Source organism: Solanum lycopersicum, chromosome 3 (genome assembly GCF_036512215.1).
Source record: "Solanum lycopersicum chromosome 3, SLM_r2.1".
NCBI lineage: Eukaryota > Viridiplantae > Streptophyta > Magnoliopsida > Solanales > Solanaceae > Solanum > Solanum lycopersicum.
Genome location: NC_090802.1, coordinates 48,362,014 through 48,434,102, shown reverse-complemented (window position 1 = coordinate 48,434,102; position 72,089 = coordinate 48,362,014). Strand labels below are relative to the sequence as shown.

The window sequence follows — 72,089 nt, the reverse complement described above, 5'->3', positions numbered from 1 at the left end:
AATCTGGAAGTCATCATCACAAGAAATCTTCAAATTACTAAAGCTAAGAGTATCTAAGAAACTAAACATAAATCATAGCTAGTCTATGCCAGAACTTCAAGGCATCAAGACTTGAAAAAGAAGATCCAGTCCAAGCTAGAAGCTTTAGCTCACCCTGAAATCTGGTATGACGAAGACTGGCTAGAGTTGCGGTTGAGTTGAAGATGATGGTACGTTTGCTGCACTCCACAAATAACAAAGAAACATACAAGTAGGGGTCAGTACAAAACACAGGTACTGAGTAGATATCATCGGCCAACTCAAAATAGAAAATAGTATATATCATATAATATCATAAAATGAACTACAATACTCAACATGCGGCATTTACAATTACCATCATCCTTGGTCACAACACCAAGCTCATCAATGAGGACTCACGCCTCCCCATCATACTCATTTGAGAATTAGGTTCATTAAATTGAGTATATTGATATATTTTAAGATTCATTCTCTTTGCTAATCCTGGTACTGAAACGTGACACTCTGATCCTCATATACTATCCTGGTACCGGAACGTGGCACCCAATCCATATACTATCCTGGTGTCGGAACGTGACACTCCGATCCTCATATACTATCCTGGTACCGGAACGTGGCACCCGATCCATATTATATCCTGGTGTCGGAACGTGACACTCCGATCCTCATATACTATCCTGGTACCGGAACGTGGCACCCGATCCATATTCTATCCTGGTGTCGGAACGTGACACTCCTATCCTCATATACTATCCTGGTACCGGAACGTGGCACCCGATCCATATTCTATCCTGTGTCGGAACGTGACACTCCGATCCTCATATACTATCCTGGTACCGGAACGTGGCACCCGATCCCCTAATATCACTACTTTCGTTCATCAAGCCTTCTTTGATACCAAGGCATCATCATTAACAAAGTAGATTAGGTTTTTTTATAAGATTTAGGATTCAATAGCTTCATCATGCTTATTTTACCACAATTATATAATCACAACATGCAAACACATAATTAAGCACATAGAAGGGTTTACAACACTATCCAATACATATCATTCGCTATTAAGAGTTTACTACGAATAGTATAAAAACCATAACCTACCTCCACCAATGATTAGTGATCAAGCAAGCAAGTTCCCAAAGCTTTGTTCTTCTTCTCGTTTCTCCTCTTTCTCGTTTGATCCTCTCTCTCTCTTTGTTCTTTCTATTTTTCTTATCCAAACCCTCTTTCTTTTACCCTAATTAACATATAATTAAGTATGAAAGATGACAAAATAACCCACTAATTAATTTAAGGTTATCTCATTTAACCCTCAAGAAATTGAATTATTAATATTCAACCACCAACTTTATAATTTTAAGCAGGAATAGTCCAAAACGTCCCTTAAAACATTTAAAGAAATCCGACCCAGCTTGGGATTACGCAGCCTGTGATGGGTCGTCGTGCCTGCGATGGTCCGTCCTACTGCTCCGTCACAGAGTTCAGAGACTCCATTCCATTAAAGGGTCTGTGACGGCCCGTCACACCTGTGACGGCCCGTCACACCTGTGACGGTCCGTCCTGCTATTCCGTCACGAAGTTCAGAGAGTCGATTTCAGTACCCAAATTTCAGAATTCTAAGTGTTTTGGAAAGAGACCCCCTCGACGGTCCGTCATGTCCATTACGGTTCGTCGTGGGGTCCGTCGTCTCAGTCATATTTTCCAGAAATAAAATCTGTTGCTCAAAACGACTAAACAGGTCGTTACACTAAATCTTTTAAATCATTTTCAAAAAATATAAACTATTGTTTTTTTTAAGACCGACCTCAAATCAAAATTGTTTCTATGGTGGAGCAGCGCGATCAACAATATCGTGGCATCATCCCTATAAAGGAATAAACATTTTTCAAAAAAAATAAAAATTTCTACTCAAAACTTGCTCAATTTTAAAAACTTTACTTTCGCACATGTTAATTGCTAAATATTTGCAAATTTTGTTTACAACATAATCTCATATGCTTAAATAAAAATAAAACTTGATTGTTTATTTATTGCTATCACTTAGCCTTGCATGCTCAAATTAATAAAAAATAATAAAATAGTATTAATTGTTTTATATCACTTAGCAAGATTAAATAAATTAATAAATAAAGTGACATAGATTGCTAATTGTAACCCCCATATAGATTGCATGAGATACGGCCGGGACCTGCACTTGTGGACCTTGAGGGATGCCTAACACCTTCCCCTCGAGGTAATTTGAACCCTTACCTTAATCTCTGGCTCATTGACCTTAATTAGACTTAGTTAGGTTAGATAGGTTCCCTAACGCGCCTTAATTCATTAGGTGGCGAATCCAAACTCGAAATCCCAAAAGAGTTATTAGATCGTGCACAAAACCCGTTTTCTGCGAAAATGGGGCGCGACAGGGCTAATGATCCTAAAATGTAAAAGATATGTAACTATGTAAATATTAGGCAAATCACATAGTCTAAAATAGAAATTACTTTCCATCCTTACTCTTTCACTAAATACCATAAATTCCCTTTTTATATTATTTTGAATACATAATATCGCATACCGATACTTTAATTTAAACAGACAGATACTTAAATTTTTAAATTGTTGTTAACAGTTACTACGTAAATAAGGGATTAAAATAAGGTAATAATAATTAACCCCACGAATCACGCGTACGTTTAACAATTCTAAAACAATCAGTCTTCATAAACCTCTAACTGAATTAAATTTTTTGAATTTCAAATTGTTCTTAGAAAAAACAGAATTGATCTTGTTAAGGCATTCTGTATCATGGGAAAATGATGTTAGATACGAGCGACACAAAAGTAATGAGATAGTTATGAAGGTTACGGAAGTGATCGAATCTCAAATCCGCCATTGATACAACAAACCAGATGGCTGGAGGCATCCGACGATCTATCAATCCCCGTTAATCGATGGCTGATTTTAGTTAAAATCATCCCTGAAGTATGACCTAAACCTAAAGTAAATCCTTGTGTTATATAAGTGAACAAAAAACATCCTTATACTATTCAATAAAAAATAACATGTATCATCCTTCAAAATGGTTCATTGTTGTTTCTGGTAATTGTTTTTAGTGTTTTTGTCAAATAAGAGCAAAAAAATATATTTTTTGAATGATGCGGTGGTTAATTTGGTACAGATGGAGTAGACGTCTTACTAATGGAGATGTCACCATGTTCTTTGTCATGTTCAATTTACCTCGATCAAAACTCAAGCATGTTCTTTCCTATCTTTTCATGTTTGTAAATACTTCAATCATTAGAAAACTTTGATCAGTCCTAATTCAAAAACACCAAAAAAAAGGCATTTCATTTAATGTATCATTGATTTATTTAATTTTTGCAGGTTATTTGCATTGTCTGAATTTTTTCTTTTAATTTATGAATCTGGAAGGAGATACATTGTTAGCCTTGAGATAAAGTATGTAGTCGAGGGAGATTTCAACTAGACGAAATATCTTGTGCACACACAATTGTTGTTTCAAAGAGCAAAATATTACAAATATGCATCTCCAATATTATGATTACTACATTACAGAAAATGTGTAGCGGATACCATTAATACATAAATCTCACTACTTTAGATCCTAATAATAAGTTTCACAATAGTTTGTAATATTACTTTATATATCATATTTGGCCGCAAGATATATGTATCTAACAGTTTTAAAAGTCAAGGTACACAAGTTGTTGTGGACGTTGTGGACAAAAATGTCACAATCATAAGACTTGTATTTTTTCCAAAAGGAGAATGAACCATTGAATTTATACATGACATTGATGTTTATGTTGAATAATTTTTCATTTTTTGCACTGTTATATTTCAATAAAGTAACTTGAATTGTTAATATTGTGAAGTATCAATACAATATATGTGAGTTTTGCTATTTTGTATAAAAATTAGTTCAATTTTGTGGGTAAATAATTTGTTCGATACATAATTAGCTTATGTGAATTTATAAGTATTGATAAAATTCATAACTAAGTTATCTAATAATAACTTATGTGAATCTGATACATAATTATGTATTTTTATATCCATTGATAAGACTCATATCTAATGTACCATATGCATTAAGTGAAAGATTGATTATGTGTTTCTGAACTTTCCTTTTGTATTATGTTTAACTGGTGGCAGACACCATATACACGTAATGTATCAAACAACACCATCTTCTTTTCTATATAACTGATTAAAATTAGTTATGAATTTGATACTTATGTTTTTGAACTTCAACTAAATAATATGAAAGATTTAAGTATCAAATGATATATTATGTATCGACAACACTATAATTAAATCACAAAATATAAAAATTCACATGATATAATCAATAACAAAAAAATATTCAAATTCAAAATATGACATGAAATAGTTTTTAGAGTAACACTCTAAAACCTAAGTAAAATTATTTTTAAAATAAAAACAAAACATCAAATGGTCTCTATTCATTGATACATAATCACTATTGGACAAGAACCAGATCATCTTGTTGTGGTGGAGTGAAGCAAGTCTTGAGTTTTATAGGATCATCTTTATCGCTAACATAGTCTGACTTTCATTTGAGTACATTATCTCCACAATAATGCTTCACATCGTGTGCAAAGATATTCAGCTCTAAAACCATTTGATGGCATGTATGTTGATTTCATCGCTTTGGAACTCAACAAAGACAACTATAAAAAGTAAATCATCACGAGAAAGTCAAGTTAATCATATGGTACATGATTGTAACTAAAAAGTATCTTAATATTCAGCTAATACAAAAAAAAGTAACTGATACTTAATATCAATTGATGATCTATATAATCTGACATATATTTGTATATGATACAAAAATTGTCCAACCTTTAAACATAATACAAACAAAGAAGTACAGTTAAACTAATAACTTGTCTTTTATCTTATGTTTGTATTTGATACGTTTCGTAAATTTTTGTATCTGATGCATAAAAAAAATACATGTTTGAATGATACACTATTGAACATTACTTTTGTATCAATAATTTTAAAAAATTACAACAACTCCTCAAAAAAAATATGTATCAAGTACTTTTGTATTGAACATATAACTTCTAACAACTACACTAATTTAAATCATGATACATTACATCATTAAGATAAGTAGTGTTTCAGAAACTTTAAAACACTAAAGAAATTTAGAATAAAAGACAAAAGAATAAATACATAGAAAATTCATACCTTGGGTTGCATAGATCAGGAAACTACATATCTAATTTTTCTCTCCATTTTTTCTTCGGGGGTGGGGGGTGGGAGTAGGGTTCTACATTAATTTTAGATACAAATTATGTCGTATATGATATAAATTTTACAAAATTATGCAACATGGTACATGATATAAAATTCTGCAAATGTATATCATGATACATTTCACAATTAAGATAATATGTATCAGAAACTTTAAAATACGAAATAAGTTTAGTTTAAGAGTGTGTTTGGTATTAAGGAAAATGTTTTTTTCAAATCATCTCATTTTCCTTAATCATTTTCCTCAAAATTAAGGAAAATGACTTCTCTTCAAAAATTAAGGAAAACATTTTCCAAAACTCTCCTCCAATTTCAAATTACATCATTTTTGAGGAGAAACAACAATTTTTTAAAAAAACTAATTTTTAAAATTTTATATTTTTACCCGATCCCTGACCCCCACCCATCCACCACCGGTCAGTCCCCCCCCCCCCAACCCCAACCCCAAACCCTCTTCAAAAAATTAAATTTATTTTTTAAAAATATTTTCAACTTCAAATTTTTATTTTTAAACTCCTATCCCCCCCCAGGCCATCCCCCTACCCACCCTTACCAGCCCCCCACCCACCCCCAACTCCCAAAAAAATTAATTTATTTTTTTTAAATACTATCAGCTTCAAATTTTTATTTTTTCACTCCTACCCCCCTCCCCCCTTCCCCAACCCACTACCCCCACCCCCACCATCCCAAAAAAATTATTTTTAAAAAATATTTTCAATTTCATAAGTTATTTTCTACTCTAGTAAAAATAAAAGATGTCTCTCAAAAACAATTTTTCATTCATAAATCAAACACTAAAAATCATTTCCAAAAAATATTTTCTACTCACCAACCAAACATGAGAAAATAAGTACAAAATCTACTTGTTTTGCAAGAAAACATTTTCCTTCATACCAAACACACGCTAAAAACAAAAAAAAAATTAAAGTTTCATACATTCGGTTACAGATCGAGAAACTACATATTTATTTTTTCTTTCCATTTTTGGGGTTTCTTTCTACATTTACTTTAGATACAAACTAGAAGTTTCATACATTGGATTGAAGTCCGAAGCCTAAAGGGCAAAAACAAAACATGTCAAAAATTTCAAAGGGGTATATCAATCTTTTTTTAATCAAAAGAGCAAAATCGCTACTGACGTAGCAATTTTATTTCACGTCGTTAAGTTTGTTAAAAGTTAAAATCGCTGACCAACCAGGGATATTGTCCAATTTTTTTTCCTTTTTAAAAAAGAAATGTTGCCAAGCAGCGTTTTGGCAATTTTTTTTTTTTTGTATAAAAGTAAAATCTCTAACTAGGCCACGATTTAAGTGGGAACCTTTTTTTTTTTGGGAAACCGTTGCTGTGGATTTTTTTTCTTTTTTACTTTTTAAATTTTGGCAGCTATTTTTGTCAACTAATTTTTATTAAATTATTGCGGCCAATTTTTGTTAAGCAATCATATCAAATGTTGATGAATTCTTTTTTTAAAATTTTTTTACGATATTTCTAAAAAAAAAATTGCACTGATTTATTTTTTAAAAAAAAATATTCCACCAAGCTGTGATCTTTTATTTAAAAAATCAAGAAAATCGCAGCCAAGAAAAAAAATTCACTAAAACGCTGCTTTTTTATATATTTTATTTAATATACATATGATGCAATTGCAGTGATTTTATTAAAAAAAAAACATTTAGCGAAATCTTTACTAAATATTGTAATGTGATTTTTATTTTGATCAAAATAAAAAAAAGTAAAATCACTAACATTTAATACAATTTTTTTAAAAAAATTATTGGCAACGATATTTTTATAAAGAAAAATTTACTAGAAGTGATTTTTTTATTTAAAAGAAAAATTTTTTATAAAACGTTGATTTTAATTATTTTAAAAAAAACATTAAATAATTTTTTTTTAAAAAAATAGCAATTATATTTTAATAAAAAAGTTTTAAAAAATAGTTTTCTTTAATAGCTGCCAAGGTAGCAATCTTTAAAAAAAGAAAAAACTTTTCCACAAAAATCGCTATTAAGACAGTGATTTTTTTTATATAAAAATATTGCAATCGCAGTGATTTTAATTTTGTAAAATGTAAAATTCGCCTAAAACGCTGCATGAGCAGCGATTCGCTTTAAAAAAAAAAAGGAAAAAAATATGAACAGTTGGTAGGTCAGCGAATTTGAGAATTTTGAGACTTAACGGCATGAAAATAAAATCGCTACTTCTGTAGCAATTTTGCCTTTTTGGTTAAAAAAAATTGATGTACCCCTTTGAAATTTTTGATATTTTCTTTTACCCTTTAAGCTTTGTACTCCCTTGGATTGCATACTAATTTATTTTATCCCTCCACTTCAAACGTCGTTTTCTTCACACAAATTCTCCGGCGATGTCTATGTCAATAGCCGTAATATCTAATGCGGACATTAGCCCAAGTACAATATCGATAATGTAAATCAAAAAGCTAAATAATTTTTAAAAAAAAAAAATTGAGGAACTAGAAAGAAAAAAATTGATTTAAAAATAGTCCGACCGGAATTTCAAATCGATGAACAAGAGAAATATTAGATTTGCAATTCAAAAATGCAGTGATGAATGTAACTATCGATATATAGGAGAGATTTTAGGCGTGAAAATAGGAACAAATTTTTTGATCTGAAAGGATTGTAAATAATGTATCTAGAAAAGTTTGAACCTAATCTTATGTTTTATCTTAAGAAATATATTAGTTAGTGCTTCAAATTAATTGGCTTCCAGTAAAGAGAAATATATTAGTAAGTTTTATTTACGATTAAATACTAAAACTTTGGTACTAAATTAGTTCTTGATATTTCTCTCATTTTATACATCTTTATTTAGATTAGAAGTATTACGTATCTTACAACTACTCCTCCCGTATTAGTACAGAGTCTTCTAAAAAAACCTTAAATTCATATGTTTATTAAGGATGGCATTTGACCTGCCAAATCTTTGATTATTGTGTGTTTCAATTAATATTATTGGAAGAACTTACATTTGAGAAAGTCGGATTGAAATAAATTAACAGAAAAGGGGTTAAAGGTACCTTGTAAAATGATTGGTAATAAAGTAGAGATAAACACAATAAATTAAATGGCAATGATAGAAAAAACATTTTATTTTATATCAACTGGCATTAACATAGAGTAACAATTGAATCTATAAAATTTTAAGTGCCACATATAACGGCCATGTATTTATTCTAAATATCGTTACTTAATTCCATATAGGACACCGGATATGTTGTTGTTATAATAGTATCAAGTGGACGAGGACAAGTAATTTATATAATTATATTATATCACATGAAAGTGAAATAGACGTTGAGCAAGTTCCATGCCATAACTTTGTATATTCACCTCCTTCACCATCACAGCATTTGCACTCCAAACCAATCGTTGAAAACATCTTCAAATAATCACCTATATATATTTAATAATATGAAATAAAAAATAATCATTATTACAGTGTAAATTAATTCCAAGACAAAAGAAAATCAATTAATGTTGCCAAAGAAAAATTAAAATAACGAGTGCTAACTTTTAAGATGTTGAAGAAATACATGGTTAGCTTCAAGACTTGAAGTGGTCATTATCATTACAAGTACAAGAAGAACAAAGAACATAAAATGTTTTGAAATGCCCATCATGAAGAGATGTGGTTAAGAGAGAATTACAAATTGATACTAAATTATGCTGTTATTTATATTCACTAGTACTAGTATACGTATCCATGCAATATATGAAGGGCTAATATTAAAATATTGGGTTAAGGGCTAATATTAAAATATTGGGTTACTAGAAGGAAACAAAATAGTAAGAGCGTGCATTGCGAGTTTAATCCTAGGCTTAAGTCATATGCGGCTCCCTAAAGTTGTCTGCATAATTCATTTAAACACCACAATTAAGGTTTGTACCTATTAAACACTTTAATTATTCAAAACTGTGTCTATTGAGCACAAAATACTGACGTGACTAAATAAGTGTGTCTCACAGCGTAGTAACGCGTGAATATATTCCTAATCTATTTAAAAATAAACTTTACTCTTTTTTTTATCCTAATCAGCATTAATTAATACAACTCAAAGTATTTTTTTATTTAAAATAATATTTTTGACCAAAAAGAAAGCAACCACACCCATCCCCACCCCTGTAGGCTGTACCAATTGTCTTCTTCTTCACCCCATTTCTGCACTCTGTTTTTTTTTTCTTTCATTTTTATTTTTCACTCTTCATAAATTGAATTTGTTAAAAGAACTTGCAACAAGAAACAAATGGGACATCAAAACTATTGTAGCAATATTTGTTCTCTTTATTGATTTTGAAATAATTTATCAAAATAATTTATCTACGTATTTTTTCCATAAAGAATCTTAACAATCACTCCATTAATATATTATACTTCATAATTTATTTCACTATTTGCATTAGACTTGATTTCAAAAAGATTAATCTTTTCAAAGGAATAGCTAATGAGAAGTAATTGATGATGATGAAGAAGAAGATAAGGCAAATGATTAGGTTGACGAACTTGGAGGAGGGGGTGGGGGAGATTTTCTTTTTTCTTCTTTTTGTTGTTGCCGGAGGAATGGAATTTGTTGTTGGAATCATAACAATGGCTGGTGAAGGGAAGAAGAAGAAAGGTGGGTGGGTGGGTTTGTGTGGGAATGGGTGTTTTCTTTTTTCTCCTTTTTGATAAATAATTTTTAGGATTATTAATGATTGGAGTTTTTATTTTCATTTTTAAAAAACATAATCAAATATTCATTAGATGGGGCCCATGTGCCACATACTGCAATTTTATTGGATACTTTTTAAAAATAGTGTGCGTGAGTTACACACACAACATTTTAAAAGTTTATTATTATTTTGTATTTAATAGGTACATATTCGTTAATATTAGAGTGTCTAATAGTTAGTAGCCTTAGTTGAGGTGTTTAAGTGAATTATGAGGACAACTTTAGGAAGCCGCAGATGACTTAAGCCTTAGTCCTATTAATATGCACAAGTGGGGCAACATCATTAGACTAATCAACTTCCAATCTTAGAATTTGCACATACATACATCTCTTTACGTGAAAGAAGGATTAAAAACAACATACATATACATACATACACATGAGTGGCGCATAAGCTAACATGCAAATTATGCGATGCATGATGGTTCATGTTGAATGCAAAATATATATATATATATATTGTGCAAATTGGATAGAAGTAAATTTACTTTCTTATACAAAAATATGGCTTAATACAAAGTTAGTCTCGTGGACTTGTTAGGATATTTTATCGGAATAATGAAATTAAGTCATGTTCTAATTAATTGAATACCTCAAGTTTTTATAGAATATTCTAATTAGACATTTTCCATTCAAGTATATTTAGAAGAAAAAAAGTGTGTTTGAATTCACTAAGTTAATCATATAAAATAAGTCATCTTCTTTAATTATTTATATATTTATATAAATTTTGAGTAAGTTTAATTTGCAGGTCAAAAAATTGACATGCGAGCAGGTCGACTCAATAAGATTGTGGGCCTAAAGAGAAATTTAGAGAGGGATCCTAATATATATATATATATATATATATATATATATATATATATATATATATATATATATATATATATACTTTTTAGTTTTTAAAAGGGAAAAGGCACAAGTACCCCCCGTCTTATTACCCTTCTGATTTTTTTTTTTTTGTAATTTTACACACCTTTTGTCTTACGTGGCATACTCTGTGACTCCACGCAATCGAGGTGCGTGAAAAATATTTGAATGTCACGTAAGCCAAAAAGGTGCATAAAATTACAAAAAGAAATAGTTAGGGGGGTAACAAGACCTTAGAATAGTTAAGGTTTCTCTTTGGGATTTCGGTCATAGTCTAGGGGGGTTCTTGTGCATTTTCCCTTTTTAAATGTGAAGTCATTAGTTATTGTTTTATAATCAACTCGTTTTAATAATTCCTTTTCAATTGATAATACAATTAATTCATTCAATCTCTCTTGGGACATTATCAATCTTAAATACAATTTTAGTTTCCAAAAACTTCTTTCAGCTGAGGTAACGGTTACATGAACGTTTAATATTATATTATAAGCAATATGTGTATTTGAAAAATAATCGGGTTTGATTGAGTATTTTATTAGGTCATTATCTTCTACTTGTATTACTTCTTAACACTTTTAATTCAAAAAATAAATCTAAATCATCAATATCAGAATAATATTATGTGTTAAAGAAAGTTCAAGACAATATTCTTTTTTGGGAAAATGCATAAGTACCCTCCCAACCTATGTCCGAAATCTCAGACTTATACTATACAAAGTACCTATTTTCCCTTGATCTTATTTTATAAATAATTTTCTAGCCCTTTCGGCCTACGTGACACTAACTTGAAAAAAAATGTCAACATGCGCTGAGCCCACATGATAGTGTCACTTAGGCCGAAAAGGGATAGAAAATTATTTATATAATAAGTTCAGGGGTAATAGATCCTTAGTATAATATAAGTAGTCTATGAGATTTCGAGCATAGGGTAGGGGGTACTTGTACATTTTCCCAAAAATTAAAAAAATCTCATTATCTAGTGATCTCAATTTACCACTAAATAAGAAACAAAAGATATTTTCATATACTTCAACTGGTTGAAATCTAATTCAAGGGACTTTGTGATTTCGTTGTCACTATTTTCATCAAATTGTTTCCATCTCGTGTGCAATTTTCTTAGTAGAAATCATAGCACTCATAGTAGATATAATTTTGTTTTAAAAAATAACAATTACAAGTACTTTTTTGTTTAAAAAGAATAGGGCTCCAAGCGATGACTTTAGTGGTGTCTGGACTAAAGACGCCCTGCGTGCGAGCCGATTCAAGATGAGATCTTTCGAACAATTAATCCACATAAACAAACAAGAAGAATGAGTCAAATCCGAAAGATTGAGTTGAGCAAATCACTGATGAAAATTAAAGGATAAGAAAATCATCTTCATCGAAGAAGAGAAAACACAAAATATTATTTATGCTAATCAGAAATGATACATGACATGATCGATCTGATTATAAATTAAGCCACAATAACAGAAGAACACAGTATTACATACTGCCACCAAACACATAGGTACATAACATAGTAACATATCGTGTAGTCTTCATGGCAGTGTGTAAGCTGCAATTAAAACACGAGAAGATGAAGATTAATTAGTATATATATATATATTGGAGATGTGAAAAAATAATATAATTTTATTAGAATTAAGAACATACGTCCACACTTATAGCCAACGGGACGATTGGCTAGGTTACAACGCTTGGGGATGGTTATCGCAACTTCAGGATTAGCTCCAGAGCTTTTAGCAGTATTTGAGAGCATAACAGCACAGAGACATTTCGGGTTGTGTCCCAATTTCTGTATTTGTAAACAACAACTCCTTGATACGGATGCATTCTCATCCGATGCTGCTTCTGCGCAAGGAATCAATTTCATGGCTTCCATATCTGGAGAATTTCTCCCGCATTCACCGGCTCCATCAGCTCCAGCAATGGCCAGTAGCACAACAAATCCTACAACACACAACAAGTAGTTCATTCCTGCAAATAATTTTTGTTTTGTTATTGCCCTTCCCATGGTCAAAATTTATATTGAACATGTTGTTAAGATAATGTTGACACGTGAAATTCCACAAAATACTATAGTGGATGAGCCATTAAAGCATACTCTATTTTTATATTTATAATGATGTTGGTGTCTTGTCAAAAGCAAATTAATTCATTTATCAACATTATTGCCATCATTTGAGATGCTTTAAGAGGTGTTCACATTGGGAAAACATGACACTTAGAAATAATTTCAATTAATATAATACAACTCAAATGCTTACTCCATTAACATATAAAAATATTGTAATTAAGTTATAATAGGAACAAGGTTCATCAAATTTTGCAATGGAATTTTAGTTCAATATACATCCTTGATCCTTGAACCAATCTGTTGTTTAAGATCTTTTGTATGCAGACACTTGATAGTGTATAAGAATAATATTAAATGGACTGTATCAGTTATGCTTGCATTTTTTATACATAAATTATTTTAAGGAAAATTTACGCAGATAAGCAAATCTATACTATTTAATTACTCATCATAGCTATAGTTTGCTATAATTACCAATCGCGACTAACATTATATTTTAATTACGTGGGCTGACTTCGAGTTTGTATAATTAATCATGTTTGTATATGTATAATTCGTCAGGATGTACAAATAAATATGTATAATATACAATTTTTAGCCTATATACATATATAATTCGCCTCTCTCCCACTTTTTGCCCTCTCTCGCTAGCCTCTCTCCTCCCGCTCTCAATCTCGCTCGCCTCTCTCTTCCCTCTCCCAATCTCGCTTGCCATTTATACAAATATATATGTATATTATACAATTATATACATATACAATTCACCTCTCTCGCTTGTCTCTCTCGATCTCACTCACCTCTCTCCTCTCCCTGCCAGTATCGCTCGCCTCTCTCCTCCCTCTCTCAATCTCTCTTGACATATACACAATTACATATGTATAATATACAATTATCTAACCAATATACATATACAATTCATCTTTCTCTCACTCTTTTCCCCCTCTCTCTCCCAGTCTAGCTCGCCTCTCTCCTCCAAACAACATGTAGTTACAAATTGTAATTATTAAACTATAGTTATAGAGAGCAATTAATTATTTTTAAGTGACTATATGTGAAAGTTTCCCTTGTTTTAATGAATTGTTTCATTTGATGCATAAGAAAAATAGCATGTATTGTATAAAAAAAGTAATTTGCAAAGATATCCTCTATTACTATGGCAGAAAAATGTATAAAAGGCTTTGAGGGACATTTGAGTTTTTAATCATTTTAATGTATGCATTAAAACCATTGCATTGATAATACCTAGAAATTCTTGATATTAACAATAAACACTTTAATACACGATAAAAAACATCAATTATACATAGATTGAAAAAGAGCACCAAATAAGGGAGAGTTAATACCTCAGATGGTCACTCAACTATGCACTCTTCTCTCAGAAAGTCACTCAAATTTCAATTTTCACTCAAAAGTCACTCAACTATGCACTTCTTTCTCAGAAAGTCACTCAACTTTGAATTTTAATTTAAAAGTCACTCAACTATTCACTCTTTCCTCAAAAGGTCACTCAATCTATTAATTGTTGTTTTAATTAAAATTTATTGATATTAATTATTTATATAACAAACCAAAATTTTAAAAAAAATAAAAATACCATTTAAACCATTTAGGGATTCACTCACCTAACCCGGCCCATTAAAAAATATGATATGACCCATTTTATTTTGTCTTTAATCATAATTCAAGGTTTAAAGAAAGAGATTAATTTAGGATTAAAGACAAAATAAAATGGGTCATATCATATTTTTTAATGGGTTGGGTTAGGTGGATGAATCACTAAATAGTTTAATTTATTTTTTTAAAATTTTTGATTTGTTATATAAATAATTAATATCAACAATTTTTAATTAAAAAATAATTTAATAGATTGAGTGACTTTTTGAGGAAAGAATGGATAGTTGAGTGACTTTTGAGTTAAAAATTCAAAGTTGAGTGACTTTTTGAGAAAGAAAGCAATAGTTGAGTGATTTTTGAGTGAAAATTGAAAGTTGACTGACTTCCCGAGAGAAGAGTGCATAGTTGAGTGACCATCTGAGGTATGAACTCAATAAGTATCCTCTCCAGTACATAATCTCTCCAGTTCCTCCATTACCCCTTTAATATTTTGCAATATGTTATACAAATAATTTAAAATATGTTATACAAATAATTTAATGACTCATATTTGTTTGGTTAACTAAAGAGTTTTATCATAGTTAATATTTCTCTCACTTACTTTATGTGCTTAGAATTCCTTCTTTTCTGCCATAGTTTATTTTTTTCACAACTTTTTTTTTTGCAGCAAATCAACAATAGATTTCTGGATTTTGTTTATAATTTGAGACTTTAAATTCATTTTATTTTTAATCATTGATAATTTCTCAATTGATAGCCTCTCTCATAAAACTTTTTTTTAAAGAAGTTCTCTTCTTACGGAACGACTTGAGTAATAAATTCTAAGTATTTCTCAAATCTAGCTTTTTTGAATCCTCTCTTTCGTCACTTATTTTTATTTATTTTGTTGAATCATTTAATATTATATATCAAAATTTTCAAACATGCATTAATTCTCCTACTTTATTGACTAGTATGAAGATGTAAGCTTATATCCACTTCTTGTATAGTTTGTTAAGGTATGATACATCCTTAAAAAGTACTAATATTTGAGGATATAACTTAAAGTCTACTTACTATTATTATTATTTTGATTTTTTAATAAAAATATAAAATAATTAAAGATCACGTTAAATATAATGATAAATATAAATAACACCTTGATTTTATTTTGCTGATGAGAGTTTCATTCCTCATTTATAATTTCCTTTCTTATTTTTCCTCTTGCTGTCCAAATTTTCCCACTATTTTTTATAAAATATTATGACATTAAATATAAAATATATACTTTTTACATCACTGTCCTTATCTTTTTGATAGACTAGAAAAATACGATTCGTATCACGAGCCCAACGTAAAAATTGTTTAAGCTAAATTGATGCGATTCACAATAATAACTGAATTACATGAATTAACAAAATCGGATGTATCTTCAAGTTTGAAATTTTTAATCATGAAATTGAGACCAATACATAAAAAAGGTGAAATTAAAGTAAATCACAATCATTTGAAATGATTAAAAATCAAAATGAACAGAGTTATAGTCACTTCTATTCTCAAATTTGCAACAAAAAAACATACGGTCACATCTTTTTGTGATTATTCTCCAAAATTATAAATAATCGACATACATATATGTAAGGAAGGGGGAAAAAGAGCGAACAAATATCCTTTTAGTTGTGATGGTATTGAAGTTAGGAAGATTTCTCAAATTGATTTGGTGGTGTCTACTCCAAAGTCAATGAATTTCGTTAAGTTATTGATTCTAGTTACAAAGAATTGAATTGAAGTCAGAAGGTGTTACCATGTTAAACAATATAAAGGATCTTTAACCATAAACTGATTCTCCCTTTGTCTTAGATTTACTTTCGTTATTAATTAATTTCCAAATATTTGACATATTTTTATATTTAGTAATAATTTAACTTCAAATGAAATAATTTTTAGTAATAAATATCTATGACTCACATTTGACTATAAATTTTAAAAAAAATTCTTTTCTAATCTCCGTGACTAACTCATATAAATTGAAACAACAAATATTAAATTTTATACGTGAGATGCAATGAATTACGTAACACCTCCGAAATATCTTTCATACTTTACTTCATTAAATAAGTCTTGTCTAATTTTACAAAAAAAATAAAAATCATTTGAATCCACCCGCTTAACAAAGAACCCACCTTGATGAGCATTTCTTTGCTTTAATTTTGTATCTCACGCAACAAAAAATCAAGGCAAAACTTCATATGCAAATCTCTGTAATAGCGCCTTTAATTAATATCTCTACGTCAATCTTCTTAGATGGTTCCATCAAGGAGGCCATGTATCATACATACTATTTTTCACTTGCGGAGATATTTGGTGTTTGGAACATTAGAAAGCTAAGTGTTAAATTTGAATTTGATAGTTGTTCTAGAGAATCAGCAAGTTTTAGAGTAATTTGATCATGAAACATCATAACTTACACACATAGCTAATGTCGGTCCTTGCCTCATTTGCAAATTCTGTTTGACCTTAAATAATGTTGGATTTCTGCTCAAAACCTATATTGCAGTATTTGATTCTAAACATAATTTTTGCTCTCTTACTTTCTTTTCAATAACTTTTTCTCAAAACACTGTTTAAAAACCCAAAATTAAGATTTTTCACTTAACATCTACCCTACATGGCTATAATGAATCTAACAGACAATTCATAAAATTTGAAAAAAAGATGATCAAAGAAGAAGAGTTACAACCTGTGATTGCTTTATTTTGTGGTAAACAGAGAGAAAGAGATCATGACAAAAGAAGAGCTACCACATGTTTATTCCTTAAATAAAAGGTAAGACACGTATCTAAATGCATATATATTTGCTAGAATCAAATGACCAAATTATCCTTGTTTTTAACTTTAATGACAAACAAGCAACCATGTTAAAATGTTTGAAACTGTCTCTTCTATATATATATATATTAGCCCGTGCAACATGAGCCCAACATAATGGAAATTTAGTTAGAATTGTTTTGTTGAGAACAAGTTATCTAAAATAATTAAATTTTGAAATTAATTATCCTAAAATAAATTATTATATATTTCATCACTATGACAAAAAAAATCTGCAATAAATAAGTCAGTGACTACCTAATATCCCCAACTAAACATAAAATAAAATAATTCAAACATTTTGTCCTGAAATTATTATACATTATACTCACACCAAATGATTCTATAGAGTCTGTTTTATTTAAGAAAAACATATATTAATTGAAAAGTGAAACAATGTATTTAAAGTTAGATCCACAGATTTAAAGATTTCTATAAATGTTCTATTTACATATTAACACAATGCAATAAATTAAATTGAAGGTCAGCCAGGATGCAGTCTTAATTGTGATCTCCAACTTGCCATGTTATATAAACAAGGTAGAATAGGAAGTTGGTATTTGTAAAAATATAAGATACAAAGAAATTCTAGTATATAGAGGAAAGCATATGTAAAGGAACAAGCAAGTTGATCGAAAGATAAAAGGGGCAAGTTAAAACTAAAGAATACATTCAACATGTAAATAAAGATGAAAATAAGAGAAATGAAGTCAAGTTTGAGAGAGGGAAAAAGCGAAAAAAAATGCGATCAGCTTAGCAGGTGACACCACAACCCTTCACAGAGACTCCTCATAGCTTCAAATTCTTCCCACAACTCCATCCTTTCATTTCTATCACAGGATGCATAGACTGCTGTGAGAAACCAAGTTAGTTCTTGATTAACTCCACATAATTTACAAGTAATTGATTGGTTTCTATATTCCACCATCTCCCCTTTCCATGATCTTTTGTCCCACAATAGAATTCGGATAGATTGCCTAGCAAGAATTGCAAGAGAAGGTACCAGAACTTTGGCAGAGAACCAGCTAAACTGAACGCAGCTACTGAATTGTTGTATAAGTAAATTTGGTTCAACAATGGTCTTATATATTCAGTATTCAGGAATTACAGGCTCTCTAGAAACAGTTTTGCAAAATTTCTGTGATAGCTATTGAACAGAATTACAGGGAATGGAAGAACTAATGAAGCTACTACCACGACAACTACAAGTTTGCAATGATGTACCTGTCTTTTCAATAATCAGTACAGTCTAATAATTCATTCCTCACAAAATCTTCTTAAGAAAAATAATTTGGATCAACACTTAAGTAAATAAATGAAAATGTCTTATATATAAGAGTTTAGGTACTAAAATAAGACATTACCACTGTTATGTATTAATAATATCTAAAGAACAAGCAATAATATTAAACAAGCTCTAAGCAAGTTTTGTCGATTATAACTTGAAGAGGTCAACATCACATTGGTTACATTAGAATATAAACCTCAAGTATACGTTGTCCTTGGTAATGTTATTTCAACTTCTGTTTTGTAGCATCCCTCAAATTCAACAATTCACTAAGTATCAAAAAAAATTCACATATCAACTTAAAGTTAATTTCTTGTTATCTCTTTTTTTTTCTCCTTTTAGATGGTGCTTAACTTTATAAATTGAACTTGGACAAGGAGAAAAAGAAAGAGAACAAGTAATAATTGTAATCCCATGTAGCAGTAGCAGAGACAATGACAATAAAAGTAACACTAAAAAAGTAGTAAAAAAATCTCTTACCGGTAAATATTTTCCTCAAATGAGTCTCATGCAATGCGAACTTAGATTATAGAACACAAAACAAAAAATCAAAAGAATAAAAAAAATAAAGTAAAAGCTTCATCCTAGTATTATTAAAAGAAACACACTACAACACTTCCCACTGGATATTATAAAGAGTATATATTGCTTTCTTCCATGAAAATTGGTTTTTCATATTTTAAATGAAGGAAAAAAGAATCAGATCACCCTACAACTCAAATTGGTAAGTTTTCAACCTTTCTTCTTAAGTTTCTCCCCAAAACTGATGGCTTTGTGTGCTTATGATTCTAAGACTGAAGAGATCTTTTGCCAATACAATGTGAATGCTCTTTTCCAGTTGAGCCTGTTTGATTCCACCTCGTCTTAATCCTTTGGAAATTCAATCTATGTTAGCATTTCATTGATTTGTCGAGATATAGATTGTATGTTTATTGCTTGGTTTGTTGGCTGACATTTGCACAACAAAATGTTTAGACAAACTCTTTTTGAGTTGTTCATTTTATTTATTTCAACACGACCAATGAACTATAGGGAATACATGCCGAGCTTGGAAAAAACATCATATTTACTTGCAGAACTACTCCAAGAAAGGTCCTCACATGGTCAAACAGATTGGGAATTTTGATTATTGTTGCCAAGGCTGCGCACTTTCTCCACACAAGCGTAATCCCTCCTTCATTTAGTAGTAGTGTGAAGACAAAATTTGATTAGCATCAAATTGAAAAACTCAATGGTTATGTAATATCAATCCATATGGAAGATAGTGAAAAACTTGAGGTATGTTGAAATGGTATTGATAAGATGAAGGGTAGGGGTGAAGTTTGAATACACTACACCCTCCCTAAACCCCACTTATAGTATTATACACTTGATTGTTGCTGTTTTAGGAGAAAAGGAAATGATATCATCTAATGGGAACCTATTTAATTTTGTATTATCCTTTTAGCCTCTTAAAGTGTTATTGAAGTGCATAGGTCTCTTCTTTTGACTTCTGAAAACTTTCCTTTGAACTAATCTTTTATCGTATGGAACACTCATTGTTGCATTCCATTTTAACAATAAATTGCACTTCCTATAAAGATCAATATTCCTTTTTCAGAAATCTGAAGGTTGAGAAAAATATGATTGGACGAAAACAAATGAAATCAATTTTGCTGATTCCATAAGAGATATCCAATAGCTATCAAATAGGTCAAAAGTAGTTGAAACTACTACTCAGCCACAAAAGCTAGAGGTTGAAGCCATGCTAATGGCTGTGTCATGATACTCTACTGCAATCCAAGGCACAAGAATAGTCTTTAAGGTTATTGATTTTAATCATCTTCATTCAATAGATTGGAATAACTTCCACATTTTTTAATACATATGATCAGAATTAACTAAAATGAAACTAAAGATAGAACTTGAGCTTTAGAGAGTCAGACACGAGTTAAAATAACATTTTTCTCCGAGATTTTTAACTTTTAACACTTTAACATAGTCAAGACTCCACATCTCTAATACTGGAGAAATTATTTGTTTCTTATACCGTGCACAGAGTAAAATAAGTTCACAGCGACACATTAAAATAATGATAATTAACCAAACAATTTCTACAAAACTCAATAAAGATGGATAAAACAGATGCATGATTCGACAGACATACCTGTAGCTGAAATTCCGGTAAAGGTAATTGTAGCTGCGCTTAACTTCAATTTGTGCAATCTACAACAACAAATGACCAAAATTGACAACCCCAAAAAGTTGATTCAGTCAGAATCACATCTTTCATAAAATTTTCTTCTAATTAATTACATCAGAAACCCATACAAACAGACAAAAGACCATATAAATTATTGCATGTTCAATAAAGCGTAAAATGCAATATGCGCGAATGGAAAGACGAAATAACTAAACAAAAAGCGAAGCTAAAAGGGTCTCCCAAGCAAAACAAACTTGAACATCAAACAACAATCCCAAATAAAAAAAACCCATGACAATATGAAGACCCCAAGATCAAATTTCACCTAAAACTATGATGACACCAAGATCAAATTACAGCAACAAAAGATAATACACTAACTTGATTTTAATAAAACCAAATAGTAGAGATCTAGAGCAATTTAATGGCAGAAAGAACCCATGGCAATATGGGCTAGGGTTTCAACTAAATGGAATAACTGGAAAGAGGTAAAAAAAAAACAGTAACAATTACTAAATTAAAAAACAAAAATGTCAAAAAAAAGTATAGAAATAATTTGGAGTATTACCTAAAAGATGAATTGAAGAAAACAAAAAGAGCAGAGAGAGAGCGGTGTCGGGAGAAAATTGAAAGAAGAACCTACACACAAGTTACAATGAAGGGCGAAAAGACAAAAATATCCTCAAACTTTACTTAAAAGACATTAAACAGCCATGTTGAAACAAGCTCTTTCTATTATAGTAGTATATATATATATATATATATAAAATATGGGGAAGGCCCGTCGCAAGCACGGGCCCAATAGTCAAAATATCAGTATTAATGAATCATTGATGATAGTTATTACAGAAGATGGATAATGTGATATGTTATATACTATTAGAGATATTCAAAATATATGTACAACTGATATTGGACATCAAGATGATTCATATTAACTAAGGTAATAAAATCAAAATATTTTTTTGCCATATGAGATCAACATGTGATTGTTTATCATATCATATGTAGAGGATGTGCAAGATTCGTGTAGTGAGAAGTTTTCTGAAGTTTTTGAGCTGCTTTTGTTGAATTGTTCCAAATTAGAATGTGAAATTTACTGAAAAGTTTCAAACTTTAAGAAATAAAGTGACACTTTTTTTATGTGGATGAGTGGAGGGGGGCAATGAGAGGTGAAGTTCTAGGATTGAGGGGACAACAATGACTACAGGGTCATGGGTCTTCGTTCTTCAGGAAGTTTTGGTTCTTTGCAACAACAACTATTTCAGAATAGTTCATCACCAATCCAAACAACACCCCCTATTCCAAGAAAACCCCCAAAATTGTTTAAGGAGGAAGAGGGATTGTTTCTCTGGATCTGCAAGTTCGCCCCTCGAAAGAATGTTGGGATGTTGCTACACTGTGTAGTTTCTGCTGCAGCTTTTCTGTGGGTCTTGCATGTTGGCAAAGGTTTGCTCTCTACACTTCTGTACATTTGTCACTTTTTTTTGAGATGTGTCACATTGTTAGGACTTTTGGCTCCAACTTTTAGTTTAAAGTGGTGTAGTATCCATAATTCCATTCTACATCATGTCAAATCTTTATGCAAACCAGAGCTTTAGCTATAGTTTGGTGTTCATGCACTTTCAAATACTAAGATAGAGAATTTGCTTATTAAGTAGTAATACAAAATCAAAAATCTTATTTTTGTTATTTCTTAGAGTTTATCGGATACATGAAGGTAAAGGTCTGTTTACACACCACCCTCCCTAGGACCCACTTGTGGGATTACTCTATGTACGTTGTTGTTGTCATTTCTTTGAGTTAATGCCATAATAGCTTTTGATAGGCTCTTATGTGGTGTTATCTGGTGGTTATAGTGTTCTAATTTTGGTAAATATTAATTGGTTGCCTTGCATTTGTTTGTATTTTTGACATTTTTTTAATGAGGAAATTTTCATGATTTTGGCTAGTTTCCACTGAAGATTCTCAATGAACACCTGTATAATTCAATTTTCTGCTTCTGTTATTAAAGGAATGCTTTTGATTCGGCCGTTCCATATGTTAGTGCTTGTACATTTCCTAAATTTTCATCCCTCAAATCTGCTTTTCTGCCTTCTGCAATGACTAAGTTTTCAACTCATTTTCAGGTGAAGTTGCCGCAGAACAAAGTAATAGGATGTTTGCTCCAGAAAATGTACATAAAATATATTTTTAGGGGTATTGAGTCTATACAAAAAATAATGTTGGCCGAAGTGTGTCAATTGTCCAACCTCCTCTTCCTCCTCCTCCTCCTCCCCCTCTTCTTCCTCCTGTATATTTCAAAGGATATACTCTTCCCCCTGGAAATCCATGTGAAGGCTTCACGTTGCCACCCCCGCTAGCAGATAAGAAGAGGACTGGACCATAACGTAAGTTTAAAAGTCTCGTAATACCCTGAAATTTTTCTCCTTTGAATAGATTGAAGGTCAGAAATATGAGTACCAAATGTTGAACCTCGGTTTTCTTTTTCTTTTGTTTTTCAGCATGTCCGGTGTGCTACCTTCCTGTTGAACAAGCTATTGCATTAATGCCTGATGCACCATCCTTTTCTCCTGGTGTTAGCAATTTGACTTACATCCATGAAGAAAATCAGAGTAAAGCCGATTTTGGAGGTTCAGATTTCGGTGGATATCCTTCGTTGTTCCAGAGGAATGATTCTGACATAAGAGAGTCCATGAGGTTGCATTGTGGGTATGATATTATCTCTACTTGATAAAGATTACTGCAATTTTCACAAGATCCTCTATTTTACCATATTTTATATTTCCATTCCACATCTAATTGACAGTTTTGTCAGAGGAATCAGGCCTGGAGATCAGACAAGTTTTGACATTGATGATTCTAACCTTCTTGAGATGGAATCTTGTCAAGGTGTCGTGGTGGCATCAACAATATTTAGTATTGATCTTTCAGTTCACTCATTGTTACATTTTCATCTTGTATCTAGTGGACTGCAGTTTTAAGTTTTAACAAATATATACTTGATAAGGGGCTTTTGATTTGATACGGCAACCAAAGAATACCAGTGAATATGCAAAGAAAAATGCATGCTTCTATATGTTCGTGGATGAGCAAACAGAAGCATTTTTAAGAAATTCAAGTGAGCTGAATAGTAGCATGAGAATTGGTTTATGGAGAATTGTTGTTGTTCATAACCTACCTTATGGTGATCTAAGGCGAAATAGAAAGGTAAACGTTCATAATGTTACATTGCCTATTTAATAAGAGTTTGATTCTTGCACGCATAACCAACAGAGGATGTGTATATATGGATGCATTCGAACTTTTTTTGTCAAATAGATGGCAAAGTAAGAACATTAGGAGTGCATAACTGCTGAAGTTCTTAAACTTTCTACATCTATGCAATCAAGTATTAAGACCTTTTCTCTGAGTTGCTCAAAATAAATGTATACAATCATATTAAATGTTTAATTTTGAAAAATATTTTGAAGAGAATGGATTCAATTAAAAGGAAGTGGGAGTTCACGATAACCTTGAACTCGTCATGGCAAAGTTACGGTTATTAGAAGAATTCATTGCACATTTGCAACTACAATCTAGTTAACTGAACTGCTTTTTGCATACAATTTATTTCTATAAACATCTTTGAACTTAATTATATGAAGGATGAATTCCTGTAATTCAAGCTTTCTAATAAGTGCATCTCTTCTACGGCTCTACCTCCTTATCCTATAGCCAATGCTATGTCCATTGGATAGCCAATATCTTTCCTACTTAGATGTGAAGTTTGAATCCTTATCCAACATTCTGCTTAAATGGAAACTTTTGCATTCGAGATCTTGAAGTCCGCAGTCTGAAAAGGCTCTTAGGCATTTTTGTTACCTTCCTAAAAAAAATGAAAAATCTGAACAGTCTGTTGGTTCAATTCTAGATGGGTCTATATATGGAAATATCTAGAGTTCCATTATCTACTGTAGTGAGCAAGCACAAAGTGCATTTGTCTTCAAGGTTTTCTCAAATCTTATTCGATGCACATACTATTCATATTCTATATACAGAAGACATTTTAGCTTTTGCTTTCGCTGTGCCTTTATGATATTGATATCTTTTCTAATTTCTTTCCTAGTTTTCATTACCTTATGGAGAAAAAGACTATATAATGATTTAATACGTTATTTTAGCAATCTAAACGTCTCCAAATTTATCATAGTTTTGATCTACAATTCTGGAAGTGTAAGTTCCTACTTGTCTTTGTATTCTGTATTTTATCACTTCTCGACACTACTAAAAAGAAAAGATAAATATTACGGTAGTCTTTTCTTTATCTCAGCATTAGGAATAACCTTCTCTGCTTATTATGAAGAGCAGCAGGATCACTAATACTCTTGTCCAACCATGGGAGAGCAAATGTGGAGGAGAAGTAAACAAGGAAAGAACTAAAGTGAATAGACAACAAATGTACAGATCCAAAAAGTATAGCGAAATTACCCATCTACCCTAGTTCATCCTCTAGAAATCTCCTCAATTTAATGGCAAAAATTACATAATTATCCTTGTTAAATAAATTAAAATATATAGATATATATATATTTAAAGTACAATTTAAATAGCTTTGGGAACAGCTTTTTAAAGTTGTGTTAGTCCTTCAACTCCCTCTTCTAAATAGGGGAGTTGTTAAATAAAGTAAAATATATATATATATATATATTTAAAGTACTATTTAAATAGATTTGAGAATAACTTTTTAAAGCTGTGTTAGTCCTTCAACTCCCTCTTCTAAATAGGGGAGATTTTTGTTACCTTCCTAAAAAAAAGAAAAATCTGAACAGTCTGTTGGTTCAATTCTAGATGAGTCTATATATGGAAATATCTAGAGTTCCATTATCTACTATAGTGAGCAAGCACAAAGTGCATTTATCTTCAAGTTTTTCTCAAATCTTATTTGATGCACATACTATTCATATTCTATATACAGAAGACATTTTAGCGTTTGCTTTCGTTGTGCCTTTATGATATTGATATCTTTTCTAATTTCTTTCCTAGTTTTCATTACCTTATGGAGAAAGAGACTATATAATGATTTAATAAGTTATTTTAGCAATCTAAACGTCTCCAAGTTTATCATAGTTTTGATCTAGAATTCTGGAAGTGTTAGTTCCTACTTGTCTTTGTATTATGTATTTTATAACATCTCTCTGCACTACTAAAAAGAAAAGATAAATATTACGGTAGTCTTTTCTTTATCTCTGCATTAGGAATTACCTTCTCTGCTTAATATGAAGAGCAGCAGGATCACTAATACCCTTCCCCAACCATGGGAGAGCAAATGTGGAGGAGAAGTAAACAAAGAAAGAACTAAAGTGGATAGACAACAAATGTACATATCCAAAAAGTATAGCGAAATTACCCATCTATCCTTGTTCATCCTCTAAAAATCTCCTCAAATTTAATGGCAAAATTACATAATTATCCTTGTTAAATAAAGTAATATATATATATATATATATATATATATATATATATATATATATATATTTAAAGTACAATTTAAATAGCTTTGGGAACAAGTTTTTAAAGTTGTGTTAGTCCTCCAACTCCCTCTTCTAAATAGGGGAGTTATTAAATAAAGTAATATATATATATATATATATATATATATATATATATATATATATATATATATATATATATATAAACTACAATTTAAATAGCTTTGAGAACAACTTTTTAAAGCTGTGTTAGTCCTTCAATTCCCTCTTCTAAATAGGGGATATATATATATATACACACACACACACACACACACACACTAGATTTCAGTTGCACGGGCCCAAGATTTTATTTTATATTGTATCTTTATACATCGCTTGATAAAAAATAAATTCTTTTATATTGATCAGTAACTGCTCATAGTACAAGCAATAAATTTATTCATATGTTTGTATTTAATACTAGACAATTTTCTTCTAGTAATAATGATCAACAATCTTCACCAAAGCTTTTCGATGCAACATTTTACGCCCAGATGCAATGTTCTGGACTGTTTTTCCTTTGATGTCAAAATTTCTAGCACAAATCACATTAGAAATGAAGGATCTTTTAGAAGTAAATAAATAGAAAAAAGAGAATCTAAAGCAGTCGAATACAAATACACTGCAAAAAATCATTTGTAAGTGAAACCACAGAAAATGACTACATATCAAGATTAAATATGTTGTTTTTTCACACAAACTACCCATACATGAAGTATTGCCAATATAAGTTATCCACTCAAATTTCCTTGTCAACTTCAAAGGACTTAAATAGACAAAGAACTGCATATTCTTATAACATTGTTACTCGATCGTGTCATCAATTTTGAGAATAATTGCATACTCGAAATACTCCTCTGCTAGCACATCTATGACAAAACATTTGTGGGCGCAGGAGTTGGAAATATGCATTGAAATCATGGGCCTCCATTGTAATTGTATGTGTCGGCTATACAAACCATTCGGAGTCGAGTGTTACAAATCAATTCGAAGTCTTGAGGAAACATAGAAGATCTTTGAATGATGAATGTTGTCTGGTACCTCAAACTTGTGTTAAGTCTTTTCCCACACTCACAATTCTGTATTCAAGTTTCAATTGTGAGTCATCAACTGAAGGAGGCTGGGAAAATATCTTTAATCGTCAACATGTCCCCTAAGCCCCTTTTACGCATGTGCTCTCACTTACGAATAGTGTCCATTACCTATCTTTCTTTGTTTGAATGGGACTATATGATGTCCTTTTATATCAAATTGAATGTAATAAAAGTGAAAAATTAGGAAATTTTGTACTAAGAGGAGGCTATGTATTATGGCCTCTATCCCTTATGAAGAGGAGGCCATGTATTATGACCTCTATTCCTTCTTTTTACACCAAATGATCTACTCCTTATCCTTTTGGCGCTAGTTATCCTTTTATGCTAGTGTTACTTTTATAGAGGACATTGACTTTCTATCTTTGAAGGGTTTAATTGTATGAACAAATTTCAAGTTCCCACTTGTAGGATCTTATCCTACCTTACAAAAGTTGACCTCCTTTTGTTTTTTTTAGCAGGCAGTCTTTACAAAACTGCAAATCAACAGTTATTACCTTTATTCCCGCAGTGTTCATGTGGCCAAGCCTCCAATGCCATAAACCTTCATGCAGGGGCGAACTCATCCTTACCCAAGGGTATCAAGCAACATCCCTTTGTCGAAAAATTGCATAAATGGATTAACATCTAATGAATTTATCATCCAATTTCACATTTGTACTATATATCTTAGTGTCTGTATGCCCATGCACTAAAATACCGGAGATTGAGCAGCTTTTAAACCAGTAATAATACATGAATGAGCATCCCATGAAGTTGGTTATCCACATTGAAGAAATATATGCTTTATCATGAGAAAAAAGAATCAGAACTTGGACATCACCCTGTTGCGATGACGTTCCCACAACATTTTAAAATAATACCTCCCTTCTTAAAGCTTAATTGAAGAAAATATAGTTAATGTCTATGTTGCAAAGAACTCTTTAAAAATGTCTTAGAGAAAAAATAGGAGGAAAGATTATTCTTGGTATATTACACATTATTTGTTTTTGGCTTGTTCAATGACAAATTGAATTATAAGCATATTTGGAGCCCACTATTACAAAGAGCAGCATAAGATATTGCAACCCATTTCCTTGCAAAGAAACAAAACTCTTACAACCTATTATATGATAAATGTATAGTGTACGTTTGAGAGCATCCAATTAATCACCCACCAGATGACCCAGCCATATTAGAGAAAGTTGTTACCTCGAGACTTGAAAAAAGCAAGGTCAAAATTCGTACACCCAAATGAGAAGTCATTTTCTCTCAATCCTACATCTATGTATTTCCCATAAAAGTAATATGAAAAATATTAACGGTAGAAAGAGAGGTGAGAAAAGAAACAACACAACAACAAAGTAATTGTAGAAAACAAATTAAAGTGGAAAACTAAAAAAATAGGAAAAAAGAGATAAGAGAATTGACAACGTGACTCGTCATTCTTTTTTTATCCTTGATCGGAACCAATAATAAATACACAGAAACTCTTCAATTTCTATGCCGACAATATGAGAAAGGAAAAAATACCAAATAAACAAAAGGGGTTATCTGAATAGGCTTAGGAGCAATTTGGGTTGACTTATCTTGAGTTAAACTGCCTCATTTTGGGTAAATAGAATCTCATACGGAGAATCCATATGTATTGATAAGTGGTAGAAATCCTTTGAATTCAACCATGTGAGATGAGAAATGAGCTTCAGAACTATAAATATAACATTGGGAAAATTAATGATCGTGTGCCTGAGAAAAGACAGAAGCTGCAAGAAGACAGTGAAAAAGAATGGTTGGCTGATACGTTGTTTAACAATTTTATCAAAAGTCACATATGCCCTCATTTTGAATTTTAATTCCTTCTAGCAGACATGTTGATACAACATTTTAACTGATGCTTTTATATATATATATATAAGTATATAAAAGTGATGGATAACATAACCGACGAAACCCCTGCAGAATAAATATACAGAGATAATAATTAGCAGGTGAACGAAGCAATAATAATATAAGGCCATTTTTATCTGCAATGTTTGAAGAAGTGGGAGATTAATATCATCAGCTAGAGTGTTCAAGATTATATAAAAACTTTTCAAATAATTTTTCAAATGAAAAATCAAATCATATTAATTAAATAAATTTATAGTTGTTTGGGTTTGTTTAAAAATTTACAAAAATCGATAACAGTTGGTTTTATTAAAAATATATCATTTTTATATACACAATTTTCATAATTATATACAATATATATTAATCTTAATACTTTAAATACTTTTTCTTCATCTCTAATATGTTAATTAAACTTTATACCTCAAGCTCATTTCTAAAAAATAAATAAAAATCCATTAATTCAAATTCTTTTTTGAATATATCTATGTGGCTTACTTAAAAGAAATACGATATTCTTAAAGCTTATAAAATTTTAAAAGATAATTTTTTCATAATCCAGTAAATTATAGCTCCTAGATAAAAAGATAATAAGTAATGGATTATTAATTGAGAAAAGATGGAAATTTTTTTCCTAATCATAATTGGAAAAAAAAAAAAGAAAAAGAAAAAGAAAAAGAAAAAGAAAAAGAAAAAGAAAAAGAAAGAGGAGAAGAATACCATTTCTCAAAAAGGATGATACGAAAAAGAAAAATACAAAATATTCGCCGTTGCCGGGGATCGAACCCGGGTCACCCGCGTGACAGGCGGGAATACTTACCACTATACTACAACGACCTGTTGTTAGAAAATCCCTCCATAACTTAAAAAAATTAAATTAAACGTACGTGAGAATATTTATTTATTTATTTATTTTTTTTTTTACATAACAACCCTGACAGCCAGAAAGATCAGACTCTCTTCATTTCTTTCAACAATTCTTTCTGTGTCAACGCCTTATCGATCGATCGAAAGGTACTTTTTCGTCAATTTTTGTAGTATATTCTATTATCTACAAATATAATATGGTCTTGTAATTATTAGATGTGTTGTGGATTTGTCAAATTTAATCGTAATCTATTATCATAATTGGTGTTTCGATTGGATTAATGACATGAACATTTTGGTGTTTATGCTTTATCAATTTTGATGGCCATTTCTGGTTATTTATGATGATTGATGAAGAGATAATTCATAAATTAGAAATTCGATTTGATTGTTCAGGGACTTCACAAACCATCTGAGATGTGGCCATTATTTGTTCTATTGAGCAAGTTTTTGGGAACAGAAGAAGATAACACCGAAGAATCAGAAAGGGAGCATTTAAGTTTGGTCTTAAAACAATCATTGGGTCGAGATGAATTCCACGGCACAGTTTCCGGCTCATACTTTGTTGATGTGAGTCGATGTTCCTTTTTTCCTATGCTGATATGAAAATTTAATTTGAATCTCAGTACTAATGGGTGTTATGTGTAAAACCTATACCTAGTGAGTCTTCTTAATATATCCTGTGTTTTAGTTTGTTAAAAATACGAATTTTTTGTTACTCTAGGTTCCGCATATAAACCAATTACATTCGTGGGACTGCGGTCTTGCTTGTGTTCTGATGGTTTTGAGGTTTCTTGGAATCAAGGATGGAAACATGCAAGAGCTAGAAGAGTTCTGCTGCACTACCAGGTGCTAATTCAAAGTGCTATGAGTATTTGATGATATTCCTTAATCTAATGCCCCTACCTTTTTGCTCTGTTGTCATGTGATATATAGCCTTTAGTATCTATTTTCATTCCATCTCTTTGTTGATCTGTTTTTACTTTTATCTTTTTTTGTTCGCTTGAGAAGTGAGAAGCTGATCCTTGTGTCATTTATTGCTATGAGAGTTCCCACCTTTTCAATAACTGTTGGTCAAAGTTGAAGTATTCAATTATAATATTCTTAGGATGTCTGTTATAGCTCCTGTGTAAAAAACGAGAAAACGATGTTCCCAATAGGAATTTGTTTTATTTTCAATGTTTTGTATGAATGGATGCTGTATTCTTCTATGCAACATTTTTCTTGGATGTTCCACTGAAAGTTTTGGATCTCCGCAGTATTAAATACTCGTGTGGTCAGCCAATACTTTCGCACTTCTGTTTAGGTGCCAACATGAGAGAGTGATGATAAATTAGAAATAAGTGAACTAGATGTATGCAGAATTTCATTGCTGATATTTCTATTAAATGAACATAGTACGTTTTATTGTATTTTCTGAGGCAAAAAAACGTTATAAGCCATGTACCTACGAACTTTAGAATTAAAGCGTCGGCCTGTTTAATCATATCATCCAGGGAAAGAAATTCTTCTAATCCCTGTATATTGTGTCATGTTATCTCCAATATTTACTTGTCATACATGATTTTCGAGGGTCTTTTGGAAACAATTCTCTACCTCCACGAGGTAGTGGTAAGGTATGTGTACTTCTACCTTCCCTAGACCTCACTCATGGGATTTCACTGGGTATGTTGTTATTGTTGTTGTTCCATGATTTGCCTGAAACATGTACATCTGCCATGTTGCACCAAAAGCTAAGCAAACAAATATATTTGTTTATTGACATTAATGATTGTACTCTTTCCATTTTCAATAACATGCGTTTCTTTCTGTCGAGACACACCACCAAATTGCAGCAGGTGAACTTTTCTTTCTAGAGATTGAACTGACTGATAATTTTGAGTTAAATATCCCTTATGTTTCTTAAATAAGAACTAGTTCGTGGTATTTATTCATTCAAGAGTATTATTATAATATCGTAGCCTCAAAATTTTCTGGTCACTTGTTTCCCTGCTGCAAATTTTGCTAAGTCCAAGTATTATTAGTTGACTAAGAAATTTTTTGAAAATCAAGGTTCTGGTATAATTCTTCTATTCTCTGATTATTCACTACCTCTATTTATTTTGTCATTGGTATATCACAGTTTTCACTTGAATTCCCCGCTGGTTTGAATGGGATCAAAGGAAACTATCATTTACCTCTTATATGGCCAAGATGAGATGATTTTCAAATATGATAACTGTTGCTTTCATTTTTTGCAGTATTTGGACAGTTGATCTGGCGTATTTATTGAAGAAATTTTCTGTCAGTTTTTCCTACTTCACAGTAACATTAGGTGCAAATCCAAGTTTTTCTGTGGAGACATTTTACAAGGTATTGTCCTTTCTCATAAAAGATTTGTGGATAAGAGATTTCACACTGTAAATTGCTCATTCTCTCATTGACATTCAGTTTGAAATGATGTCAGTGACCTAGCAAAATGCGAATTAGGTTGATCCACTCCAGACATGTCAGCAACTTAACACCTTATTGTTTTTGGCATAATACATAAACAAACACTCTAACTTGGCGTAGAAAACCAACGCTGAATAAATTTTAGTGTCTGTTTATGTATTATGCCGATTGTTTTTTTTCTTTCAATTAACATCCAGATATTTTCCTATATCCTCTAGATTGTCAGTTCTCTGTATGGCAAAACTGTTAAATTGCATGTTATGTGCTTCTAACGTCCTCGATTGCTTACACATATAAAATATCAATGTGTGGAATAACGTAAGTTGTAGACGATATGTTGATGTTTACTCTCTGACGAGTGTAGAATTAAGATCCATGTAATGAAAGAACTATCATAACCTGATAGAGATGGCTCTTTCCATGATTTCATTTATTAATTTTCGAAGTTTGTGTCATAAAAATTGCAATTCAATCTCATCCACTCTAACTTCTCTATTGTATATCAAGTAAATCAGGTCGTCCATGTCACATTTACTATGTAAAACAATGTTCTATTTTGGCTTCTTTTTTTCTTTTCGCTCTTTGCATATGTAGTGTTTTAAATTCTGTTGGTTTGGTACAAAAGCAGGAGTTATAGTAACTAAAAGCATGATATATGTGAAGCTATTGAGGCTGATTTCGGGAAAGATATGAAGCCTGCTTGTGGTGGTGGCTTCCTCTGTGAAATTCGGTTTTCTTTTTTTCTGCCTCTGTAAAGCTCACAACGTTGAATATTTGCAGGAACAACTGCCCAATGATCTTGTCCGAGTGGATATGCTATTTCAAAAAGCACGTGATGCTGGTATAAGTATAGAGGTAGCAATTTATTTCCAGTCAATAGTCGATATTTTGCATGGTTGCTAAGATAAAACCAATTTCATCTGAATTAGTTTTGGATTTACTACAAGTGTTTAGAATCAAGAGATTTGAGCTTCCTGTTTGTAATACGTAAAGAACTAGTTCATAATGGTGGAAATCAATGATATTACTCTTTACTAATAAAAGAATACTTACAAGACTAGTTGGCATTTAACAGTGTTGGCTTGCAAAGTTAATACTAAGTTGAGATGAGAGGAAAACGTATTATATATTTTTTTAAACCATTTGTTGTTATAAACCAAAGATGAATATTACTAGACGTAAAGTGCTACATGATTTGCTCTTTATTGGTAAACATGAATTGTGGCCTCAAGAAAGTATAATTTTTCTTGATGGGATAGCTAGTGTCATTTTCTAGTCTTAGAGACTTAGAAACTAGCCCTGTCATAATAGATGCCGGGATTTGATTTTTTGAAAGCCTATTACATGAATGAATAAATGTGTTCACTTTTGTGGTTTTGGTCTCGTTTATTATTGTATTAGATGAAGCGTGTCTTTTGTTTCAAATGAAAGCTACAAATATTAATTTGAGAGCTTGAATGCTAACTTATCAGCTTACTCTCTCTAGCCCCACTATCATGATATTTCCCTCTATCCTAATTTATGGGACACACTTTTCTCTTTAGTCGGTCCAAAAAAGAATGACACATTTCCTTATTTGACAAATATTTAATGACACTATCAACGGTTTACCCATTTTTGGTCCCACTTATTTGGTTGGAAGTCCAAAAGGTGTACTTTTTTTTAATCTAGAAATTTATTTATTTTAAGAATAGTTTTGAATCATTGCAAAGTCTTCCCATATTTCTTAAAAACTGTGTCCAGTTGAAACATCACATAATTTGGGACGTAGGGGAGTACTTACATAATTTGTGTCCAGTTTTGATTTTTTTTTTTAAACAAGCGACGCCGTCCATCGCTCTCTTCTTCATATTGAAGAACAATGAAGAACAAAGCGAGGGACTGCTTTGATTTTTTTTTATATAAAAAAATGCATAAAAGCGACAGACATATGGATCCTGTCCATCGCTTTTCTGCAACAATTTTGACATCAGAAACTAACATTTTTTGCTGTCCACCTTCTAATAAAATTCAATTAAGCCCATTCATAACATATCAAACGATAAACATTATACACAAAATATATAGTAACAAACTTAATTAAATATTCATAAACACTAAAATCATATTTTAAAGACTTATAATTTTTTTTCAAAATTAGTACAAAATTCTAAAATGTTTACTAATTAAAGGGATGCTAGCGAAGGGGTGGATTCTATGTATTCCACTTCATCATTGTCGTCGGTGTAATCCGTAGGAGAGGAACCTCTGGAAGTACAAGACGCAGTAGGCAGACAAGCAAGGTTGAGTGCTTGTTCTTTGATTTGCTCAATGGTTTGGTTCATGCTTTTTTGTTCAACAACTCTTTTTGCCTTAAACGCTGCCAATGCATGTGGAAATTCTGCCATTTGCTCCTACATAACAACTATTGGAACACTGTCAAGTGCCTTGGCTTGGCCTAGCGATCCAATACCTTCTAAACTTGATTGGAGTCATCGTACATCATTCCGAGAGCCCATCCCATAGATTATTTTCTTTTGTGTCCCACCTAACACTTTTTTATTCCAAATTTAAGAGGTCTCTTCAGGCGTGAGCTGGACCGAATTGCCTATGTCAAGCACGTGCCGCTCATACTCTCTCTGCATATTAAAAAACAAAAGTTTACATATATATATATATATATATATATATATATATATATATATATATATATATGTGCACTCTTTATCTTAAAGTTATAAATTAAATAACTTACATAAGTTTGTTCGGTCCTTTCTTCCACCAACTCTTATCCGGGCTCAATTCATTAAACTTCTTTTCACATGAGTCCTCTTGAAAATCTCATTATGAAGGGGAGTGCAGTAGTGCACCCCACTTCTTTTTCCTATAAATAAAAATAGAATTTTGACAATATTAATCAAATATTAATTAACCAACTAATTTATTTAAAAGTATGATTTCGAAGTTAAAATTTAGAAAACTTACCATCTCCTTCGTAATTGTTCCAACATTCTTTACACCTCTGTTGTGCAACAAGTCATCCTTAAGATTGTTTCTAACTTTTTTGGCTTGTTCCAACACAACCTTGAATTCATACGTGTTCCAATACCGATGCAAATTTTCGAAAAAACATTTTGGAAGAGCCAAGGTTCAAGCATGTAATTATGCTTGACTTTCTTTAGCCAGCTAGATAGTCTTGCGCTGACCTTCCTCTCAAAAATGATTGTAATGACTATATTGTACTTCAGCTTCCAAGTGCACAAAGTCTAAAAAAAGAGTAATATTACATAATGAATTGAGTAAAGTATACTAAAAATATTTAACTTATATAAAAACTATATAACTATACATATATATATACCTTAAATTCATTAAGCATTGTCTGCGACATCCTGTTTGGAATCCTCAAGTGTATAAAACCTCCTAACATTCTCCTATAGAGCCCTAACAACATCAAGACGCATAAGAAAGATATTAGTTCATGAATTTATTAATGTAGTAGAAATAAATAAAATAAAAGAAATTAATAGATAACAAAATTAACTTACGATGATCAATTTGAGTCAATCATCACTCTTACCAAGTTGTCCCTTCGACTACTAGCTCAAATGTATTTGGTTCCTTACAGGGTGTAGCAACATGTGGAGGTGAATGTGATACTCCAGGATGTACATAACGCTATGTTTATGAAGGAGTAACATCTATAGCATCTGACACAATATTGAATCTCTATGTCTCATGCAGATAGGTGAGGAGATGTAGTTGTGGAAGATGGAGAACCAAATGATATCCTATTTGTTAATAAGGGTTGTGCTCAACGTTAAACCTTTATAGGTAAGATAGTGTAGTGACGTGGTGGCAAGAACGGTGAAGAAGAAGCACCGTGTGGTTGACGGTATTGACTAAGATACACTAAAGGATCCGCTACACCAAATGAATTAATATATATATGTGTATCAGTATCAGCAACTCCGGTGCAGAAGAAAAAAGTCCTAGGATAACCTCAGGATCTCAATAACCTTTTTGGGGATATCCTTGTACTTCTTTCTTCTGCATAAGAGACGTGCAATACTGATACACATATATATGTTGTTCCATTTGGGACCGCGGATACCTTAGCATATCATTGTTAGAACTGTCAACCACGTGGCACTTAATTCTTCTTCGCCGTCTTTGCTTCCATGTCGCTACACTATCTTACCTACAGAGGTTTATCGCTAACCACAACCTTTATCGAGAAATAGGATATCATTTGGTACTCCATCTCCCACGGCTACATATCCCCATCTATCTGGCATGAGATTCGAGTACTAAGTCAGATGCGATGGATGCTACTCCTCCATTGACTCAGCGTTATGTAAATCCTGGAGTATCACGTTCACCTCCACTTGTTGCTACACTCGATGAGGAGTAGGATATGCTTGAGTTAGCAGAGGGACAAACTTGGTAGAGTGATGATTGAGCCGGATGGATCATCGTAAGTTTGTTTTATTATCTATTATTTTCCTTATTTTGTTTATTGCTTCTACATTAATATGTTATTCATAAGCTAACATGTTTATTATGTGTCTTACAAATGGACAATGTTGTTAGGGCCTCTATAGGAGAGTGTTAGAAGGCTTTATACAGAGGTGAGATTCCAAACAGGATAGACATATGATGTTTAATGTATTTAAGGTATATATATATATGTTTAATTATATATTTTTTAGTTAAGTTTAATATACTTTATTTTATTCATTATCTAACATTACTCTTTTCTTATACGATGTGTACTCTTAAGCTAAAGTATAGTATAATCATTATGGCCACATTTGAGAGGAAGACAAGCGCAAGATGTTCTAGCTGGCTAAAGAAGGCCTGAAAATGACGCACCTGGCTCTTGCCAAATGTTTTTGAGGATTTACGCCAGTATTGAAATACAGATGAATTCAAGGTTGTGTCTAAACAAACTAGAAACAGTCTTAAGGATTACTCGTTGCACATCGGAGGTGCAAAGTAAGTTGAAACAATCACGAGAGAGGTAACAAGTTTTCTAAATTTTAACTTCTACTTCATACTTTTAAATTAATTATTTGATTAATATCGTCTAAAATTCTATTTTTATTTATTGGAAAAAGAATTGTGGCGCACTCCCCTTGGTAATGAGGTTTTCAAGAGGACTCATTTGAAGAAGAGGCTAAATGAGTTGGATCTGGATGAGTGGGTGGAAGAAAGTATTGAACAAATCTATCTAACTTATTTGATTTACAATTTTAACACAAATAGTGCACATATATATATATGTTGATGCTAAATTTTATTTTTAACATGCCGAGAGAGTATGAGCAGCACATGCTTGACATGGGCGATTCGGTCCAACTCACACCTGAAGAGTCCACTCAAAAAAATGATTGGGAAACACACAAGGGAATAATCTACGGGATGGTCTCTGAACGATGTACAAAGACTCCTATAAGGTTTGGATTGTCACGTTAAGCCGAGACACTTGACGGTGTTCAGATAGCTGCTATGTTGGATCAAATTGCAGAACTTACACGTGCATTGGCAGCGTTTGAGGCCAAAAGAGTTGCTGATCCAAACCGTTGAGCAAATCAAAGAACAAGCCCTCAACCTCGCTCGTCGGCCTATTGCGTCCCGTTCTTCTTAAGGGTCCTTTCGTACCGATGATAGTGATGATGATGAATACATAGTTTCCACCTCTTAGCTAACATTCCGTTAATCAGTGAAAATTTTAGAATTTTATATTTATTTTGGAAGACTTTATAAGTCTTTGAATTATTTTTGTAGTGTTTTTGAGTGTTTGTTATTATATATTTTGTATATGTTTCTTGTTTGATATGGGCTGAATTTTATTTGTAGGTGGCAACAGAAATTGGTTACTGTCAAAAATGTTGCAGAAAAGCGACGGACATGATCCTTTTGTCCGTCGCTTTTATGCATTTTTTCTTCAGAAAAGCGACGCCAACACAGTCCGTCATTTTGGAGTGACGTTTGTCACCTTTTGGAAAGTGAGAGAAGTGACTGTGCCGTTTTTTCGTGGATTGTGACCAAAAAAGAGACGCAGTCCTTCGCTTTTGGCCGTTGATTTTCGGCAGTTTTTTAGTAGTGCTAGTGGGGTTCAGGCTTAATTGTTACAGTTACACTTACAATAGGTTCATTGTTTGACATCCTATAGCTTGGGATGATAACAAAGGATTCATAGAGCTGATACCAACTTGCTTTAAGCTTGAGGCATAGATTGATTGACTAATCGATCCTTACTTGTTGTGGGGTCAGTTTGGGGCCACTGGATGGTGTGGAGCATATCACCAGACTATTCTTCTGCCTTGTAGTGGCAAGTCTTGGAAAGCCTTGGCCACAGGGTGTGACCTTATTCAGAACTAGTGTTAGCGAATTATTTGATCTTGTGAACTAATGTTCATCACAGTTTGTGAACTCCCTATTACAATAGTACTTCTCTATGCTCTTGTTTGTAAGCATCTTGTGTAGTGTCAACTCTAACTTTGTTGAATTTTGCTGTATTTTTATTTTCTCAATCTACAGGTTCAGGAGCTAAATTTGCTCACTATAGCTCTATGTTTATCATCCTATGATATTATACATAAACATCCTCCTTTTCCAGTGCAGATCAATCAGCAGTGAAGAGATCTCTTTACTGATCTTGTCTGGAAATTTTCTTGCAATTACTTTAGTTGATCAGTACAAATTAAGGTATAACATTCATCTTTTATTAATTTAACACTTTTTACCTTCCCTTATATCTTCCTTCGTGACCATACACAAGAGAGAGAGAGAGAGAGAGAGAGAGAGAGAGAGATCAGTCAAACTTTTGTCTTACATATGACCTTTTGTGCAGTCATTCTTGGCTGGATGTTTGTGCTTCAGATTTATGCATCGACACCCCAGACTATACTGGTGAGAAGTTTATTCATTCCTGCTCCTCATATATGGTGTAACTTTTCAAGTAGAGTGGATTCTAGTTAAAAAAGCAATATGGGAGGTCAAATTACTTGCTTGTATTGTGACATTAAATGACAAACAGATAGCTTCATTGAAAAATGTCAAGATTCCTTTAATCTCTTTTCATCCTTATTTGAATATAAAACTAGTTTAACAGGAGAATTAATATTTTTTGGAAGGTCATATAAACTCATAACCCTTCAGGGTGGCCCAGTGGTTTGAGCTTGGGACTTCCATGTTGAAGGTCTCTAGTGCAAAACCCCTTGCCAGCGAAAGCAAGAGGTTTGCCTTCTGGTTGAGCTCGTTGCACCAGGCTTGCCTGGTGCATGTTACCTCTCCTATGTGGTTTGCGAGCTATTGCATAGGACCAACGTTTTTACCCTGTGTGCACTCAAAGGGTAGCGGCTGAGGGTTTCCCTTGTCATAAAAATAAATAAATATAAACTCATAAGTATGCCATAAATAACATATCAAACTACATGCAAAATTTTTCTAAATCAGGTATGTAAGTTTATTCAAACCTTGGGTGATAATTCTTAAATATTAGAAATTTCAATGTTGAAAGATGAAACTAGATAACTCAGAAGGTTGAAACAATTATTGGTAACTATTAGAAAGTTCACTGATAAAATATTGTTTATATCTTAGTGAGGGTACAAAATTATCATTTCATTAGTTGCCAACTGATATTTTCATGATGGGAAGACTTCTATTTTTGTGTAAATTTTATTCTTCTAAGCTTCACTAGCATGGGGAAATGTAGTACATGTTTTCTATCTTTCAACTTATTGGTTTGCTGATGAACAGAAACTCCCACCTTTTCTGTTTGCTAAAGTGTCATTGGACTGTCTTGGCATTCATATGGCATCATTAAGTGGCATATAGGTTTAATTAATTAGGAAGCCAGTTAAGTCAGACAATGAAATGATTGATTACAAATTTACATTTCTGATCTGAGTACTAATCTAATGGACCTCTGTCCTCTTTGTACTTGAGTTATTGCACGATTAATAGAACCCTATTTTCTGAATCATGTTTACGCAGGTCATTATATTGTCATCTGTGGCTATGACAGTGACGCAGATGAGTTTGAGATTCGTGATCCTGCCAGTTCAAGGTTTTTCCTAATTACCTTTAGCTGCGTCAACAAAAATCATCTCGTCTTTTCACCATGAAATTAACAAGGAACTTACAAAAGGACCTTTTCCTGATAAAAGTTCTTGCCAATACTAATGATGACTATTTTAACTGGCCTTTTAACTTTCATGTATTTCCATTTCATGATATTTTTCATCACAAAGGTGGAAATTGAAGAAGTTATTTGTAATTTTGTTTGTCGGTGGATGTCTGTATTAAAATGTCAATGCTCATGTTACTTGGATTTCGTATGGGGTGAGGTAAGTTGTTTAGTTTATTATTGTAGAGTGGAGAGCACAACTGGTAACATAGAGACATGAACAAGACAGAGACATCAAAACTCAATCGGCAACAGAAAAGGGGTTTTCTCCAACAAGGGGGAGATAATTCCTAAAACTCAGTGAAAACAAGTCGTGAAACATTTAAAGTTTTGTGTTCTTTTTCTCCTAAAGGTATGATTTTCATGGAGGTTGTCGACTTTGTGATAAGGTGTCGAAAGAAGGTTCATTTGGCATTTTGTAGGACATCCTAAGCAATACAGAACCGATCAGTGCAAAGTCCAAAGATCACCTAACAGACAAGAGATAGTGATATACAATACGCTAACTTGGATGGGGAAGGGTCCACCAGAGAAATATCTTTTTTTCAAAGAGATGATCTTCTGAAGTGGTTCCAAATACTTGCAATTGTCTCCTATATTCCAGCCATGATATCCAGCAACGTGAGTCCCCTGAGCTTTGTATATATCTATTTACATGGAGATGACTGACACAATTCATGGAAGCTTTAGGAGTAGCTAGAGGAACATTTAGTGTGTACTAGTTACTTAGGCATGTACTGAAGAGTAGTTGGTGAATGGAAGGCTTAACTCATCTGGCCAGTTTTGCACCAAGCAGTAAGTTAGAATTCGTTCAAATCATCCTTGACTGGACTACAGGGTGAAGAGGTGGAATTTCTCTAAGTCCTAGCCCTGTCAAAATGTTGGGATAGTAGACTGTAGTAGGAGAGTTAATTTGACATTTATTTAATGTTTTTTCCGACACACCAAACTGTTAAGTCTATTGGGTTGGTCTAAGTCATTCCTGAGGGAACACAGACATGTTGCATGGTTTTATTGAGCAGATATACTTTCTTTGAAGGTCCATGGCAGCTATTAATATACTAGGTAAGAGAAAATGAAATCTCTCAATTTCCACCCGGATATTCCTGTATCTTTTCTATGACTGTTCTAGAAGATGTATGATTTACCCAAAGGTTGAAGGAGTCTTTTGTTTGTTTGAATAGAACCCTTCTTCAGAATCTAGACTCAAACTTGTTATTTTCTTGTGTTTGTGATTTAATTTACCCGCTCAAGAAATTTATTCTTAATTTGGTGGTGTAGTAGGAAAGTTAGTAGCAATTTTTATCACTTAACTGCATGATTCAGAAAGCTAAGGCAAATGGATGGATTAGGGGTTTTATGGCATCCAGCAAAGCTGGATTGGAATGGATATCTCTCATCTGCTATATGCTGAAGTTGATCAACTGAGGCATAACTAGACAAATTCTAAGTTAACTGTCTTTGAAGAAGTCTCAGGCTACATGTCAGTTGGAGGAAAAGTCTGATCTTCTTATCAATATGGTACCTTAGATTAGGTTGGCAGGTCCTTGGCATGTGAAGTTGGTAGTCTGCCAACTGCCTATCTTGGCCTAGCACCGGGGGACAAAAACAAAGCGCTGGAGATATGGGATGGTGTGATTGATAGATGTTTTAAGAGACAGTCTATGTGAAAGACTCAATATCTTTCGCTTGGAGGAAGAGTGTTCCTAGTAAATAGTGTTGGATTCTCTTCCAACCTATGTGATATCCCTTTTCCCTCTACCAGTCCAGGCGGAAAGAAGGTTGGAATCTCTCAGAAGGAATTTCATTTGGCAAGGAAACAAAAAGCTATTCACTTGGTAAACTTGGAAGGCAGTCATCTCAAGCAAAGCACATGGCGGTTTAGGCATCAGAAATTTGAGGCAACGCAACAAAGGTCTCTTACTTAAGTGGCTGTGGAGATGGAATAATTAGCACCAGGCGTAAGGAGGAAGGTAATTGATTTTAAGTATGTATAAGTCTCCCAGTGGTGCACAAAGGTGGTGAAATTCCCGTATGGTGTAAGCAATTGGAGATCATCTCTACACTATGAACTTGTTCTTTTAGCAACTCAGAAATTCAGCTAGGAAATGGTAGGAGGACTGCCATTTGGGATGATAATTGGATACGAGATGGCCCTCTAAGACCAATATTTTGACCTATATCTGCCAGCAAAAAATCATCAAGCCACAGTGGAGGAGACGAGAAACACCAAAGTCGGAATCGAAACCTCAGAAGGAAGCTATGTGATTGGGAATTGAACAGAGTTGCTGGACTGCTAGATCAACTGGAGCAACTTCAATGTTAAGCAGTATGTGAGGATTATCTGGTATGGAAAGGCTGAAGCTCCAAAATCATCTTAGTAAAATCAGCTTATAGTATTTTGATGGGTACTTGCCATGAGGTGAAGGGATGGCCGTGGAAGCTGATTTGGAAAGTAAATGCACCCTCTTAAGGTCTAATGTTTGTGCACCTCTATGGTTTAATGTTTGTATGGTTAGTGTCTAGAAAAGCATGTCTACCTCGAGAGAAATTAAAGAGGAGGGGTTACCTGTTGAGTTCCAGATGTCACCTTATGTAAAAGAAGGTGAAAAACAATTCTAATTTGTTTCAACATTGTGTTGTCACAGCTCAACTATAGCACATGTTCTTGTGTATGACCGAAATGAATTGGTCTAAGACAGTAAACATCTTCAGATGTTGGAATGGAGTAGTTGATGGTACTAAATTGTGGCAACTCATCCCTGCTTGTTTGAAAGGAAAGAAACTCTGGATGTTTTGGCAATACAAATAACTCCACACAGAGTTAAACAGAACTATATATTACTTTTTCTTTTGTTGGAGTAAAGAATGTCCTGTAAATGATAGTGAATTCATACTTGAAGTTACTTGATCCCTTTAACTTTTTGTTAGATCAAGGGGGTTGTAATACTCTGATTTACTTTGGAGTATGTATTTTGTTCTTTTTACCATCACCTTATGTGTTTTGTTGATAATGAAATGTTACCATTAACTAAAAAGAGTAGTTAATTTTATCTATGATAAAATTAAAAAGATTCCTTCAAAGAAACCAACCTTTTATTTTTTGATTTTTACAATTCTGCTTTTGGTTGTTTGAGGATCCAGTTTGTTTATATTTGCATTAAGTTTGAAAATCTTTATGCAGGAAATATGGAAGGGTCACCTCAAAATGTTTAGAAAAGGCCCGCAAATCCTTCGGAACTGATGAGGATCTTCTACTGGTAAATTAAGCTGTTTTTCCAAATTTTCTCGTGACATGAAATAATGGAAGTTCATCTACTCATACTTGTTACTGATTTAGATACCTGTTTTACTATCATTTTATTTAATCTGACACTTCATTAAATTATTGATGACTATGCAATCAAATTCACTTTATGTATTTGGTTTGCAAGAGCATGCATTGTCACCAGGCATTTTGTTTGTTCTTTTGATAAGGAAAATAGGATATAGTAAAAAGGGCATTCCGAGAATTGTGATAACTAGTTTTTCCTGGTTTGTAACTTAATGGGGAAGACATCTTCATGTGTAGACACTAGCTAACTACTTTGGATTTGATCGTTTGATAAAGAAGTAAAAAATGTATCAAATATTACAAGAGCTTAAATAAAGTAAGAAGAAGAAATGAAATCTCAGAACATACTGCTGATTTAGCAATACCCCTAAACTACTGGATGCATGATAATCATAAAGATGTTAATCACTCTTTTGGTATGTGACTAGCTATCTACTCAAGTCTTTCCCTTATACCCCATAAGGTTATGGAAGCTTCAATCAAATATGATAATAACCTGCTAAAAGAGGAAGTGGTATTCTACAGTTTGTTCTTCTTTTCCCTGGATTGTTGGAATTCAAATGTTGAAGATATATCGATGATATTCTTAAGTTTTTATCTCTTGAATGCAGATCCGTGTTGAAAGAGAGGAGGCTAAAAGCAGCCATCATGATCATTGTTTAACACAGTTACTCTAAAATAAACTGATCAATCATGTTCCGTTTTGTTGTTGTGTGTATTCTTTAAGTTGGTCAATAGCAGCATGAACCTTTAGGGGATTCTCAAAGAATCCTTATAGTAAGAATTATTAAGAAAGCCAGTAGGGTCTCCTCGATGCTAGTGGAAACAGAAAGACTCTGTGCTCTTGATGATTGACATTTACCTTGTGAATTTGTTTCTCTATTCAATTTATATATACATGTGAATATTATATCGTCTTAACGTCTAGCTCGTACAGTACTAAGTTATAGGTAGACTTCTCTTTTTGTTTTCCTAATCTTCAGTCCATTGTATTTGATTGATTCTAGATTTGGTTTAGAGATGGTGTAGGCAGGCTTCTGGATATAGTGTTAGCATCAATGGTTTTTCTCTCTTCTACTACTGCATGGTATGATCCTTCTTTTTTTGGTGTGATATTTTTCAAAGTTATTAACGGAGCTAATTCATAATAGTTGTTGCGTGGGAGCTCTGAGGAGAACTCTACATTTTTACTGGTTCTGACAATTGACAAGTAGCCCTTAACATTTATTCCCTTCTCTTACTCCCAATAATAAAAAGAAAGAGGTGCTTTTGACAACACCTGAAAGGAAGTGTGAACATAGGTATGTATAATAGTGTAAAACTAATCTGTATTAATATTTGGTAAATTAATAATATTATTTCCAGTCCGTGGAAAAAGTTACAAATTTCGATAAGATAATATATTTTAAAAAGGTCATTATATAAGTATATATGATCCTATTAATATTATAAACTAATAATTTAAGACAATTTAGTGAAATATGATTTTAGTGTCTTTTGTTTTCTGTTAAAAAAATTAAATCTACTTGAAGTTCATGTCTAACACTTGTTATTGCATCAAAAAGTTCCTTAGTTGTCGCCTCAAATTGTACCAAAAAATTGTGTATCAGTTTGGAAATATGTATCATTTTCGCCGGGTAATCTAACATGCTATTGCCATTCATTTTATTGCTTTCTCGAATTCATGAATGCCGTTTTCATAAGGGGGTTTATTTAAATCCCTTGAGACTTAATCATTTAAAAATGATATAATCAAAATTAATCTTCATTGAATCAATCTTTAAATTATTAAATACTAATTTATCGACTAAATAATACCTCTAGAAAATAGTGATTATTTATGATTTTGAAATATTAATTTAGAGATTTCAATATCTTTCTTCGTTTCACCCATGATATGATGATGACAAGATAATATCAAGAAGGTTTATAGATGTTGCAATGATGTGCGACTGATTTCAGATCCTCTAATTTTTCCAGTTTGAGCTTTGGTTTGCTTTTTCTTACACATAACTAGCATTATATTGAACAAACCCGTAAGAGATGTTGGTAAATATCTAGAATTGAATATTGCTACAAAAACCATGAATGAACAGGCCAAGTATGGTTCAAGTGAATTGAAATTGATCTTCTTAAGCCATATTGATTAATAATGTTGGGGTTGGAGATGAAAGACATGATTTTCACGTTTCAATATGAACATAGAGTATACGCGGTATGCTAGTAAGGGTAAAGTGAAGCTCACACAATATGTTGGTTTATGCAATAGATGTTCGGCTTTAAAAGATGATCGAGAGATATATTTATATATAACATAATCAGTTGTGGAAGTTCTATTAGTAGGGTCACTTAGCCCAATTAGTTCCAAATACAACATAATTTGGTTGTTAGTCTCACAGGTTATTTGAAGTCCAAAAGCGGAGGAAGCCACTTAACAATGTTCTAGTTATTAACTTGAGGACATATGGGAGTTTATTTAATGTCAGGTCTGGCAAAGGACAAATATTGTCCGGAAGAAAGAGCCATTAACAATAGGATCAACCTGGTTTAAACTTAACAAAAACAACAACAACAAATAAATATGAGTGGAAATTCATTTGATGTCTTGCATATTGGCTTCCCAGAGAAGTCTTCTATACTTTTGTTGAGGTAACAATAGGCCACCTTGATATGACAAAACTTCGCACCCCAAAAATAGTTTAAGTGGCCTAAGGTTTTTAGATAGAAACGTTGAGAAAACACCTTGAAAATTTTCGAACACCATGGTCTTAATTTTCAGTAATAATAATGTCATTCACATATACAAATATATAAACAGTAAGTCCTAAACTATGGGAGATGAGCAGAGATCAGTTAGTGTAGCAACCCCTTTTGGAAGGATACTACGGCTCAAAGAGGAAACATAATTTAATACTTGTGATATTTTAAGGAGATTACCGAAGGAAATATTGATTATAATCTAATAAAGGAATTAGTTTTCTAAAAAAAATAGTTGAGGAAGAGAAGCCTGTCCATTTGCACATTTATCCGATGTCAAATTGATATTGCGCAGAATTTTAACTTGAGGCGGAAGAACCCTTCCATAATCATCTAAATAAATAACTTAAGACATTTTCATGGAAATCTTATTCTCACACTTAAAAACGATATAAAAAGAACATTTCCAACTCCCGAGTACCAAAATTAGTTGGTTCATGCTTCACACAAACATTCGGACACATAGTAAAGTTAATATGCGTTTGGTCATGCGATATCATATCATGATATGGTATCGTGAGATGGAATCAGTGTTTGGACATGCGATTTTACGTTGATTCCATCTCACAGTTCCATATTATGAGATGTGATCCAATATTCTATAAAAGAGAAAAGACATAAATTCAACATTCAAGTTGTCCCAAATTTTAAAAAAGACACCTTAACTCTGCAACCATCCTATAACCCCACTAAACAATTTTGAATAGATATAATTATATCATTTTTTGTCCACCTGACATAGAGAGTGGTGTGCACTCTCTCAAAGAAAGTGAGAAACCTATAATAAATAATATAATTTTATTTTTTATTAGTACTTTATTATAAAATATACGGAAAAAGGTCAAAAATATCCTTGGATTATTCGAAATAGCTCAAATATACCCTTGAACTATATTTCGGCTCAAATATACCCCCCTCAAACTGTAGGGTCAAAAATACCCTTCTCATTAACAAGATCTGTTAAACACCACTTGGATGCCATGTGGATACCACATGACATGCCATATAAGCCAATAGAGTTCCACTCATGCCACGTAGAAAATAAAATTACCCCTAATTTCTCTCAATTTTCTCTATTTCCCTTAGAATTTAGAAACGATTTCACTGAAGAACATAGAACCTCCTTCCCTTAGAACTTATGTATTTTGTGAAATCATTATAAGAAAATGGAGAAATGAGGAAAAGTGGTTCTATGTTCTTCAGTGAAATCGTTTCTAAATTCTACGAAAATGAAGAAAATTGAGGGAAATTAGGGGTAAGTTTATTAGTCTACGTGACATGAGTGGAACTCTAAATCGCATTTAACCAATTCTGTTAATGAGAAGGGTATTTTTGACCCTATAGTTTGACGGTAAGGGTATATTTGAGCCGAAATATACTTCAAGGGTATATTTAAGCTATTTCTGATAGCTCAAGGGTAATTTTGACCCTTTTTCGTAAAATATATTTTCTTATTTTTCTTGTTATTTTATTTTTTTTCCGTTTCCTTTTTCGTTTCTCTTTCTTCTTAAAAAATCCATTCTCATCTCCATTCATTAAAGCTTCTTACTTTCAATGTCGTCATTCTTACCAAAAATTCACCTTCCTTGTTTATTACTATTAATTTTACTTTCTTTAATTTTAAAATTTTATCTAAATATTTTGTTAAAAAAATAATTTGATAAACCCATTAGATTTCATGGTGATCAGGAAGTATCATATAATTTGTTTTCATCCGATTTCAATTAAGTTCTTTCAATTTTTTGAAATTAATTGATTCTTTTAAAATTATCATTTTTAACTTGAATTTATATGAAAATGAGTAGTTTATGATACCTTCTAAATTTTCTTAGAAAAATAATTAATTTTGCTATCAATAATTCAATAAAGTCTAAAAAAATGATATGAATTCTACAAACAATTTGACCAGAAGGAAAAAAAGAAAATAAAAAAATGGGAGTAGGGCTCAATTTGAGATGGGGTGTAGGAGGTGAAGAAAAAAAAGATAATGGAGGAATTAATCACTTGAAAGTGGGAGGTGGGAGATGAAGTGAAATTTAAGATAAATCAAAATTAAAAGTCAAAAAAGTAAGAGAGAGAAATAAAGTTAAAAAAAAAAATAAGGAAAAACTTAAGATTAAAAAAATACATTTTACATTAAATTAACACGTGTCATATAATAATTGGTGTGTGAATATACTTGCTTCTTAAAACTTGGGGCTGATCGAAAAATGGTATAATAATATATTTTCATAATTGTTTACCGGGTAATAGGACAATTGCAAACTTGAAGTGTCTTTTTGCAAATCCGAGACAACATCAGTGGTGACTTTATGTCTTTTCTCTCTATAAAAATCATGATATGAAATATACGAAAATACCATATCATGATTTGAGATATTTTCATACAAAAATTGAGCCATGAGTTTATATTTTGTTAAAACAATCCCACATTTATATCTACTAACCATTTATTTCACATGTAAAAAAATTTATAATCACATCATTACTTTTTAAAATTTATTATTCTCACCGACATAAAATTTATTAATCTCATCAACATATAATCACTTTAACTAACACTTCACGATTGTTGAGTAATAAAATCTAGAAGAGCCCATGAAAGGTATTTCATTTTTACTCAAATATATTGATGAGAAGTGAAAGTTAGGTTGAAAGTTAGATTGAAACTTGTTCACGAGTATATACAACCTTAAAAATATAATTAAATAACTTCTTTGATTCCTAGTATCTTAATAATGTTGAAGTAAGGCAGGATTATCATCAAAAGTAGGCTTAGTCTGTACAAATACGACTATGCTCCCAAAAATAGTAGTTCTGGCCAGCCTAGTAGCTCATGTCGCAACTTAAATTTGAAAAGGAAAACTGTAAAACTGAACTTTATAGCCTGCATTAAAGATGTAGGTACATCTCTTAAGGTTGTAAATAAATAATAATCACCGTAAAATATATTTTGTACAAAAAGATATATTAAAAACACTAACAGTTGTCCATACATAATTTTTAATTTCAGAATCTAGACATAACTTGTCCTATGTTGCTTCGCATATTTCTAATCCGTAACAGCTAAATTAGAGTTATACATAAACATAAGAGTTATAGATATACAAATTATCTTTCCAAATCATATTTATTAACTGTATACAAAGTTCTATTGAATGAGATATTCTGAAAATATCAAACACTACCAAGCTCAAGAACATATTTTATCACTTACTAAAGAGAAGAGTGTGTCTTAAATTCCAGCCAAAAGGAACAAAGTTTTTATCTTGTGATTTTGAGAGTAATATGGTTAGTGAGAGTTCATCGGGTTCCCTAGAGCTAAGGAACACAAATTTCACTATAGAGGAGGTGTAAACATATAGTCACCAAAAGTGATGTTATCCCTTTACAACTATCCTTCAAAGCTGCTGCCCAAATAATTGTGTGTTGCCCAAATGAATAAATATACACCTATATATATAAATATCCCTCACCTCTTTTTAAAATTAGACATAATTTTTATTAGAATATTACGTAAATACCCCAATACAATTCCTTAAATTACGATCACAATTTAAGTTAAGCAAGTTTTCAATTATCACAAAATTTAAAGTTTCCAAAGTGAGAATAAAAGATATTGTAGTAATTAAGCAACAGTAAATCAACATGCAATTCTTGGTTAGTATTTTGGGATGTTACAGTTAGAGTGTGATTTTTTTAAAAATATAGTACTACCTCAAAGTTCTTGAGCTTGGTGTGCCAAGCTCGGAGTGCCTGTTTGAGATCGTAGATGGATTTGTTCAGTTATCTAACATTGTTGGACAAATTTTGATGCTCAAATCCTGGAGGTATTCTTATATAAACTTGTTCCTCTAAATGAACTTGCAAAAATGCATTATTACATTAAGTTGATGCAAATATCCATTGCATTGAACAACGATGGTGACACCAGACAAATTGTTTTAGGCTTGACTATCTAATTGAATGTTGAATGATGGTCAAATCCAGGCCACTGAGTGAAACCTTTGACCACTGATTGAGCTTATATCTAGCAATATAACAATTAGGATGATGCTTAATGTGAAATATCCACTTACAGTCTTCTATATTCTTTGGAGGATCGTTGGGAACAAAAATCCATGTTTGGTTTCTCACAAGTACATCAAATTCAGTTTGCGTAGTAATATTTCATTGTAATTCATCTTGAGCTTGTTGGTAAGAAGGAGTTTTGCACTAAGAGAGTGAGTAAGAAATCTAGGGAGTTGTTTAGGCTTATGGATATTATTTTGAAATAGGTAGTTATGGGGTGACTCGGTGTTGTGGTGGATCACTCAAATTTTATTTGAGACTGGACTATCCTAAGATTTACAAGTCACCACCCAAAAATTTTCTTACCCAAATCTTTTACCATTGGTCTTCCCAGTATTTTAAAGGTGGGGGCGTGACACAGGGCGTTTATAAAACATAGGGCGAGCCGTAAGCACCGAGACACAGGACGTAAGTCCTATGAATTTACGAGTGCAGTCTCATGTATATTCAATTTTATAGTTTTATACTATTAAAATAAGCAAAAATAAATATTTCAATGATTTTACAAATAATCTTTTATAAATAACCTGTAATATATAGAAATTATATTTATTTGATATAAATATTAATAATCAATAATGAAGAAAAAAGTATTATAATTACTATTTGAGAAATATCATTACAACAATAATAAAATATATGATTTAAAGAAAAAAGGTTTAAAAATAAATTGAAAACATCTGGGCTTATGTTTTTACGCCCAGAAATTACATTTTTATGCTCGAGGGTTACACCTCAAATTTTAAAACTTACGCCTTTTTGATCGACATTTTTGCTTTACGCTTATAAGCGTGTTTGGTAAGCCTGGTCCTGAGACTCGACCCAAAAACGTTTATTGAAAACACTGGGTAGTCTACCCATAACAACTAGAATTAGAACATGTTTGCTATATATTTTATTTAATTTTTTTCCACGTCAGTTTTAAGTGGTAAATAAAAATTTACTTTCAAATAGTCAAGGTATGTAATAGGTCTCCATAATAGTTTAAGCGTGTAATGAAATTTTTGGGATAAATTCAGGAGGATATCTATACCCTTCCTCTAAGAATAAAATCACAAATACGAGGATCATATATTATTATCTATTATATTTATTATTATTATTATATAAAAGCACGCATATTAGCCGCAGGGCATACTGATATGTTGTATAGAAGCTTTTTCCTTATGTTGAGACCAAAGATTCAAATCCATTTTTGCGCAAACTTTTTAATAGACTTTATGGTTAAAATACATAATACATAAGTATGCTCTTTAACTTGACTTTACATCTCTTCCTTTCAACTTTGGTAATGCATATAGGATGTGTGTGCCTACTTATTCAATTTTATACAAGTTTAAATCTCTGGTGTCTATTAATTCAATTTATGTCATTTATTCAACTTTATTAAGTTTAACTGTCTACTTGTGGACACCCAAAGTTAAGAATCACAGATGCTAATTGAGGTCAATTTAAAGGACACATTTGATATACAATTAGCTTTAAAACCCTTGATCACGCATGAGACACAAATAAACCAATGAGACAAGTGTCACACACTTAGAGTCTCACTATTGATTCGTGCGGTACTTGACAACTTACACACAACTCTTTCACGTTCTTGTAAGCTCAAGTAAGCCTTTTGAAGCTAGATTGCTAAGAAAATATAAATAAAGACTTAGCAGATTTGGAAAGCTTGTAAAGTTTAGAAGAAAGACTTTGTATTTAGCTTTGAAGAATGCTTACAAGTTGAGTGATACCTTTGCAAATGAGGGGCACCTCTATTTATAGTACCTTCTATGGACTAAAGTGTAATTTAAAATTACTTACAAGTCCCTTATATATTTACACATTGGTCCCTTTTCTAAAGAACTCTACCATATCTAGAATATGCCAAGTTATTCTTGAATTATCTAAGGCATTCTAGAGTCTTCCGTAGCCTTCTTTAAAAAATCTAAAGGGTTCTAGAGTTCTTCACAAGCCTCTCCACAACTCTAGAATCCTCCATGCCTATTTGGCTGCACAATTAGACTGAGACAGTGGTGGGACATGATACACTCCCCCACTCGATAATGCGATGACCGCGGGGCATCGTTGTAAAAGCTCCCGGACTTGGTATCTGAACCCCCACAAATCTTCATACTTCTCCCATGTGGTCTCCTTCGGAGTTTGTCCCTTCCAATGTACAAGGAACATGACATTGTCTTGTTGACCTCACTTCCATTTGGCTTGACAACCTATGATAACCTCAATATCTCGGTCGTGCGAGGAGGTAATAGTAATGGGTGCCTATCGCGATTGGTTCCAGCTAGGATTTTCCTTGTCCTCATGGTACAACTTGAGGATGTTTGCATGAAATACAGGATTTATTTTGAAGTGTGGATGAAACTCCACCTTGTATGAGATCTTGCCCACCTTGGCAATGATCTTTAGCGAACCCTTACATTTCCGCACTAAGTTTTGATGAACTCCTCTTAATGATTTGAACTGTATTGGATTGAATTTCACCACTTTATAGTCTATGGGACGCCTCTTGTAGTCGGTGAACTACTTCATCTTTTTTGGTGCCTTGTCCAAGTAGGATTTGGCAGCGTCAAGCTGTTTCTCCCATCTCTTGGCAAAATGGTAGGCTCCCGAAATATTTCCTTCAAAAGCGGCCGATAAGGAGTACAGAGTTTGAGGTTGTTTGCCTATCGCCAACTCAAACAGTGTGCATCCGGTAGACTCACTCTTCTACAAATTGTAAGAAAACTATGTCAAATCTAGGAGTCGGGCCCAGTCATTCTGGTGCACAGTGACATAGTGCCTCAGATAGCACTCTAGCAGGGCGTTGACGCGCTCGGTCTGGTCGTCTATCTGTGGGTGGAAATTTGTGGAGAAGTGAAATTCCATGCCAAGTATATCGAACAACTCCCTACAAAAGTTTCCGGTAAAACGGGGGTCCCGATCTCTAATGATATATGCCTTGGTATCCCCTAATATTTCACCACGTTCATGAGAAACAATCGAGCTACCTCCTTTGTTGTAACTACCCTCAAGTACACCCTAGAAGTTATGGCACTCTTGAGTCGATACACAGCGTACTTGACCTCGCAGAGGTCTTGTACAATCCCTTAGACATCATTCGTTGCATACATGTATGAAAACTTATGTGGAATTTAAAACTTTTCACATGAAATAGTAAAACTTTAAAGTATTTCTTTTATACAAAAACATAATAAAAGGCTAAGTCTCAAGTCACCATCTTAGACATACAAATATATTGGGACACGAACCATACTTTATCATAAAGGAAAATATCTAAGTCTATTAAAATTCTTCCATACGGAAATCTGAACATTAAGATGTCTTCCAATCTAGTGAGGACATACCAACTCTTGCTTGAATGAACACTAATCCAAGCTTCCACTTCGAGACTCCTCTCAAATGCCACCTACACCTTTAGATATAGATAAAATATATGAAATTAGTACATTGCATATACTAAGTATGACATAATGCATAAAAATCATGATAAAAGGACATTTGTATAAATCATGCTCTTTTTGAGTAAAACTTCATAAGACAAGTATGAGAGTCACATACAAGTCCACATAAACACATATGTCACATTCCATAATATAACATCAATATCATTTCAAACCATATTTCATATGACCCTCCTACCAAAGGTTATCCTAAGATTTACTTAAGTAAGACAAGAAAAGATCATCCATACACCCTCTTCAAGCACACCTAAATAACGCTTAAGCAGTGGCGGATCTAGGATTTAAAGGTTGTGGGTGCTCACTTCCAGGTGAAAACTTCGTTGGAAATTTTTTTAAAAAAGAAATGCTACTGGCGGGATACAAACCCTCGCCAGTGGCTTCGCGCGCCTCTTATTGCAGAGGTTTAAACCAGCTCACCCACAACTGCTTTTGTTCTATGGGTGCTCATTTAAATTATAATAACATGTGTATCATATTTTCTATATATATATACACAAAAAATTTTGGAAATCAATGGGTGCTCAGCACCCGCGTCGGGCTTACTTGGTCCGCCCCTACCCTTAAGACTACTCAAGATAAGATTATTCCTTTTTCAACATATACTCACCACCTAAGGTTACTCTAAGATTAACTTGAGTAAAACATGAGGAGACCTCCCATACACCCTCTACAAGTCTACTTAAGCAACCCTTAAAGCTACCCTAGATAGCTACCTTTTCATTAACATACATTTACTTAAGTCGTTATGTTAATTTGACCCTTCAAGAGACATTCATCAATCAAGAACTTTCACATAATGGTCTTTGAGAAGACCTAGGGACTCACATACTAACATCTTCAAAGCCTAGTCGTGCAATGTCTCGATAGCGTCCCATTCCACTACCTAAACTTTCTATTACTTATCCAACACTAGCATGTATCCCATATGATGAGAATAGACAACAACCGACATAGACCATACTAGCTAGGCATGGAATCCGGAGTCTACCCTAATCTGATGGAGGGTAATCTACTTACCAAGGGTAGAACTAGGACATGACCCATGTAGGCACATGGCTAAGGAATATCGAGGACTTTCATGAACTCTGTTCTTCTTCTCAAGTAAAGTCACATTTCACTCTAGTTTCCTTCTCAAGTAGAGCTACAACCCATAACATATTCTCTCGGTGCTATCCTTTGTTCTCATAGAGTAAGTTCAATCATCTAAAGGTTTATGAGAAGGTACCATCTCTTTGTCCTACTGACTTATAATACCCCTACCAAGAATGGGTCCACAAGGTCTGCCACTCAAGGTCTATAAGGATAGCTCATTCTTAACCTTCTTTTTATTTAGAAGGTACCACGTATTAGTCATGCTTAGAATGTCACCATCTTAGGTCTACCGATCCTAGACTTTCATTCAATATTCATTCATACACATAAAAGACAAAGGTGAATAAGCGTACTAAGTCAAGATGTTCATATTCATATTTTTCATGTATCAAGTAAGGGACACAAGTCTACCAAGCAAGACACATATCCTTTCCATTACCACATATAACATATCTTTCATGAAGCACATAGATACAACTTAGTATACTTTCTAGTTATCCTTCTTACTTCTATAGAACTCCAATACAACTTATCATAATGTTCATATAGTCAACTAGGAAGACTCACACTCCAACATCAAGTATACATACATAAGGCATCACTCTAGCCTATCATGATCACATTTATTCAATTTGAAGAAAACATACTTGACTTCATAGATACACATAACTCATATACACCTTCAAAATGATCACATATCATAGGTATAACATGACAATATCATAATACATAAAGTAATGTCAAGGAGGCTACATTGTTCACAAGTATATCACATAAGCACCACCACCATAAGTAGACCATATCAATCATCATAATAATCTAAGATCTATACTACATAATATAGAGAGAGAGAGTTAGGGAAGCATACCACTAATCCAATCTCACAACTTCAATCCATAGACAATTCAACCAAAACAATACCCAAAGGCCCTTACCAATGGCCATGGTCATCAATTCAATCTAATAGTCATAAGCTACGATGAATTTAATGTAATTCAATATGAATTTATCAATATAATACAGCCTACACATGATTCTAACATAATTCTTTCATAATTCAATATCCCAAATCAAACTACACAAGAATTAAATAGTATAGAGGCGTGATCACTTAACCCATAACATAGTCAAAACTAGGAGTGCATGGTTTGCATGCTTTCATAGAGTTTTTAGGTTAAAATCAACAAATTAACATTAATTCAATCATAATACAATGTTTCAAAATGCTTGATGCAAGAACCCGTGGCTAGATCACAAAATAGGAGAATTCATGTTTTGATCATCTTTGAAAAATCATTGAAATTGACTCCTTGAAGAAAGAGATTTCAAAGATGAATAACCATACCTTGATTGTGATGAAAATCCTACAAGATTGATGGAGAAAAACTTGAGAAAACAGTCTTCTTCCTTGGAGCTTCAAAGCTTCAATAATGGTGGGTTAGGAGAATGGAGAGGTTTTGTTTTGAGTTGAGGTTTAGCTTTGATTTGTGAGTTTAGGGGTATAAAAAGACTCAATAACCGTCAATAAGTCATCCCCAAATTACCCAAATACCCCTGCACTTATTAGACAATTTAACCATTCTGTGTTGGCTGCACACCACGCAGCAGCTTCGAGATCTTGGTTGCTTAGATGCTTCGATGGCCCATGTTTGGGTCCTCCTTGGGGATCCTTTGACTGGTCCCCAAGGCGTCGTTCTCGGACATTTTGATACTTTACATGTCAGGCTATGCATAGGAACTATTTATGCTCAATTTCACCCTCAAACCATCCCCCAAAACTTCACTACAAATCACTACGACACACTAGTTCAACTTTGACTAGTTTCGGAACTTCTTAGACGTTTGACCTCCAAACTCTTCCAAACTTTATATACTGCCTATAAACACTATTATTAACCATTTACATACTTTAAAACCTCATGACACAATTGTTAGACTCTAGATTCACCTAGCTCATTTTTAAGGATGTTACATTTGCGATGCAACAGGCTGTGGTGGGCATGAAGGTAACATACTTTGAAAACCTGTCCACTACAACCATTATCATTCCATACCCTCCAGACTTGGGTAAGAAGGTGATGAAGTCCATGGTCACTCTCTCCCATAGTCGTTCTACCCCAGGTAGTGTTTCTTGTAATCCTCCCAATTGCTTCTGCTCAACCTTGTCTTGTTAGCACACAAGACATGTCTAGTCATAAAACTCAATGTCGTCCTGCATGCATGGCTAAAAATTAATAGCCTTGATCAGCGCCCTCATTCTTCTCTACCCTGGATGCCCATCCCACGGAGTTTCTTGGCTTTCCATAATAATTCGACGCCTTATCAATCCAAACTCGGACACATAGACCCTCCTACCGGTAGTGAGCAAGAGACCATCTTTATTATGACCCAAAGTACCCCCTAGGCGTAACTGGCGTCCTTGTCCTCGAAGAGGACTTAAACAAGTCTCATAGAATTTGTCATAACATATCATAGGTCAAAAAGGCAGAAAATTAAAACTTACTTAGGATTCTCACTTAGACAATCATAAAACTACATAAGAATTTAGTCTAATACTTTATCTCACATTAAGCCATCTAATTGAAGTTAAACATTCGGGTGTAACCCTTATACAAAATTCATAGTTTCCACTTAGGCCTTACATCAATAACTTCAACAATAGGAGAGAAAAGAATGTCTTTAGACAATACAAGTACGGCTAAGGTAGAGTATGTGGTGTCATCCTCGAACTAGAAGACCTACCAAAACTTGGAGAGTCTAGTCCAAGCCTTCTTGTTTTAGCCAGAAGATACCTCAATGGCCCGAACCTACAATGTTTGGGAAAAAGGGAAGAAATATGGGTTAGTACAAAAATACATGTACTAAGTATGGTCTCTATGCATAAAAATCATTAATGCATGAGAAAAGGCACAATTTAGTCAAAATATTGCAAAATATCCAATAACTCAATATACACATATATTGAACATCTTAAGTCAACCCAACATATAAGTAACTTAAGCAACATTTGTGCAATGCCAATAATAAAGACCCATAACCCTATCCAAAGCTAAGTATCACAAGCATCCCATTTCATACTTATAACATATTCTCATAATTTTCATAACAAGCTTCATACATCAACATAATCACAATAATAATCATAAAAGAACACTATTAGAACCAGCCCTTAGGATTCCACATGTGCAATGTGTAAGAGAAGTCCCATACCCTCTCTAACACTATGTAGTAGCCTTTGAGACGACCCTAATAAGAGTTCACATACATAACTTGTACATTTACTTTTACATTATGGATAGAAGTGCAATAAACGACATGAGACCATATGAGCTACATAGAATTCGGTGTTCTACTCCCACACTGAAAGAGAGGGTTAACACTTGCCTAAGGTTCAACTATTTGTACATATCTATATTGATGGATCCACTACTAAGCTATAGTTCTACGTGGGCACATAGTTTTGGGTCAAGGAGATTGTTACTAGAAACCTTTACTTTCTAGACGTTGAGGTTTCCATATCATGAGACAACACATGTTTTGGGGATCTGGACTAACTAACATGAGAAAACCCATGTGGGAGACCGAACTTACTAAACGTGAGGTCTCCATCTCATTTACATGTCCTTTCGGTTCTAATCAATTTTTCCCTTTAGTAGTCATCTTATTTTATGATACAAGTTTACATTATTCTCTTCAAGACCCCTATGTAAATATATTATCATATTATCTCATAGGTCATCATAAGTGAGAACAATTCTTTCATTTTAAACACCACTTCACAACTGAGTAAACCTTTCACTTAACAATTTATTATAATCACAAGAAAATACTTTCAATCATATAATATTCCTATCATATCATAGATATATAATTCAATTTCTTAGGGCTACGGATGAGGAATTCCTAGCACCAACGTCACAACCACACATTAGACATAGAAGCATTATTATCTAAGTAACTCATACTTCACAATTGAATCCTACAAGAACCAATCAACATACCTTCTTGACCTTTTCAAGAACCTTCATAATTCCACTACCAAGAATACATAACTAATTAAATAAACATGGTAAATTCAAGACATAATTATATGATTAACAACAACGTAGTCAATCTACTTGTTCATCATCTTCACAATTCACCCTAATAATTCAACTTTTCATGAAATTGGGGAAAGGACATGGGTCTAGGGAAAAATCATAGGAAATCATCAATTAATCATCAATATATACTTAAAAACAATAACTCATCATAATTCATCACAATAATTCATCACAATAATTGTTTTTCAAAGAAGACCCATGTGACAAGAAAAACCCTTGTTTTGGGGATTTAGAAATCATTTTTGGAAGGACCTCTTGGGAAAAGAAATCCCAAGAGTGAAAGAAGCCATACCTTAGAGATGATAAATCCACGAAATTGGGTTTGAATCTTCAAGACTTGACCATTTTCTTGGAGCTCTAATGGTCTTTAATGGAGGTTTAGAGAAAGAGAATTTGAGAGAGATGAGAGTAATTTTTGATTTCAACTTTGGAATTTGATCTGTGTGTTAAAAGTGACTTAAAACTGACCATAAACCATTATATAGTCACCCTTTAAATTATCCAAAATACCCCTCACTTAATTGGATCTTTTTTGTGAAGTCAAACTGTCTTAAAAACAACGCGAACAGATTTGGAACTTTGCTGCACGTCTCGGGGCCAATTCCACATTTTTTAAAGTACGGGTTGGGGAAGTGGACCTCATAGATTCCACGCGTAACGAGGAAAACTTTTGCCTCCTTGTTCTAGATGCAGATGCGCAGTACCTCCAGTTCTTGGCTGTTCGCAGGCTGCTTTGGTAGTCTGCTTGCTGAAGTTCGGGTCCTCCTTAAAGACCTTTCCAGTAGTCCTTGGGGATTTGTGACTGTACATTTTGACCCTATATACTATATTTTAATTTGTTAAAGTCTTTTTACAAGTTTTACACTTATTATGACCCTCCCAAACTTTCACTAAACATAGTGATGTCTACTAATTCAATTTTGCTTGTTTCCGGACGTTTAGAACTTCCTTTGATATGTTTGCTCTAAGACTTCTCAAACAAGTTATTTACACTTATTTATGTCTAAAATCATAATTATTCAACATTTGAGGCTCTAGTATAGGTCATGGGATTTCTGGGGTGTGTCAATACTCCCCCATTATAGTAACATTCATCCCCGAATGATACCTTAGACCTTTATAGGAAGAAGAGACTCAAGTCTAGCAGCCCAACCAACAAACAAACATATATAAAATGATTCGCAGCTCCTTGGATGGATTCTCAACTCCTTTCAACATATAATCATAGCATTAACACATAAGGAACTTAATCAACAATATACCACATACATAAGCTCAACTTTTCATATCATATAAGGAGGAACTACCTTCTCCATCTCAATATGAACATCAAGAGTTGTCATGCTGATTTCTTTTAAAAACAACACCAATTAGGTTCAATACAACTTCCATGAATACTTATAGCACACCACATACTTAAGTGAAAATCAACCATAGAAAACACATTTCATGGAAAAGAAGAGAACTCAACTTAAGCATGAATTTGTATATCAATATGCCCACATTAGAAAATTATGATAAGTTCAACATTATTCGTATTAATCATATAAGGAACTACTAACCTCAGCCTTGTCTAAGAGTTAGAGGAAAAATTTGAGGATAGCAAGACTTCATGTTGGCCTCGGTCGCCCATGTTGCTCCCTAAACTAGGTGGTTCCTCCATAGAACTTTTACGGAGGCAACCTTCTTGTTCCTCAACTTCTTAACTTAACGATCCATGATTTCAACTGGGACCTCTTCATAAGAAAGTTCCTCTTTTACCCCTTAACCTTCTAGAGGAATAATGGAAACCGGGTCCCCTATGCACTTCTTAAGCATAGAAACATGGAATACCGGGTGAATCATGGACAACTCATTGGGCAATTTCAAATCATACGCCAAAGTCCCGACTCGCTTCAAAATTTCATACGACCTCACATACTGGGAACTAAGTTTCCCCTTATTTCCAAACCTCATCACTCCTTTCATGGGAAAATTTCAAATAGAACCGATCTCCTTCTTCAAATTCAAGGTCCCTCTTTCTATTATCGGCATAAAAGTTTTTGACGACTTTGAGCTATTTTTAGTTTATCCCTTATAATCCGAACCTTCTCGAGGGATTCATAAACTAAGTGGGGACCAAGTAGAGCATTCTTACCTAACTCTTACCACCTAACCGGGGATCTACACCTCCTCCCATAAAGTGCCTCGAAAGGTGCCATGGAAATACTCCAAAGGTAGCTATTGTTGTAGGTGAATTCTATCAAAGGTAGGTGGTTGTCCCATTTACCTTTGAAGTCATTGACGTACACCCTCAACATTTCTTCTAGGGTTTGGATAGTGTGTTGCGCTTGACCATTCACCTTGGGACGAAAGGCGGTACTAAGCTTCACTTTCGTACCAATCCCACTTTGGAAAGCCTTCCAAAAATGGGAGGTAAATTGAGTGCCTTTATAAAAAATGATGGATAAAGGGGGTCCATGTATCTTCACTATTTCTTTGAGGTACAATTTGGAATAATCTTCCGCCGAATAAGTGACTTTGACGAGAAGAAACTGTGCTGACTTGGTCAATCAATCCATTATGTTACATATCGAGTCGTGTTGCCTTCGGGTTCGAGGAAACCCAACTATGAAGTCCAGTTAATATCCTCCCACTTCCATGTCGGAATATCTATATTTTGAGTTAATCCACCCGACCTTTGATGCTCTGCTTATACTTGTTGGAAATTTGGACTTTTAGCAACAAAATCCACTATATTCCTTTTCATACCATTCCACTAATAAGTTTCCTGTAAGTCGCGGTACATGTTTGTGGCACCCGGGTGAATGGAATATCTGGAGCCATAAGCCTCTTCCATGATCAATTCTCTTAAACCATCCACATACGGTACACACAATTTCCTTGATGCCTAATCACCTCATTTTCTCCTTGAGACTAATACTTATTAGATTTACTAAGGAACGTTTCCTTCAACTCTATCAATGGAGGATCAAGGTGTTTTTTTAATTTCACCCCAACCATTAAAGACAACTCAGATTTGTGGCGAACCATGAAACCACCCTTTGGAGAGTCTTCTAGACGAACACCTAATAGAGACAACCTATGAACCTCTTTCACTAGCTCTTTCTTATCATCAACCACATGAGTCACACTACCCCTCGATACTTTACTTAAGGCATTTGCCACCACATTAGCTTTCCCAAGATGGTAAAGGATACTCATATCATAGTCCTTTAAAAGTTATAACCATCTTCTTTTGCATAGATTGAAGTCTTTTTGAGTAAATATATATTGTATACTCTTGTGATTGGTGTACATGTCAATATGTACCCTATAGAGATAATGCCTCAAAATTTTCAAGGCAAATATCATGGACGCAAGTTCAAGGTCATGAGTTGGTTAATTCTTCTCATGTGGCTTAAGTTTCCTAGAGGCATACGCTATTACCTTTCCATGTTGTATAAGAACATATCGTAGACCCACTCAGGAAGCATCACAATAAACCACAAACCCTTTGGTTACCTCCGGTAAGGTCAACACAAGAGCGAAGGCGAGTCTATCTTTCGATAATTGGATGCTCTCTTCACAAGATTCCGACCATTCGAACTTGGACTTCTTTTAGGTTAAGGCCGTTAATGGAGAGCAATAGATGAAAATCCCTTAATAAACTACCTATAGTAACCGGACAACCCTAGGAAACTTTGAATGATGATGGAATTCATAGGTCTAGGACAACTTTTGACTACTTTCGTCTTCCTCAGATTGACCTCAACCCCTTCACAAGAGACAATGTGCCCAAGAAAAGCAACTTAGCTCAACCAAAATTCACATTTACTAAGTTTAGAAAAAAGTTGGTTAACCTTGAGAACTTGCAAAACTATTCTCAAATGACTCATATGATCTTCCTCATTCCTCGAGTATATTAAAATATCATCAATGAAGACAATGACAAACAAATCATGATACTTTCTAAAAACTCGATTCATAAGGTCCATGGAAGCTGTCGGGGCATTAGTTAGACCAAATGATATAACTAGGAATTTTGGCCATATCTTGTTCGAAATGCCATTTTTGGAATATCAACCTCACTCACTCTAAGTTGGTGATAACCCGATTTTAAATCAATCTTTGAAAAGTAGCCCGTTCCTTAGAGTTGATCAAATAAATCATCAATCCTAGGGAGTGCATACTTATTCTTTATGGTGATTTTGTTCAAATGACGATAGTCGATACACATTCTCAAAGACCCCTCCTTCTTCTTCACAAAGAATATCGGGGCACCCCATGAATATATGCTTGGTTGTATAAAACCCTTATAAGGAAAATTCTTGAGTTGAGCCTTTAGTTCTTTTAACTCGGTCGGGGACATCCGATAAGGAGGGACTGAAATAGGTTGTGTATCCGGCAATAAGTCTATGTCAAAGTCAATTTCCCATTCGGGAGGAATTCCAGGTAGGTCATCGGGAAATACCTTCGGAAATTCCTTTACTACGGGTACCGACTCTACGGGAGGGACCTCAGATTCAAGATCCCTAACTCTAACTATGTGATAGAGACAACCCTTTACAATCAACTTGCAAGCTTTTAGACACGAAATGATCTTACCCCTAGGATTTGAGTTTCTTCCTCTCCACTCAAAAATGGGTTCATTTGGAAAATGAATTTTGACTACCATTGTCCTACAATCAATAGAGAAAAAGCAAGCATGCAACAAATCCATCCTAAATATGATATTAAAATCTAGGATATCAAGTTCTATTGAGTCAACTAACTTAACTCTATTGGGCAAGGAAATAGGACAACCTTTATAGACTCTTTTAGCCTCCACGGAATCACCCACCGGGCTAGAAATCGAGAAAGGTTCATTTAATATGTCATTTAGTATATCAAACTTCATGGATACAAGAGGGGTCACAAATGACAATGTAGCTCCCGGATCCAACAAACTATATACATCAAAAGAAAATAATTGTAACATACCGGTAACCACATTAGGTGAGCTCTCTTTATCACTTCGAGATTGGAGAACATAAAAGCAATTCTTCTTAGAAGCATATGGATTTGGGGCACACTTGCTTGAGCTTGAGAATTTTCCCTTCCTTGAGCTTTCATCATAGGATAATCTCTCTTCATATGACTACTCTTGCCACGACCATAGCAATTAACCGTCCCAACTAGGCACTTCCCATCATGTCTCTTATGACATTTTACACAAAGAGGCTTCTCAACATAAGATCTACCACATTTACCCTCTTGGGGCTAGGGAGTAGACACTTTATTCTTATTGACCCTTGGAGCATTATAAGGGCCTTGAATGGAAAATCTCTTCTTGAACATTGTTTTGTCTTGAACCTCAAATCTAGTCTTAGAAGAATTCCCATCTTCGACTCTCACCTTATTCAACCCTCTACCAACTTGCTTAAGCTTTTTCTCCACAATTTATTCTGCATGAACCATGAGATGAGAAATGTCCGTGCTAGGAATCAACATAGCCGACCTACACTCATTAACTACAAGATAGGATATCCACATGACAAATTTGTTCATCTTAGCCCTAAATAGTAGGATCATGCTTTAATAGTTGTGAAAACTTGACGCTATACTCCTTCACGCTCATACCTCCTTGAAGAAGGTTGATGAATTCTTGCATTTTATCTCCCTTAATTTCAAGGGATATAACCTATCAAGGAAAGCCATCTTGAACGCTTTCCAAGTAACCTGACCTTCTCTAATCGACCTCTCATCTTTCCATGCTCTTACCACAATTGAGACACATCTTTGAGTTGGTAGGCGGCTAGTTCCGCCATTTCTTGAGAAGACACCCCATAGCATCAAGAACTTTGAACACTTCATCAATGAACCCTTGTGAGTCTTCCTCCACCTTAGAACCAAATAAAGTAAGGGAATTCATCCTTATGAAGTCCCTAATCCTTGAAGCGGTAGTTTTAGCATTGGGGTTCACTTGCACCCTTGCATTCTTATCCACTTGAGTAGCCAACACTTGGGTCAAGCTATGAATGGTCGACGTTATCTCCAAGTTAGACATAGCCCCTTCTTCATTAGGAACTTAAGGGTTTTGAGGAGTTTGAGGGGGAACTGCCTCATTCAAATTCTCATCTCCGGTCATTTGAGCATTGTTCCTCCTTTTGTTCGTAGCCTATACACACAATAAAAGGATTATAAGAAAGAACTAAATAGTTCTAGGACTATTAGGCACGACTAAGGAATAACAAGAGAGTGAAAGTTCCTAAGCATTACATAGTCTCTCATTCATAAGTAAGGTGCGCTTCACAATTATGAATAATACATTACATAGTCGTGGTTTAGTGAGACATCAATCCTAATATCACTTCAATCTAGCTCTGATACCAAGTTTGTTGCGACCCAAAGTACCATATAGGCGTAATCGGCGTCCTTGTCCTCGAAGAGGACTTTGACAAGCCTCTTAGCATTCATCATAACACATCACATGTCAAAAATGCTGAACAATTAAAATGTTTACTTATATATATACTTAGTAAGGTTTACATACACCTCTGACATACTACTTAAGGAGTTTACATAGACCCCTCACATAGGAAGATTACTTAGGCTTCTCACTTAGACAATCATAACACTACATAGAAATTTAGTCTAATACTTTGTCTCACTAAACCATCTAAATAAAGTAAAACATATGGGCGTAACCCGTATACAAAATTCATAGTTGCCACTTAGGCCTTACATCAACAACTTCAACAATATGAGAGAAAAGAATGTCTTTAGACAATACAAATACGGCTAAGGTAGAGTATGTGGTGCCATCATCAAACTAGAGAACCTACCAAAACTTGGAGAGTCTAGTCCAAGCCTTCTTGTATTAGCCTCAAGATACCTCAATGGCCCGAACCTTCAATGTTTGGGAAAAAGGGGAAGAAATATGGGTTAGTACAAAATAGATGTACTAAGTATGTCCCTATGCATAAAAAATCATTAATGCATGAGAAAAGACACAATTTAGTCAAACCCATGCAAAATATCCAATAACTCCATATACATTGTTGGAACATCATAAGTCAACCCAACATATAAGCAACTCAAGAAACACTTGTGCAATGCCAAGAATAAAGCCCTATAACCCTATCCAAAACTAAGTATAACATTAAGAAACTCACTTCATACTTACAACATATTCTCATAATTTTCATAACATGCTTCATACATCAATACTATTCATATCTTAGCAACATAATCATAATCATAATCATAAAAAACACTACTATAACCATCCCTTAGGATCCCATATGTGGAATGTGTAAAGAAGTCTCATACCCTCCCGCACATTATGTAGTAGCCTTTAAGACGAGCCTAATAAGAGTTCACATACATAACTTGTACATTTACTTTTCATTCGAGAAAGAAGTGCAATAAGCGACATGAGACCATGTGAGCTACATGGAATCCAGTGTTCTACTCCCACACCGAAAAGAGAGGATTAACACTTGCCTAAGGTGCAACCGTTCCTACATAGCTATCCAGGTGGATCCACTAAGCTAGAGTCATATGTGGGCACATAGTTAAAGGTCAAGGAGATTGTTACAAAGAACCTTGACTTTCTAGACGTAGAGGTTTCCATATCACGAGACAACGCATATTCTAAGGATCCGGACTTACTAACATGAGGAAAACCCATGTGGGAGGCCGTACTTATGAAATGTGAGACCTCCATCTCATTTACATGACCTTTCGGTGCTAAGCAATTATTCCCTTTAGTAATCATATTATTTTATTATACAAGCTTACATTAGTCTCTTGTAGACCCCTATGTAAACATCTTATCATATTAGATCATTAGGTCATCATTTGTGAGAACAATCCTTTCACTTTAGACACCACTTCACAAGTGAGTAAACCTTTCACTTAACACATTATTATAATCATAAGAAACTATGTCCAATCATATAATATATGTATCATATCATACATACATAATTCATGTCTAATTCAATGTATTAGGGTTACGGATGAAGAAATCCTAGCATCAACATCACAACCACACATTAGACAGAAACATTATTATCTAAGTAACTCATACTTCACAATTGAATCCTAGAAGAACCAATCAACGTACCTTCTTGCCCTTTTCAAGAACCTTCATAATTCCACTACCAAGAATACATAAATAATTACATAAACAAGGTAAATTCAAGAAATAATTATATAATTAACAAAAACGTAGTCAATCTACTTGTTCATCATCTTCACAATTCACCCTAATAATTCAACTTTTCATGAAATTGGGGGAAAGTACATGGGTCTAGGGAAATTTCATAGGAAATAATCAATTAATCATCAATATATACTTAAAAAACATTAATTCATCACAATTGATTCATAATTTTGTTTCAAAGAATACCGATGTGAGAAGAAAAACCCTTGTTTTAGGGATCTAGAAATCATCTTTTGGAAGGACCTCTTGGTAAAAAGAATTCCATGAGTGAAAGAAGCCATACATTAAAGATGATAAAGCCACAAAAATGGGTTTGAATCTTGAAGACTTGACCATTTTCTTGGATCTCTAATGGTCTTCAATGGAGGTTTGGAGGAAGAGAAAATTTGAGAGAGATGAGAGTGATTTTTGATTTCAACTTTGGAATTTTATTTGTGTTAAAAGTGGCTTAAAACTGACTCTAAACCATTATACAGTCACCCTTTAAATTACTCAAAAGACCCCTCACTTAATTGAGTCTTTTTGTGAAGTCAAATTGTCTAAAAAAAGACACAAACGGATTTGGGACTTTGCTGCGCGTCGCGGGGCCAATTCCATATTTTTTTAATGTACGGGTTGGGGAAGTGGACCTTATGGATTACACTCATCACGAGGAAAATTTTTTGCCTCCTTGTTCTAGATGCAGATGCGTAGTACCTCTAGTTCTGGTTGTTCACAGGCTGCTTTGGCAGTCTGCTCGCTAAAGTTCGGGTCCTCCTCAAAGATCCTTCCAGTAGTCCTTAGGGATTCGTTACTGTAATTTGGCCCTATATAATATATTTTACTTATTTTAAGTCTTTTTACAAGTTTTAGACTTAGTATGACCCTTCCAAACCTTCACCAAACATAGTGACGTCTACTCGTTCAATTTTGCTTGTTTCCGAACGTTAAGACCTTTTTTATGTGTTGGATATAAGACTTATAAAACAATTTATTTACACTAATTTATGTCTTAAATCATCATTATTTAACATATGAGGCTCTATTATAGGTTATTCAATTCCCGCGGTGTGTCAATCTTCCACCTAAAAGCGTCTGGTTTTTCCTTGGGAAACCAACTCCATCAGTTTCTTAGCCTTTGGATCATGTTGCATGCCATCCTTGATAGCATCTTGAACGTCCCAATGGGTTGTGTGATGGCAGTAAGCTCGACCTTCCTACTTTGTGCGTTGGTGATACGCTCAAAATTATTTCTCGAAAAGAAGTATAAGCGGTCGAATCAAGTAAAGAGCCCAACTATGAGGTTGGGGTCGATACCATGAGGAAAATGATTTAGACTTAACTTTAACCTATTATTACTTCTATTTAGTCAAGTCTTTTCCAAAAACAAGTAACAAACAGGGGTTTCTTAAGCAATAAATATAATTAGCAATTTCTAAATAAACAAGTGACAGGTTTAAAGATTTGGTTTTTATCAAGTAATGAGAGTAACTACGGCTTAAGTGTTCCCCAATGGTTCATAATGCGGTAATTCTAGCTATAACAATCCTTTCCTAGATCTTGCATGCAAAGTGGTAAGTTATGTATATCTAATTCCTTGGTCCGGCAACTACGAAATTTTACTCCGCACCTTGGTCTGGCTACATGTGTATGTTTTACTAAACCTTATCTTTACCTCATATTAAGCATCATAATCGATGTATGACTTAGTTGTTACTTCGCACCAATCGACACTAGTCTATTAGATAGTGTATACTAAATCTACGTTGATAATTATTTTCTTATTATCTACCTCCTTGGTCCGGCAAGTATCAACAAGGCGAGTTCTAACGCGTGCACTCGTTAAAAAGACTTTTAAACGAAAGAAATATCAATACAGGCAAGAAATTATTCTAGGATTATTATTTTAACTAGTTTTTACCTCTTTAATTATCCATGGTTCCCACAACCGTAGCTATGAATTTAGTTACCCATGTTAATAGTCACACAATTCATATTAGTTTGATAAGAATTCATGTACTTACTTTGATGAGATTGAAGAAAATCCAGAAAATTGCTTGAATTTATCAATAAGCTTGCAATAAACGATTTCTGAAAAATAGAATAACTTCCCAAAACCACAAGTTCACAACAAGAACAACAAAATCTAAAAAATACCCCAGAGTCTAACCCCAAAAAACAAGGTTTTTACAAGTATTTATAATAATTGAGTCCTAACAAAAGAGGGAAATCTATTTAAGGAAAATCTGCCCAAAAACCGCGTCTGACTTGACGACCTAGATGATGGATCGTCGAGGCCATGACGGACCATCGAGGCCACGATGGACCGTCATGGTCCTCTGTCGTTCCACACTTAGCTTCTTTTCAAGATGGGTATTAGGTCTACTTATTGTTGACGATGACGGATGTGTAGGACGGTCCGTCGTGGAGATGACGGTCCGTCGAGAGCCTCTGTATCCCCACACTTAGTTAGAATTCCCCAATCTTCATTCAGAACATTTTCCTTTATACGATAGTGTCCAACTACGGACCATCGAGGGGTCAACGGATTGTCAATGGCTCTGTAGGTAGTCACTTCTGCAGTTTCAGCATAATTCTTCCGTTTTTTTATTCTGGACAGATTTCCTATACACAAAGAGAAAAATGCATTAAAACTAATAAAAAAAGATTTTAGACACACACGAAATATTAGAAAAAAGAATTGAAAGTACCGTGAACCACGATACATCAATACCCTCAACTTAAATTCGTTGTTTTTCTTGAAACGACGCACTATAACTCAACACAAAATCTTTGTACAAGAGTATCCTTATTTTAGCTTACGCGATCATCTGGCTATCCATTCTGATTATTTTCATTATGTTTATGCATGCTATTACAATTAGGCTCGCTCATGCAGATCAGACCATGACACTGACTCACCACACACCAACAACTAGTGTCCGCACTTCAAAACAACATCCTCATTTTTCACACAACGATTTCAGTTTGAGTATAAGGATTATTTTTCAACAGTCGCTCTCAGAACAACTTCACACCTTATTTATACATATTGACATAGGCTTGTCCTTATTTTCATTGCTTCAAGTTCACCATAATAGACTCTTAGGATCATGATAGGACTTTCTTAGCTTGTAACTTAGGCTCAAGGTCAGGTAGGGTACATTTGGATGTATTTTAGTGACTTATTGCCCTCCTTGACATAACGGCTAAGCGTCCTACCTTTTCATCATTTTATTCCACCCTATTTCTTAATTTTTTTGTATTCTTTCACCTTGCTATTCTCCATTCTCTCTTTTTTTGAGTAAGTGACTCTTTTCTTTTCTTGCTTGAATTTTCACATTTTCAAATATATTTTTTTCACTTTTCTTTCAACTTTTCTTGAGTCACTTTTCTTTTTTTCTTTCTCTCTCTTTGTTCTTTCAACCCACTTTCCATAGCATTTCTCATAATAGACACCCTCAATCATGGCTTTGACATAAGTCAAGGTACACAATACCCAAACTTGGGTCAGGGCCACGACAAGGTTGTTTTCTGCATTAACCACCTTCAACTTATGCTTTTGGCATAAGTTGAGGTTCACATGCCCAAGGAGGGACCAGGGCCAACACATTTTTCCCAGAAAAGATCAGTTGGGGTGAAAAAGAAAGGTCTAATTTAATCTCAAATCAGTTGGATCAAGAAGGGATTAATTTCATTCGGTTTTCTGTTATTTAAGCTAAAGATTGGCTATATTGAACAAGTGTCTATGATCCTTTACTAATTGTCTATTAAGGCTTACTTTTAGCAGGACTAACCAGGCAAGTTCTAGCTCAGTACCAATCGTGGAATATTAAAATTTCCTCACACTCACTTGACATCTCATTACTCTACCAAATTATCAGGAACCTAGTTCGAGTTTTAGATTTAGGGTCATGCAGTGGTGTATATCTATATCATGCTTAGAGCCACACATTTATCAGTTACTGTGCCTAGTTATGCAACATTTTATTTAAATAAGAATATCTTTTATTTTAGCCATCATGCTTCAGAGTCCGTTTCTATACAATGTACTAAAGATACCAACATTCCAGTTCAACAATAAAGTAACCAATCTCTTGGGGGAAAAGAACACAAGCAAGAAAACCTCAAGAGAGGATCGTGACTTGGGCTACTCAGACTTTACTCTAGCACTCACTTTCCATTTACCCCACCCATAATGAAAAAAACATGCAATCTTC

General features: G+C 33.4%; 3 protein-coding genes, 3 long non-coding RNA genes and 1 other non-coding gene across 11 annotated transcripts; 3 read left to right on the top strand and 4 right to left on the bottom strand.

The window, feature by feature from the left end:
* Positions 1–8,396: 8,396 nt before the first annotated feature.
* Positions 8,397–8,983, bottom strand: LOC138347760 (uncharacterized). The gene is made up of 2 exons (XR_011220290.1): positions 8,848–8,983; positions 8,397–8,729 (listed from the first exon to the last, which is right to left on the bottom strand). It is a non-coding gene; the product is annotated as an uncharacterized lncRNA (long non-coding RNA).
* Positions 8,984–12,241: 3,258 nt separating this feature from the next.
* On the bottom strand, positions 12,242–12,915 carry XSP10 (xylem sap protein 10 kDa). The gene is made up of 2 exons (NM_001319160.1): positions 12,572–12,915; positions 12,242–12,473 (listed from the first exon to the last, which is right to left on the bottom strand). Exons 1-2 carry the CDS (start codon positions 12,891–12,893, stop codon positions 12,457–12,459), a joined length of 339 nt encoding a protein of 112 aa, NP_001306089.1. The 5' UTR covers positions 12,894–12,915; the 3' UTR covers positions 12,242–12,456.
* Positions 12,916–17,961: 5,046 nt separating this feature from the next.
* LOC104646398 (uncharacterized) lies at positions 17,962–21,649 on the bottom strand. Of its 3 annotated transcripts, none has more exons than XR_003246004.2 (3): positions 21,495–21,649; positions 20,891–20,949; positions 17,962–19,918 (listed from the first exon to the last, which is right to left on the bottom strand). It is a non-coding gene; the product is annotated as an uncharacterized lncRNA (long non-coding RNA). The 3 variants fall into 3 exon arrangements; XR_011220009.1 differs by lacking the exon at positions 21,495–21,649 and adding an exon at positions 21,308–21,441; XR_011220008.1 differs by lacking the exon at positions 21,495–21,649 and having other exon boundaries at positions 20,891–21,286.
* Positions 21,650–22,140: 491 nt separating this feature from the next.
* LOC104646419 (probable hexosyltransferase MUCI70) lies at positions 22,141–23,910 on the top strand. Its single transcript, XM_019212651.1, has 4 exons — positions 22,141–22,394; positions 22,941–23,086; positions 23,431–23,626; positions 23,736–23,910. Exons 1-4 carry the CDS (start codon positions 22,141–22,143, stop codon positions 23,908–23,910), a joined length of 771 nt encoding a protein of 256 aa, XP_019068196.1.
* Positions 23,911–30,161: 6,251 nt separating this feature from the next.
* Positions 30,162–30,233, bottom strand: TRNAD-GUC (transfer RNA aspartic acid (anticodon GUC)). The gene has a single exon. It is a non-coding gene; the product is annotated as a tRNA-Asp (tRNA).
* Positions 30,234–30,307: 74 nt separating this feature from the next.
* Positions 30,308–45,130, top strand: LOC100037504 (guanylyl cyclase). 3 transcript variants are annotated; one of them, XR_002027162.3, is made up of 12 exons: positions 30,308–30,410; positions 30,660–30,833; positions 30,988–31,112; positions 32,504–32,615; positions 33,477–33,551; positions 39,301–39,389; positions 39,535–39,593; positions 40,683–40,755; positions 41,062–41,227; positions 41,298–41,496; positions 44,060–44,135; positions 44,821–44,883. XR_002027162.3 is itself a non-coding variant. In NM_001247405.2 (10 exons), exons 2-10 carry the CDS (start codon positions 30,681–30,683, stop codon positions 44,884–44,886), a joined length of 828 nt encoding a protein of 275 aa, NP_001234334.1. In that variant the 5' UTR covers positions 30,354–30,410; positions 30,660–30,680; the 3' UTR covers positions 44,887–45,127. The 3 variants fall into 3 exon arrangements, 1 of the variants encoding a protein (NP_001234334.1); XR_011219870.1 differs by having other exon boundaries at positions 41,062–41,496; positions 44,821–45,130; NM_001247405.2 differs by lacking the exons at positions 41,062–41,227; positions 41,298–41,496 and having other exon boundaries at positions 30,354–30,410; positions 44,821–45,127.
* On the top strand, positions 37,013–37,593 carry LOC138347233 (uncharacterized). The gene is made up of 3 exons (XR_011220007.1): positions 37,013–37,152; positions 37,269–37,352; positions 37,459–37,593. It is a non-coding gene; the product is annotated as an uncharacterized lncRNA (long non-coding RNA).
* Positions 45,131–72,089: the final 26,959 nt, after the last annotated feature.

Coding starts and splice junctions, on each gene's coding strand:
- XSP10 (NM_001319160.1), bottom strand. CDS start 12,893: ATGAACTACTTGTTGTGTGTTGTAGGATTTGTTGTGCTACTGGCCATT.
- LOC104646419 (XM_019212651.1), top strand. CDS start 22,141: ATGGGTCTTCGTTCTTCAGGAAGTTTTGGTTCTTTGCAACAACAACTA. Junction 23,087..23,430: donor GCAGAACAAAGTAATAGGAT/GTTTGCTCCAGA, acceptor TTTGTTTTTCAG/CATGTCCGGTGTGCTACCTT. Junction 23,627..23,735: donor GACATAAGAGAGTCCATGAG/GTTGCATTGTGG, acceptor TCTAATTGACAG/TTTTGTCAGAGGAATCAGGC.
- LOC100037504 (NM_001247405.2), top strand. CDS start 30,681: ATGTGGCCATTATTTGTTCTATTGAGCAAGTTTTTGGGAACAGAAGAA. Junction 30,834..30,987: donor CCGGCTCATACTTTGTTGAT/GTGAGTCGATGT, acceptor TTGTTACTCTAG/GTTCCGCATATAAACCAATT. Junction 39,594..40,682: donor CGACACCCCAGACTATACTG/GTGAGAAGTTTA, acceptor ATGTTTACGCAG/GTCATTATATTGTCATCTGT.